The sequence below is a fragment of the Perognathus longimembris genome, chromosome 13 (assembly GCF_023159225.1).
Source record: "Perognathus longimembris pacificus isolate PPM17 chromosome 13, ASM2315922v1, whole genome shotgun sequence".
NCBI classification, from domain to species: domain Eukaryota; kingdom Metazoa; phylum Chordata; class Mammalia; order Rodentia; family Heteromyidae; genus Perognathus; species Perognathus longimembris.
This window is the reverse complement of record NC_063173.1, coordinates 59,592,479-59,659,720: the sequence shown is the minus strand read 5'-3', so window position 1 is coordinate 59,659,720 and position 67,242 is coordinate 59,592,479. Positions and strand designations below refer to the sequence as shown.

The window sequence follows — 67,242 nt, the reverse complement described above, 5'->3', positions numbered from 1 at the left end:
GGAGGCACCAGGAATGAGGAGGGGTCTGCCCCACCCAGGGTTCTCTCCTCCCTCTGGACTTTGTGGACTGAGAAAATAGGTGCTGCACACCTTTGTTATAGGCCAAGAGCCCTTTCTGAGGGTCTCCAGGGAGAGGTGGCCAGTCATACAGAACCTGGGCACAATACTTCCACCCTATCTGACTGGACCTAATACCTAACTGTTCTTCCCAAGCTGACCTCTCTGCCACCCCCACCCCTCACCCCCTACCAAGTCAGCAGGGTCCCTTCACCATGGATATGGGGCCCACTCCGTTTATAAGGCAGATGGAGGGGAGGATGAGACTTGGCCTCGTCTGAACAATGAGGCAGGGAGGGGCCCTCCAGCTCTGTGCAGTGCACCCACAGTTCCCTCCTCCTCCTCCTCAGCCATCCTCATGGAAATGGATGGACAGAGGCAGGCAGGAGGAGGACCCTGAAAACCTGGCTACAACCTCAGGTGGTCTCTCCAGAGAGTTCTCCACATGTGCCAGGGTCCTGGCCCTCTTCCTCCCACCGATCTCAGAGACACAGGAAAGGAGGAAGGCAGAGGTCTTCACAAAGGCATTGGCTGCCCTCACACCCTGGAAGGAAGGACCGGAGGGGACCTCCAGAGATTGGTGCTGGGCCTGTCCCAGTGCTGGTTCCCAGACTCCCACTGGCCAGCACTTTAGCCTGCTGCCAGGAAGTTGGTGAGGGGGAGGTGGTAGTAGGGTGAGTCAGCGAGGACAGGAGCCGGGGACAAAGGTCGCGGGTGGAGAATTGAGAGACAGTGTTTACAGCAGCCTACCTCCTCCAGGAGGCCTTCCGGCACTAATCTCCGTGTGGTTTCAGTGAAGACCTCTCCTCTTAGGAATTACAGCCTTGGCACTGACGACTTTGCATCTCCCCCACCCCCATGTGCCCCGGGGCACAGGAAAGGTCTTTGGTTTGACTGAGGCTCCCCAAGGCCCGTTACTAACAGCAGTGATGTTATCTATATCACATCGACTACTTTCAAAAGCCTTTTGACATCCATTTTAAGTGGGAAAATGCTTAGAACAGTATTTGGCACATGAACACAACATGAGAGGCTTACAGATACTGTTTTTCAGCTCATATGCACTGGGTAAATATGGGGTGAATTTGTCAACAAAGAACTAGGGATCCAAACACATGGTGAGTGGGAACTAGATTTCTCTGACTTCCTGTGTGGTATGAAATCTTTCTGACTAGTAGAGTGGTCAAAGGAAAGCTGTGGGGCTCCAGGAGAGCCGACAGGCCACTCATCTGCCTGAACCAGCAGTGGGCAGGCGGTGTCACTAGGTGCAGACTGTGAGAAAGAAGTCTTTGGAACCCACTGGCTTCTCCAGCCAGGTCTCCTGGGGCTGGCTGGGGTGGGGTGGGAGCAGGGAAGGGGGCTGGATTAGCCTAAACTCTTTGGACCTCGAATCTGCCCCCACAGTGTGGCAGCCAAGGGGCCGAAGTGGACGGTTCCAGCTGGGCTCAGGGGACTTACAAACTCGCCACGGGGATTAGTGAGGCTGAAAAGAACATTTGCCTAGGAAGGAAAAATGGGAAGTGAGAGGCTGAGGATAACGCTTTGTGCATCCCAGGGGACCCACGCAGACCAATGAGGGGCAGGAGGAGGTGGTGAAGTCTGGGGCATTTTGACAGGTCCCCGCCCCCCTCCCCGGACCTAACCTCTCCGCTCTCAGAACACAGCTGCAGCAGCTGCCCCGCCCCCCCCGCCCTATGCCGCTCGCCATTGGCTAAAATCAGGGCCCGCCTCACAGAGGCGGCTTGCCATTCGCTTAGGCCTCTGAGGTTGCGTGTTTGTGGGGGCGGGGGGCGGGGGCCACACGTCATTCCCTGGAACTAAGCGACTTCCTCTCTGGGCTTGTCTGGGTCAGCTTGTCTGCCGGGTCACTGGCCCTTCTCTCTCTCTGGCCCGTCTTTCTCTCACTCTCTCACAGCAGCTGTCTCTCACGCACCCGTTGGCCTATCTCTTCTTCAACGCAGTCGCCTCCTCTGCCTGCCTGGGTGGCCGCCATGGGCCGGAAGCGGCTCATCACTGACTCCTACCCAGTTGTGAAGAACAGGGAGGGACCTGCTGGGCACAAGGAGGAGCTGGCACCAGAGCTAGGTTTCTGAAGATTGGGGGCGGCAGGAGGAGCGGACACAAGAGGACGGGGGGTGGGAGGGGGGCGGGGGGAAAGGGAACCTAGAATGTTCTCTATGTCTGACCTCCGGTCTGGCTGCCGGGTGGCAGAGGCAAAGGGGCGGGGAGTCAGGCCAGGAAACTGGCGCCGTGGGTGAGGCCTGGGCAGGGCAAAGGCGAGGGCAGGCCTGAGGAGCAGTTGTCTTCGCAGGGGAGGAGCCCCAGCCCCCCAGCGAGGAGGAAGTGGCCCTGGAGCTGCTGCGGCAGTTTGACCTGGCCTGGCAGTACGGGCCTTGCACAGGTGAGGACAGTACCCAGCCTCCTCCTGCCCGCCGAGTGCAGCTCTCAGCCAATTCTGTCACCGGCATGTCTCAGAAGTGACCCAAGTGCCTGCCTGGTTGGGACGCTGTCTCCTGAGACTGGATGTGGAAGCTCTTGAGACACCCCCCCCCCCCCACACACACACATACACACCCTACATCCTCTAGCCTGGACTCTTCCCTACCCCTCACAAGCCCGGCTCTTCTTCCCACCCTGGCAGGGATCACACGGCTGCAGCGGTGGCACCGGGCAGAGCAATTGGGTTTGGAGCCTCCCCCAGAGGTGCACCAAGTGCTGAAGGCCCACCCTGAAGACGCCCGCTTCCAGTGCAGGTCAGGCCAGGTCAGGAGCAGCCTTTGCCAGGCACTGTCGCTCTGCAGGCCTGGGAGAGTGTTGCCCTGACCTGAAGGAGAAATGGACACAATCTGGTTGGGCAGGGAAAGTCTTGTGAAGCAGGCAAGAAAGTTCTCCAAGATGCTTGACTAAGGCTTTAATTCTTTCTTTCTGTCAGTTGTGGGGCTTGAACTCTGGGGCCTGGATGCTGTCCCTGAGCTCTTCAGCTCAAGGCTAGCGCTCTATGCCTCGAGCCACAGAGTCCCTTCTGGTTTTCTGGTGGTTAATTGGAGATAACAGTCTCATGGACTTTGCTGCTCAGGCTGGCTTTGAACCAAGATCCTCAAATCTCAGCCTCCTGGGTAGATAAGATTATAGGAATGAGCCACCTGCACCCAGCTAGGCTTTAATAATTCTTATCTCAGAGCTAATGGTGAGGGAAGGGATCATACAGAGTTCAAGGGACTCTCTCTTTAGTCCTGAGAGGTCTGTCAAGCACTATGGGCAATGGCAATAATTGGGGCTGGTGAAGTCACATCAAGGGACGGAGATGACTCTTTTTCTCTAATGTTTCCCTTTTCTACCCTTCTTCTATAGCCTCTGGTACTTCTATCCCCTTTGAGCCACTGCCAGGGCCATCCTGTCCTTGACAGACCTGCTAGCCTCTGAGAACTCTGGAATACAGTGGAGACCCAATTGCTGCTCGGCTCACCTTGGCTTTGCTCTGGAGGAACATTTGGAATGCTGAATATGGAGGTCCCATGGTGCGGGCCCTCCAGCTTACCAGCGGGCTCTAGCTGAAGATTGCCTAGGTGAACAGTAGTCTCTGGGACAAGGACCTGAACACCATCCTTCTGTTAGCTGCCATATCGTCTCTGGCCTGTGGTGTGGCAAACCCTTCATTGCCTGGCACAGAGCCAGACATAGGCAAATGACCTAAGAGGCGAAGATACACCCCCACCTCAGGCTGGGCATATGAAGGCAGGACTGGCCGAGATCACAGAGCAAGAGGTTCACTAATGCTTATAATAAATAACATTGAGCCTGGAACCCTGACCTCCAGTCCCTTAATGTGGTCCTGCTTTGGCTGACAGGCCCCAGCAAGACAGTAGGCAGGTCAGACCACACACCTTCCCCTTTCCTGCCTTAACGGTCTTCGCCCGAGCTCAGCAGCCTATGGTGCCCTCTGGTGGTACACAGGAGCACCTCTCTCTAGTCACCTTTCCTGACCACCTAGGGAAAACTTGCTTGAAGTGCCTGCTATAGCCTAGCCTGCCTATGGTTGGCCACATCTCAAACACAGAGGATGGTCCATGAGGTTGTGGCTCATAAGGTTCAGGCAGACCTACACATGCCCAGCCAGCCCTTCTGCTTCCCCCATGGGGGCTACCCGAATCCAAAGCAGGGCTGGAGAGTCTCAACTTGCAGGACATGCTCAGACATGATCACCATCTGAAGAGCTTTGGAACAATGCTTAGGAGACTTTGGATCAGGGCACAGTGTGGAGAATGGAATCAGTAATGCCTTATATGGAATTATCTTTGTGTGCTATTATCAGCTGTCCATCTGGGATTGACAGAGACAGCACTATATATTCATTCCTGGAAACAGGCCTAGAGAGGGGATTAAGGCCTTTTTAATAGCTATTTTATTTAAAATTGACCATGTCTCAGGTATTGTAATCATTCTTTTAAAACTCCCTTGTAGATTTTAGAGAGAGGGAAACTGCAGCTCAGAAAGGCTGTGAGGGTACCCAAAGCATACAGAAGTAAGTAGAGAGACCAGGGGCTGTACACAGCAGGCTCTTCAATATCATCTCCCTTGCCCAGCTGCTGAGCACCTACTATGTTACAAAGGGTTTCCATGGAGTATTATTATTTATGAAAACATATAAATATGGAAATTAGTCTTGTCAAGTAGACGGTCAGTGGTAAACAAAACTAGGCCAAGGAGTCAGAGAGGACCTGAGTGAACTAGGTCAAGGAGTCAAAGATGCTAGATTAGGGGGACTGAGCAAGAAAGGCTTCTAGTAAAGTGACATCTTTGAGCAGAGACATAAAGGAAGGAAGGGGGCAAGGCTTACACCCGTGCCAATTTCCCAGACAGAAGCAATGACAAGGGCTGGGAGTTTGGCTTAGTGGTAGAGTGCTTGCCTAGCATGCATGAAGCCCTGGGTTCGATTCCTCAGTACCACATACACAGAAAAAGCCAGAAGTGGTGCTGTGGCTCAAGTGAGTAGAGTGCTAGCCTTGAGCAAAAAGAAACCAGGAACAGTGCTCAAGCCCTGAGTTCAAGCCCCAGAAGTGACAAAAAAGAATGTTTTTAAAGAAGCAATGACAAGTAGAAAGTCCCTTGTGGCAGCAGCATTTTCAGACTGTTCCAGGAACAGCATGGAAGCTGGTGTACCAGGGATGAGGGGAGGGCAGTGAGGGATGAGGCCAGAGGGCAAACAGGAAGCAGACCACCCTTAGAGTCCTACAGACCATGATAAGAAGTCTGGCCAGGAGCTCACACCTACGATCCTAGCTACCCAGGAGGCTGAGATCTGAGGATTGTGGTTTGAAGCCAGACCAGGAAGCAAAGTCCATGAAACTCTTATCTCCAATTAACCAGCAGAAAGTCAGAAATGGAGCCGTGGCTCAAGTGGCAGGGCACTATCCTTGAGGAAGAAGAAAAAAAAAAAAAAAAAAAAAGCTCAGGGACATCACCTAGGCCGGCCCTGAGATCAAGCCCCAGGACCAGTACAAAAAAAATCTGGATTTTTATTCTATGTGAGAGAGGAAAATACTGAAAGGCTTTCAGCAATGAAATCATTGAACTTAGCTTAGCTTCAGCTGTGGCTGGGGAACAGTGGGTGAAGTTGAGGGAAGACAGGTAGTGAAGCCACTAAGAAGGCTGTTGAAGCCAGCCTGGTAAGAGATAAAAGTAATCTGGGGGGCTGGGAATATGGCCTAGTGGCAAGAGTGCTTGCCTCCTATACATGAAGCCCTGGGTTCAATTCCTCAGCACCACATATATAGAAAATGGCCAGAAGTGGCGCTGTGGCTCAAGTGGCAGAGTGCTAGCCTTGAGCAAAAAGAAGCCAGGGACAGTGCTCAGGCCCTGAGTCCAAGGCCCAGGACTGGCAAAAAAAAAAAAAAAAAAAAGTAATCTGGACCAGAGGTAGCGGGAAATTTAGCCATTAAGAAGTGGCAAGAGCCGGGCATTGGTGGCTCACGCCTGTAATCCTAGCTACTCAGGAAGCTGAAATCTGAGGATCACAGTTCAAAGCCCAGGCAGGAAAGTCCATGAGACTCTCATCTCCAATTAATCACCAGAAAACAAGAAATGGCTCTGTAGCTCAAGTGGCAGAGCATCAGCCTTGAGCAAAAGAGCTCAGGCCCTGAGTTCAAGCCACACAATGGACCAAAGGGTATGTGTGTGGAAGAAGTGGCTAGATGTTCTCTAGCCACAGATCTTGACAGGAGCCCAGGTTAATTTCATAGGTTTTGGACTGATGAGTGGAAGTCAGAATCTGAACTAATGTGGTGGGCTGTAGGAAAGGGAGGCTGAAAGCGGGAGTTAGGTTTTGGGTTTTTTTTTTTGGGGGGGTGAATATGTGTATAATGCTGGGAATCAAATCCAGAATCTTGCACATGCTAGGCAAGTATTCTACCCCTTAGCTACATCCCTAGATAACATGTTGAATTTAAAGTATTTATGACACATCCTAGTGGAGAGTGTAGACAAAATATGTAAGTCTTTGGTTCTGGGGACATTTAGATTTGAGATATAACTTTGAGGATCTAAAGGATCCCTAAAGAATGAGCTTGGCATGATGGCTCATGCCTGTAATCCTAGCTGATACAGGAAGCTCACAAGTTCCAGGACAGCCTGGACTACACAGGAAGACTTAATCTAGCACTGGAGGCTCGCATCTAAAACCACAGCTACTCAGGAGGCTGATATCTGAGAACCTTAGTTCAAAGCCAGTATAGACAGACAAATCTGTGACACTTTTATCTTCATCTCCAATTAACGAGCAAAAAGTCAGAAATGGAGCTGGGTGCCAGTGACTCACGCCTGTAATTCTAGCTACTCAGGATGAAATGTGAGGATTGTAGTTTGAAGCCAGCCCATTCAGGAAAGTCCATGAGACTCTCATCACCAATGAACCGGCAAAGATCTAAAAGTAGAGCTGTGGCTCAAGTGGTAGAATACTAGTCTTTTTTTTTTTTTTTTTTTGCTAGTCCTGGGCCTTGGACTCAGGGCCTGAGCACTGTCCCTGGCTTCTTTTTGCTCAAGGCTAGCACTTTATCACTTCTGGCCTTTTCTATATATGTGGTGCTGAGGAATCGAACTCAGGGCTTCAGGTATACGAGGCAAGCACTTTACCACTAGGCCATATTCCCAGCCTCGTAGAATACTAGTCTTGAGCAAAAATGCTCAGGGACAGCATCCAGGCCCTGAGTTCTAGTCCCAGGACTGGCATAAAAAAATATCAGAAGTGGAAGCATGGCTCAAGTGGGAGAGGCCTAGCAGTGACTAAAATTGTTGAACAAGAATGCAAGGCCCGGAGTTCAAATATGAATACTGACACATAAATAAATAAACAGATAGATAAATAAACAATTTAAAATGAAGAAATCAATAGATGCATCTGCAAGAATAGAAAGGTTACCTGCAAATACACAGAGTTAAGAAGTAGCACAAGAACAGACCCGGAGCTTCCTATACTGGGTGGCCAGAAAAACAGGAGGACCCAGCCAAGGACACAGAGGAGCAGCCTACAGGGCCAGAGGGAGGCCAGGAGAGTAGAGTGGCTAGAGGGGGCAGCGGGGGTTGAGCCTTCTGGTGTTCCTAAGAGGCCACTAAAACCTAGTGTGAGCAGGACTCCACTGGATTCAGCCATACAGAGGTCACTGGAGCTCTCAATAAGAGCAGTGTTGCATGATTGATGGGGTAGAGGCTGCCTGCAGAGGCAGCAGAAGTGGAAACAGGGAGTGTGCCATTGCTTTGGGGGCCTTTTTACTGTCAGGGAATAGAGAACTAAAGAGAGGGCCTGGGACTGAGGGAGGCATTTGTGTTTGGTGTTGTCTTTTCTTTTGGAAGGAGTGGCACTGTGGCATAATTACACAATGAAGAAAGTCATCACACAGGGAGGGGCTGTGAGGCTGAGCAGCAGTTGTATTCATGAGGTTTCCATGAAGGTCAAGAGGACCAGGAACAAATACATAAATAAGGAAGAAGAACAGCAGGGATGGGAATATGGCCTGGTGGTAGAGTGCTTGCCTCGAATACATGAAACTCTAAGTTCAGTTCCTCAGCACCACATATATAGAAAGAGACAGAGGTGGCACTGTGGCTCAAGTGGCAGAGTGCTAGCCTTGAGCAAAAAGAAGCCAGGGACAGTGCTCAGACCCTGAGTTCAAGCCCCAGGACTGGCAAAAAGAAAAAGAAAAAAGAAGACCAGCTTTTTACATGTATTCACTATAACAGGAAGGGATGCAGAGCATGCAGAAACTGGTGCAGAGGGGGTGTTTGGGGGACTGGGACTATTGGAGAAGCAGATGTTCACAGAGAGCCTGGCACTGCTAAGAGGTTTGGGATGCTAAATGCCTGTTCGTGCCATCTGTGGTGCTGAGTACCGCACATGTTATCAGCTGAGTCCTCAGAACAACTTTATCGGATAAGTATTATGTTTTACAGATAAAGAAACTGAGGCTGAGGGCAAACATGCCTTGCTCATTTAGTAAACAGCAGGGCTAGAATTCACAGCCAAGCTTGTCTTCCCACACCTGCATTCCAGATGCTTAACATGGTGTTGATGAGATAAGGCCTACATATGGGGAAAGTTAAAAAACCATGTAATACAAGTGCTGCCCCAGGCAACCTAGAAGTGCTACAGAAAGGAGTTTTCAGGAAGGAAAGAGTGGTCTGGATACTCAGAGCTAGACAGCTGCTCCTGCTGCATGGGGCTACCCCTGCCTCATTTCATCGCACCCAGCCCCTGCACAGAGGCATCCCTGCCTCTGGGACCTTCTACTGTAGCATGTACGCAGAGCCTCCACTCAGAATATTCATAGTAGTTTTGGGTTTTGTCTTTAAAATCTTCCAGCTTTGCCTTCTGCTCTTCTTATATCTAGAGTAGTTGTTGTAACATAAAAATAGATGATCTAGACAGGGTGACACATTCCTGTAGTCTTAGCTACACAGGAGGCTGAGGTCAGGAGGTTGGCAGTTCAAGGCCAATATGAGCAAAAAGCCCATGAGACTCATGACCAAAGAAGCTGGGTGTGGTGGCATGTGTTTGTCATTCCAGCTACTGTGGAAAGTGTAAAATAAGAAGATTATAGTTCAGATGTGGGCTCAGGCAAAAAGACTCATTCTCAAAAATAACTAGTACAACAAAAGGCTGGAGCCAGGCCCCAGTGGCTCACACCTGTAATCCTAGCTACTCAAGAGGCTGAGATCTGATGACTCAAGTTCAAAGCCAGCCCGGGGGGCTGGGAAGATGGCCTAGTGGTAAAGTGCTCCTCTCGTGTACATGAAAGCCCTGGGTTCGATTCGTCAGCACCACATATAAATAGAAAAAGCCAGAAGTGGCGCTGTGGCACAAGTGGCAGAGTGCTAGCCTTAAGCAAAAAGAAGCCAGGGACAGTGCTCAGGCCCTGAGTTCAAGCCCCAGGACTGGCAAAAAAGAAAAAGAAAAACAAACAAAAGCCAGCCCAGGAAGGAAAGTCTGTGAGACTCAAGTGGTAGAGCACTAGTCTTGAGTTGAAAAGCTCAGGGACAACACCCAGGTTCAGAGTTCAAGCCCCACGACAGAAAAAAGTAAAAATAAAAGTAATTTTTACAAAAGGATGGAAGTATAAGGCCCAGAGTTCAGTTCCTAGAATGTGCGTGCACGCGAGTGTGCGTGCCGCACGCGCGCGCGCACCCACACGATGCAAGTCTTTAGAATCAAGTAAAATGAACCCTCCAAGGTTTATGTACTCCTTACATCCTGGCCACAGCCCAGCTCAGCTGGAGCAGAATTGCAGAAATATTTTATAGGTACTTACCCAAAGGACATAAAAGGTTTATCGCTATTGAAGAGTGAGCAAGAGTTGACAGGCAGACAGGGCAGCCATTCCAGAACAGGGGACTGGGCTGAACAAAGAAAGGCAGGGAGGAGGGACTGGCATGTGTGGCCAGGGATGAGGTGTGACTTGCACCATATAAGCTGTGAGGACCAGAGCAATCTGAACCAAGCATCTGAGTGCTTCTGAGTGTCCAGCACTGGTCTATGTGCATTGTGTGTGTGTGTGCGCACACGTGCACACGCCAGTACTAGGGCTTGAACTTAGGGCCTGGGCACTGTCCCTTAGCTTTTTTTATACTCTTCCACTTGAGCTATATCTCTATTTCCAACTTTTTTTCTTGGTGGTTAACTAGAGATAAGAGTCTCACAGTGCCGGGAATGTGGCTTAGGGGTAGAACGCTTGCCTAGCATGCAGGAAGCCCTGGATTCAATATCTCAGTACCACATAAATAGAAAAAATTGGAAGTGTCACTGGAGTTCAAGTGATAGAGTGTTTTCCTTGAGCAAAAGAAGCTCAGGGACAGGGTTAAGCCCTGAGTTGAAGCTCCACACCCGACAAAACAAACAATAACTAAAAAAAAAAAAAAAAAAAGCAGGAACTGGTGGTTCATTCCTGTAATCCTAGCTACTCAGGAGGCTGAAATCCAGATCACAGTTTTGAAGCCAACCTTGGCAAACAAATTTGTGAGACTCTTTAATTAACTAGCAAAAAGCCAGAACAGGAGGTATAGTGCCAGCTTTCAGTGAATAAGCCAAGTGAGAGTGAGGCTCTAACTTCAAACTCCAGTACTAGCACAAAAAAAGAATTTCAGATTAGAATTCCTTTTCTGTCAGTCCTTAAAAGGTGTGTTCAGGGCTGGGGATATGGCCTAGTGGCAAGAGTGTTTGCCTTGCATGCATGAGGCCCTGGGTTCAATTCCCCAGCACCACATATACAGAAAATGGCCAGAAGTGGCGCTGTGGCTCAAGTGGTAGAGTGCTAGCCTTGAGCAAAAAGAAGCCAGGGACAGTGCTCAGGCCCTGAGTCCAAGCCCCAGGACTGGCAAAAATAAAAATAAAATAAAAAATAAAAATAAAAGGTGTTTTCATATCCTAATCTGCTGACAAACCTTCTTCTTCAATTTTCTTTTAAGCTCATCCAGTGGATTTAAAATTTTAAATATTAGCCTTTCCAGCACCAGAATTTCTCTCTGGTTATTTTTCAGTTTCAACTTCTCTACTGAGATTCTCCAACACCCATATTTTCCTTTAAGCCTTTAGTCACATTTAAATGCCTTGTCTACTCATTTCAATAACTGGCTCATCTCAGGGTACATTTCCATTGACTAGGTTATTTTTCTTGACTAAGGGTCATATTTTCCTCCTTCCTTGAATGATTAATTTTTTTTATTGTTTTCTGGACTTGTCTGGGTAATGCCTTTTTTTGTCTTGATAATACTTGGGTTTGCAAGCACAGGACTTCATGTTTACTAGGCTGATGCTTTACCACTTGAGCCATGCCCCAGCTCTAATAATACTGTTTCTCTTAAGGAATATAGAGTTGTGTTCTGATGGGTAGTTCATTTCTGACAATTGTCCTTGCTTTTGTTCTCCCCAGGGTTAAGGATAGAACCCAGGGCCTTGAGCATGTCAGGAAAGGACTGTCCCACCTGGAACTCTCAATCTGATGCTTTCACTCATCTGAGCCACACCTCCAGCCCCTAATATTTTCTGTTAAGACTTGATTTTAGGCTTGTACGGTAGGTTGAAAATAACCCTTACTCTACAGAACAGGCTAGTGAAGAGACGATCTCTTAAAAAAAAAAAAAAGCAGACAATATTTTAAGTTGTTCCAGTTCCTATGGTCTCTGTAACGATAAGTCATAGTAGGTGTAAACAAATACACATGGCTGGCTTTGGCCCATGATGGCCATATCCGAGCAGGCTGTGGTTTGCCTCCCACTGCTCTAAGTCACAGTCCTATTACTACAGCATGGCTTTAGCTGAGGTCAATGCCCAGGATATTTGTGATGCATTTCCAGTCTGACTAGGCCAGACCTCAAATTTTTCCCAGCCACGTGTGACCTCTAGTGTCTCCATTGCACGCCATTCCCAATAATAGCAGCAACTCTTTGTCTATCTCAGGAAATCCTGCCTGCCCACCAGCTGCCCAGTCCTCAGCTAAGGATTCACAATGAACCCGCACACAGGCCTACGGTGCTCTCCTATCTTTGTGGCTCCCTGTCTTGTTCTTCTACCTGCCTTAGCCAGCCACCCTCCCCCTCGAAGTTTGCCTTACCAACATAGCATAACCACTGTGCTCTGCTCAGCAAACTGTCCCAGGCAGAGGTTCTGGGCCATAGTTCATGGGACTCACCTACAGTATTTTCCTCTTCTCAATAGTCAGTTTTCTTCTTAGTAGTCAATATTGCTGAAAACTAACAACTGCCTTAAATAATTTACCCAGTTATTCTGAAGAGATACTATTATTATTATTTTTTTTAATGCCACTACTGGTCTTGAACTCAGAGCCTGGGCTCTGTCCCTGAGCTTCTTTTGCTCAAGGCTAGTACTCTACATCTTGCGCCACAGCGCCGCTTCTGGATTTTTTTGTGTAGTTTATTGGAGACAGAGGTCTCATGGACTTTCCTGCCCAGGCTGGCTCCAACCTGCAATCCTCAGATCCCAGCCTCCTGAGTAGCTAGGATAACAGGCGTGAGCCGCTGGTGCCCAGCTGGGCCTAGCACTCTTGCGTGGCTTTTTCACTCAAGGTCCAAGCTCTGCCACGTCTCAAGTCTAGCGCTCTACCACTGTGGATCTAGCCACAATTCCACCTTTCACTTTTCGGTGGTTACTTGGAGATAAAAGTCTCACAGATTTTCTTGCCTGGGATGGCTTTGAACTTCAGTCTTTAAATCTTCAATTTGCTAGGATTATAGGCATGAGCCACTGGCACCCAATGACAGCTCAGATATTTTCAAAAGAGCTACAGAATGAAAAAACAGCAGGAAGACTAGCTATTTTTTTTCCCCCCAATGGTAAGTATGCTAGGCCAAGTGTTCTACCACAGAACTATATCCCCAGCTCTGGAAGATTACATTGAAGAAAGAAGATACATGACAACCAGCTAGGCATGCTAAAAACATAACTGTAATCCCAACACTTGGGAGGCTGAGACAGGAAAACCATAAGATTGAGACCACTCTTGGCTAAATAGTGAGACCTCTCCTTAAAAACAAAAACAAAACAACAACAAAAAGAAACAGTACAACCACCAAAGAATCTGTGAATCTGTGATCGGACTAGATCTTGAATCTAATTTTTAAGCCATAATGGAATCTTTAAGGATATTTACAGAAATGTAATTATGATCTGTAGCCTAGATAATAAAATTGCATCATGATTTCTTGGTTGGTATGGGAAAGCTGTTTGGCAGTTCCTCAGAAAGTCAGACAGAATTGCCATATGCCCCAGCAACTCCACTCTTAGGTATGTACCCAAACTAATTGAAAGCAGGGACCCAAAGAGATACTTGTAAACAAAGCACATAGCAGCATTATTCACAACAGTCAAAAGTTAAACCAACCCAAATGTTTGTCAACACATGAATGAATAGCACAGAGTACAATCACAAGGGGAAAAGTGTCTGAAAAGGGAGTACAATTCTGATACATGGTACAACATGGACAAACCTACAAACATGCTAAGTGAAATAAGCCACATACAAAAGAACAAACAAGGTGTGTATGTGCATTTCCAGAAGGTACCTGCAAGAGGCAAACTACAGAGATAGGAAGTAGAATCAAGGTGCCAGGGAGAGTGGAAGTTATGATGCAGTGGTCAGAGTTTCTGTTTATGATGATGAAAAAGTCCTGGGAATGGGTGATGGTTTTATAATGCTGCAAATCTACTTAGCATTCCAATTATACACCTAAGTGGGTATACATATTACATATACAAATATTATATATATATTTAATGTTCATATATGTAAATGTTACATATAACAATGTTATATTAAAATAAATGTACATGGAATGTTACTAAAATTCTCTTTTTAGATGTGTATTATAAAATGTATATTAATGATTATATTGATAAACATCATTACTATTAGGAAACATGGACCCAGATATTTAGAGATGAATTGTCATAAGGCCTGCAACTTTCCTCAATGGGTCCAGGCAAAGAAGGAAATGTGGAAGTAATGTCTGGTAAGTCCAGCTACAGGGAATATGAGAACTCATGTCCTATTCTTTCAACTTCTTAGTAGGTCTGAAATTCTTCAAAAATAAGAAAAAATGCTCTGTAAGTAAGTGTGTGAGTGTGTGTGTGCGTGTGTGTGCGCATGCACATTTTTTAAATGAAGCAGTGAACGTTGGGGATGCTCTGGGCTACGGAGAAGAGCATGCATGAAGAGCTAGGAAGTGTCTTCAGGGACACGGGTAGCTCAGGCTGTAGTACTAGCTACTCAGGAGGCTGAGACCCGAGGATTGCAGGATTACAGAAAAGTTCATGACACTCTTATTTCCAATAACCACCAAAAAGCTGGGTGTGGAGCTGTGACTCAAGTGGTAGAGCACCAGACTTGAGTAAAAAACAACAACAACAAAAACCTAATGAACAGTACCCGGGCCCTTAGTTCAAGTCCCAGTATCAGCACAGAGTGTGTGTGGGGGGGGGGGATGGAGAGAAGGAGGAGAAGGAGGAAGAGGGAGAAGGAGAAGGAGAAGAAAAAGGAGCAGGAGAAAAAAGAAGAAAACGGCCAGAAAGGTAGGCTAGTGCCAGTATACAAACCATCCTGAGCCAACCACTAGTCTTGTATGGCACTTGGTCAGCAGAGGAGATCACCAGCAAATGCAGGAGACATGGAACAAAGTGATGGAACACCACTGAGTTATTAATCCAGCCACAGGCTCTGGACAGACAGAAGGGCATAACGGGCTAGGAAGCAATCACAGTGGTGGAGGCAGGGAGAGGCAGCTGAGACAGCAAGGCTGTAGGAATAAAAGGCAGCTTTTTTACCACATCCTGAGGGTGGTAACTGATGGAGTGTGGAAATGGAGTTGTCACCCTAAGGCTCCCACCTGTGTGTAGGGGACACTGGAATGGGACAGCCAACAAGAAGGCTGGTTGGAGTTCAAGATTCAAATGAGCTGCAAGCCAAGGGAATGGCTTAGTCTATTGTTTGTTTGTTTGTTTGTTTTGGTTGGACATGGGGGCTTGAACTCTGGGCCTGGGCACTGTCCCTGAGCTCTTCAGCTCAAGGCTATCGCTCTACCACTTGAGCCACAGCACCACTTTCGGTTTTCTGGTGATTAATTGGAGAGAAGAGTCTCACGGACTTTCCTGTCCAGGCTGGCTTTGAACTGTGATCCTTAGATCTCGGCCTACTGAGTAGCTAGGATTACAGGCGTGAGCCACAGGCACCCAGCTAGGTTTAGTCTTCTCCCAACTGTCCTATCAAATGGATCCATCACCACTGCTCATCTCCAAACCAGAAACAGAATCCTTTCAAGCACAGGTTGGATGGGCACGCCAGTGAGGACCTCCAGCAGATGGTGCTATGAGACTCACACTGAGCCAGCCCCAGCCACACACACTCAGCAAGTAGTACCTGGGCTGGGGGATCTGCTTACTAGCCCAGATATCCACTGGTCCCCAAATAAGTCCAGCTATTGCCCCTAACTCGTTTACTCTATACCTATGGCACTCAGCCTCCTCCAATATCCTCTCCCCTTTGGTGTGTGATGGTGTTGGGGCTTGAACTAAGGGCCTGAGCTTTCCCCCCGACCCCACCCCCGCTTAGACTAGCACTCTATCACTTGAACCAGCTCCACTTCTGGCTTTTTAGTGGCGAATTGGAGATAAAGTCCCATGGACTTCCCTGCCCAGGCTGGCTTCGAATTGCAATCCTCAGATCTTGGCCTTCTGAGTAGCTAGGTTTATAGGCATGAGCCAGTGATACCTAGCTAAATAACATCCCATTTTTTAATTTTTTTATTTTTTGCCAATCCTGGGCCTTGGACTCAGGGCCTGAGCGCTGTCCCTGGCTACTCTTTGCTCAAGGCTAGCACTCTGCCACTTGAGTCACAGTGCCACTTCTGGCCATTTTCTGTATATGTGGTGCTGGGGAATCGAACCCAGGGCTTCAAGTATATGAGGCAAGCACTCTTGCCACTAGGCCATATCCCCAGCCCCAACATCCCATTTTTAAGTGTCAAGAAGAAAAGCTTCATCTTGGCAGGACCTTTCCTGACATACTCAGCTCTGCAACACCTGCTCCTCATTCATTTACACTAAGCTGAGCTCTGCCAGCCCGGGGTAAAGTGCTTGCCTCACATGCATGAAGCTCTGGGTTCGAGTCCTCAGCACCATATAAACAGAAAAAGCCAGAAGTGATGCTGTGGTTCAAGTGCTAATCTTGAGCAAAAGATGCTCAGGGGCAGTGCCCAGGCCCTGAGTTCAAGCTCCAGGACTGGCAAAAAGCAGGGCTGAGAATGTGGCTTAGTGGTAGAGTGCTTCTGTAACATGCATGAAGCCCTGGGTTCAATTCCTCAGCGCCACATAAACAGAAAAGGCAGGAAGTAGTGCTGTGGCTCAAGTGGTAGAGTGCTAGCCTTGAGCAAAAAGTGATCAGGCCCAGAGTTCAAGCTCCAGGACTGACAGGAAAAAAAGAAAAAAAAAACACACACAAAAAAGAATCCAACATCCCAAAGTATCCCAGATACCCAGAGTGCGTAGTTGGGAGAGGACAAACTTCACACAGCCAAGGGAAGGAAAATTTTCAGATGGGATCTGTTGCTATGTGTCTATCGTGGGAATAGGGGTAAAAACTCCCTCTAATCTATCTGGTGACAGAGAAGCTGGGCTGGACAGTAAAGAAAACTGGCAAGAAATTATGGCTAAAATGATTAAGAAGACTGTTACTCTAGTTCCTGGCTAGGCAAGGACCATGGCCTCTCCAGGAAAGACCACTGGTCTTAATGCCATCATTTAGCTCTCTGATCCAGAACCCAGAACCGACATCTGCAGATTAAAAGGTAAAATTCACAACGCCTGCCTGCTGTTACTGAGTTTAAATAAGATCCCTATAGAAACGACAGTGCTTTGTAAACAGTAAGGAACCATTATGCTCATGAAACCAGCTGATTCAGGCCTCTGTTACAGAATCGAATCTGTCATGACTTCCCCTCAGTCCCAGGCTTGAGACCAGCAGGTGTCACAAGGCACTTAGCTGCAAAGGCACTTACCTACAGTCACTAGAGTTGGAGAAAACTGCAGACAGGATGAAAAGCAAGTGCAGGGATCCAGGTGTAGGCAAGGACCATGGTAAGGGTGGTTTGTGTCTCCAGAAAATGGAACCTTGTGGCACACTGAAGTCCTGCACAGCTTCATATCTAAGGACAAAAATGGCAGTCAGTTGCTCTCTATCCCTTTTTTAATTGTATATCCTGCTTTCCAACTTCCGTTTTGAGGGTGACTACATCCACTAAACAGAGGATTCCCAGAGAATCAAGACCTTTGAAAAGTAAACAGCCTCTGTCTTTGAACCATGTTCCATTCAATTTCACTACTTATTCTCTCCTCAAGAGATACCTCTATGGGGCTGGGAATATGGCCTAGTGGCAAGAGTGCTTGTCTCGTATACATGAAGCCCTGGGTTCGATTCCCCAGTACCACATATATAGAGCCCTGGGTTCGATTCCCCAGTACCACATATATAGAAAACGGCCAGAAGTGGCGCTGTGGCTCACGTGGCAGAGTGCCAGCCTTGAGCAAAAGGAAGCCAGGGAGAGTGCTCAGGTCCTGAATTCAAGGCCCAGGACTGGCCAAAAATAAAAAAGAAGAGCACTTTCCTGGCAAGTGCAAGGCCCTGAGTTCAGACCTCAACTCTGAGAGAGAGAGAGAGAGAGAGAGAGAGAGAGAGAGAGAGAGAGAGAGAGAGAGAGAGAGAGAGAGACAGACAGACAGAGAGAGAGAGAGAGAGAGAGAGAGAGAGAGAGAGAGAGAGAGAGAGTGCTCCATCCCCGGTCATCCAGACACCTGTCTCTGATGGGTTGACTTCAGTGCTAGCTTTTGGGCAGAAACCAGATAAGGAGAAGGTTCCAGAAGTCAGCCTAAAGATGAAGTTCCTAAAGTAAACTTCATTCCTTTGAAGCAGCTGCAGATCTTGGTAATCTACTGGTGTGGTGGACATAATTCCTACTGACAAATAAGTTACAGATAAGAGAGAAATAGCTCTGGAGAGGAGTAGGCCATACACAATGAGAGCCAAGAATGGACAAGGGCCACAGGAGCATCCCAGTTATAAACTTTATGACTATAGACTTGTTTCCTCCTTTTGAAGTTCTCACTACCGATCCAGGGAAGAAGGCTTACAGGCCCTCCTGTCCATTGATGAGGCCTGACTCAGTCTCTCAGTTGGCTGGAACTGTAATAAATAGGGGACTGGACCCTGCCCCATAATCATCTGCCCACTCACCATTTCCTTTGCAGGGTTGTAAGAGAGCATGCAAGTCTAATAAAAGGGCTTAGGGTAAGACAGAAAGCCTACTTGATTCTTCTGTGTGAGAAACTCACAGCTCCTACTTATTCATTAATGTGTACTGAGTGCCAACCATGAGTCAATCTCAAACCCCAGGGCCTGCAACGCGGGACAGAGCAAGGGGACACAACGGAGGCAGGCTGGAGCCGCTGCCTTCGCCATGACCCGCGGTAACCAGTGTGAGCTCGACTGCCAGAAGAATATGAAAAAGCAGAGCAATTCAGTTAAGGGAAAGCGTCCAGACGATGGGCTTTCTGCTGCCGCCCGCAAGCAGAGGGACTCGAAGATCATGCAGCAGAAGTAGAAAAAGGCAAACAAGAAGGAGGAAGAACCCAAGTAGCTTTGTGGCTTCGTGCCCAACCTTCCTGCCCTTCGCCATGCGTATTTCCTCCTGTCGAGCTCACAGGTCCCGGCACTGATGGCGTTCCCTCTGCCCTGAGTCTGCAGCAGGTCCCCTTTGTGCTTCCTTGCCCTCAGGTAGCCTCTTTCTCCCTGGGCCACACTTGGGGGTGAGGGGGTTACTCCTTCCCAGTATTTTTTTTATTCCTGTGAGGCATACCCCAAAGTATTAAAAGTAGCTTTGTAATTCCTTGAAAAAAAAAATCTCAAACCCCAGCCCAAACCTAACCTTTCCCTCCAAGTATCTCAAGGCTGTGAAAAGGGTACCTAGAATATCTTTTCCCTCCTTCTTGGCCTATGCACATTTTCAAGTCCTGTTCTCCTCCTAGATTCTCTCATTATATAATGACTCAGCAATGGTCTCTCCTTGCCTCATAATCTCCAGTCTAGTTACCGGGGTCTTATCTTATGACACATCACTTTCTGCTTGAGTCATATGTACTCTGGATGCATAATTGATCATTACCAGATCCTGTTTCCTGATAACAAAGATTGTCTTATACATCTTTTTTTTTTTCTAATTGTAATGCTTTTTTTTTTCTTATTTATTGTCAAAGTGATGTACAGAGAGGTTACAGTTTCATACGTTAGGCCTTGGGTTGTCTTATACATCTTTTCCCTGCTTTACATATATTTTATACCTAGGTACTAGGCCATACAAAATAAGAGCCAAGTATGGACATGGGGCCAGGAGTTTGGCCTAGTGGTAGATTGTTTGCCTAACATGCACGAAGCCCTGGGTTCAATTCCTTGGTATCACATACACAGGAAAGCCAGAAGTGGCGCTGTGGCTCAAGTGGTAGAGTGCTAGCCTTGAGCAAAAAGAGCTCAGGGATAGTGCTGAGGACCTGAGTTCAAGCCCCAGGACTGGCAAAAAAAAAAAAAAAAAAAAAAAAAAAAGGATGGACATGGGCCATAGGAGCAGCCTAATTCTAGACTTCATGACTATAGACTTCAGTTTCCTCCTTTTGCTCCAGGGAAGAAGGCTTACAGGCCCTCCTGTCCATTGATGAGACCTGACTCATTACTTATTAGTCTCCCAGTTGGCTGAAACTGTTTTAAATATGGGACTGGACCCTGTATATATGCATGTACATATTACCTAGGTATATCTATATATGTAATATGGGACTGGACAATACATATAATATATAACCTAGTACCTAGGTATGTAATATATATACCTAGGTATATAATATTTATTATGTATAATATAATATAATATATTTGCCTAGGATATTATATAACACATGCTCAAAAATACTATGGAATAATTTCCACACAAAAGTGTTCGTTGGATGAATGAAGGCTTATCTGTGAAACTATGGAAGTCCTAGATTAAAATAAAATATACTACATTCACTATATGGCTATTATTGCATCCTAACATTTAAGTATTCATTTTCTCTAAGAATCTTAAGGAAGGTGGGTTCTGGTGGCTCACTCCTGTAATCCTAGCCACTCAGGAGGCTGAGATCTGAGGGTCATAGTTCAAAGCCAGCCCGGGGAAGAAAAATCTGTGAGACTCTTATCTCCAATTAACTACCTCCCCACCCCCCCACCCCTCAAAAAAGCAGAAAGTGGATTAAAAGTGGCTCTAGTGGTAGAGCGCTAGCCTTGGGCTCAGAGAGCTCCGGAGTTCAAGCCCCGGGACGGGCACACACACACACACAAAATAAATGATCAGACATCTGAGACGTATGCTAGTGCTCACTACACGCGAGCACTGGATTACAAAGCACACACGTGTGACTGTGTTTCGTCCTCAAAATCCTCCCTTTTGCAGGCGAGGAGGAAACTGAGGCTCAGGGGGTTATAATAGAGCCCAGATTTCACTGACTCATCTTTCCGACGGAGGTTCTTGCTCAAGCCCTCCCAGATCTCTCTCCTTCGGGTCCCTGGCGTGTGCCGGGGGCCGCCGGGGGCCGCGCGGCGGGGCCAGGACCCCACGCGAGACGCCTCCGTGTGGAATTGAACACCCGAGGCTAGCAGAAGACGCCCCTTATGCTACAGAGCAGAGCGCGTGGGGGCCAGCCGACCCCCCCCCCCGCCCCCGGGCCGGGGGCCGCGCCTCCCCTCCCCTCGGGCTTGCGCCCCGGGTACCTGCCAGCCGCCCGGGGCCCTCGGCGGGGGTGACAAGCGGGGGAGCGCCGGCGGGGGGGGGGGGCGCCGCGCAGGCCGAAGCCCCCCACCGGCCTCGCCGGGGTCCCTGGAGCGAGGACGCCGGGACGCCCGGGAGGCTTTGGGGGACGCTGGCCGCGGCTCCTCAGCGCGCCCACTTGGTCCGCGTCCCAGCGCACCTCAGGAGAGCGACCGCGGGGGACTTCGCCGGGTCCTAACGGCCCGGGGACTCCGGGGGGCGGGGCTGGGTTCCTATGGAAACCCCGGGCGGTGTCTCTGCACCTGCGCGGGAGCGCTAGGCACGCCGGGAGACGTAGTTTCTAAAGTGGTGGGTGCGAGGCCCGAGAAGCGGACGCAAGAGGGCGCCCGCGCGTCGCGGTTTGTTTCCACTAGCTGGGTTTCCGGGCCCTGGAGTGGAGGACGGGCGAGAACGGCCCGCCGGAGACGTCGTGTTTTCTTTCTAGGCAGCCGCGGCCATGCGTCTGGAGTGCAGGGTAAAAGGGGGAGGCACAGACTCTCCGAGAGCGGCTCGACCGCGTGCGTGCGTGCGTGCGTGTGTGTGTGTGCATGCGCGCACGTGCCAGCCCTGAGACTTGAACTCAGGCCTGCAAGACGCTGTCCCGGAGCTTTGGCTCTCAAGGTTAGCACACGACTACTTGAGCCACAGCTCCACGTCCAGCTTTTTCGTGGTTAACTGGAGGTCAGCGTCTGGGGGGCTGGTGCGGGGGGGGGGGGGGGGCCCTGGCTGCCAGTCTGGCTCCCGTCTGGGCCTCTTGTATGGGGAGATGACAGGCGTGGGCTGCTGGCACCTAACAAGGGATCCCCCTGGCCCTTGGGGGGGGGCACCCCCGCCCACACTGGGGAGGGCCAGGCCCTGGTGGAGGACAAGGTGGACATACCTGTTGGCTGGACGACTTCTCCCACTAAAATCTAATGTGGGAGTTGAATGGGGACCCTGGGCCTGGGGTCACCACCTGCGAAGGCAGTTGGGGGGGGGGGGCTGCTGAGGACCCCACCACCTGCCCTGAGGAAAGCTCCTGGATTGAGACTTTAGAAAGGTAGGATTTGAGTCAGTGGCAGTAGTTGCTTCTTTGAAGCTCAGTTTCCTCATTGCTGGCAACAATGGCGATTCCCAGACCTAACCTTTTCGCCCTCTGGGAGTGTTGCTCATAGGTAACTCCCTTCACGCCATCCCAACCGAGCCAAAGTCCTGTCACCATGTAGACTTGCTCCCCAGGGACCTGGTAATGGGTACAGGAAGCTAATATTTACCCAGGCCCCACCCTAGAGATGAGGGAGATGGCACTGGCTGCCTCCTCTCCTTCCCATTCTTCATTCTTTCCCTTTCCCTCTCCCTCTCTTTCTCTCTCTCTCCTCCCTCTCTCCCCCTCTTTGTCTCTCTCTCCTATTTTTTGCTAGTCCTAGGGCTTGAACTCTGGACCTGGGCATTACTCTTGAGCATCTTTTGCTCAAGGCTCGCACTCTACCACTTGAGCACAGCACTACTTCTGGCCTTTTCTGAGTAGTTTAGTGGAGATAAAAGTCTAACAGGGCTAGGAATGTGGCTTAGTGGTAGAGCGCTTGCCTAGCGTGCTTGAAGCCCTGGGTTCAACTCCTCAGTACCACATAAACAGAAAAAGAAAAGCTGGAAGTGGCGCTGTGGCTCAAGTGGTCAAGTGCTAGCCTTGAGTAAAAAGAAGCTCAGGGACAGTGCCCAGGCCCTGAGTTCAAACCCCAGGACTGACACCCCTCCCACCCACCCCCACCCCCGTGCAAGAACAAACAAACAAAAAAAGAGTCAGACTTTCCTGCCTGGCCTGGCTTCCAACCACAATCCTCAGATCTCAGCCTCCCGAGTAGCTAGGATTATAGGCATGAGCCGCCAGTGCTCAGCTGTCTCTCTCGCTCTCTTTTTATTTGTTTATTATTATTATTATTTGGTGCCAGTCCTGGGGCTTGAACTCAGGGCCTGAGCACTGTCCCCGGCTTCTTTTTGCTCAAGGATAGCACTCTGCCACTTGAGTCACAGCGCCACGTCTGGCCATTTTCTATATATGTGGTGCTGGGGAATCAAACCCAGGGCTTCATGTATACGAGGCAAGCACTTCACCACTAGGCCATATTTCCAGCCCCTCTCCCTCTTTCTTGAGCCACACAACAGCTCCTTTCCTCCCCACCCCTAAACACTCCACTCTCCCAACCAGGTCTGTCCTGAGACACCTGGGAGGCTGAACGAGCTGGAAAGAGGAGAGGCTCGAGCAAACCTAGAGCAAACAGAGGGGAACTGATTGAAAGACAGGTGGCTTTGTCATCATATGGAGAATAACAATATGATTTCTTTTTTTTTTTTATCTTTTATTTCTCAGTACAAAGCCCATACTATAAGACTAGGAAACAGTGACTGGCCAGGAGACCAGAAGACTCTCTTTTGGTCTGGTGCCCTGTGACCCAGTGTGTGTGTATGTGTGTGTGTGGGGGGGGTGTTAGAGTGGGGAGGAATGTAGGGGGCAGCAGGTGAGACTAGGCCAGGTGTGAGGTGTACAGTCCCCTGAGGCAGGGGCCTGGGGTTCCTCTCTGCCTTTGGGACATGGTTCCCTGACCTAGCTGCCTCTAGCAGCACACTAGGGAAGGCAGGAAAGGATGAGCAGGCCAGGGTGGATCAGAGTGGGGGGCTTGAGACAGAAAAACCAGCCCTGAACACTCCGGGTTTGATTCCATGGCCACAGGTGAGCACTGTAGGGCGAGTTGAAAATGAACGTAGGGGTGCTGTCACCCCAGAAGGCACCTTGAGTCACTATGTATGTCCCCAGTGTAGTCTTGAGCCCTTGGCAGGCGGAGGGGCGTCTCAGCCCTTAGGCTGGAGTGGCAGGTCTTGGGAGCGCTGGAGGGGCTAAGGAGCACGTGGCCCACAGGCATGTGGGGTGCTTGTCCAAGTCTATGTAGTGTCTAGGGGTGCACGAGCCTGGGAGGGCTCAGGCCTCACCTTCCCCTCGGCTGTCGTCCACGCTGGTCTGCCTCACCACCTTCCGCAGTCTGGGCGTGGAGGCCGTGCTGGCCTCTCGCTGCCCCTGGCCCTCTCCCTGCTCCTGGAAGGCCCGGGCCCGGCGGGCTACCAGCGCGGCGCTCTGCAGGGCAACCACCGACTGGCGAGACTTCAGGGCAGGCCCGGGCCCCCGGCCGAGCCGGCGGCCTCCTTCCACTCTGCAGAGCCGAGGGAAGGGCGGAGGAGACTCCTCCTCGGAAGACTCTTGGGAAGAGAAAACCTGGATGGGGGAGGGCATGAGCGGTGGGGTGGTCAGAGCCAGGGAAAGGTCGGTGCCCCATGTTTGTTGAGTGAATAAATCAGCGGTTGTCAGTGCACGGTTCCCAAGGGGAGAAGAGAGGGCCAGCCAGCTCCAGGGCAGCCTCCTGCCGACCCCGGCCTGCCACCAGGCCACACCGGCCTCGCCTCCTCCCAGCCCTCCGCCCTGGAGTCAGCCCAGTGAGCCCAGGTCCTGAACCGCACTGGGGGCCAAAGGCGGAGGCGGGGGGGGGGGGGAGCCTTGGCAGCAGCCAAGCTTCTCTGTCAACCTCTGGGCCTCCCCAGGGGTCAGTGCCTAGCGCGGTCTCCATAAGCCTTGTTGTTGTTTTGTTTATTTGTTTTATGCCAGTCCTGGGGCTTGAACTGGGGGCCTGAGCACTGTCCCTGGCTTCTTTGTGCTCAAGGCTAGCGCTCTACGACTTCAGCCACAGCGCCGCTTCCGGCTTTTTCTGTGTATGTGGTGCTGAGGAATCGAACCCACGGCTTTGTGCATGCTAGGCCAGTGCTCTACCGCTAGGCCCCGTTCCCAGCCCCCCCCCCCCCAAGCCTCTTGTGAGCCGTGTGAGGTGGATTCCCGTGGAGCCTGGCTTCCTCCGGCCAGGGCCAGCTTCCAGCCCACAGCACCAAGCGCGCAGGGTGCTCATGCGGGTGGTGGGGGTGCTGAGGGCCAGGGCTCCTCTCCGTTTGGCCCTTTGCTGTGTCTTCTCAGACAGAAGGGCTGCAGAGGCCATCCTACCCACCCCATCCAGCCCCAGAGGCGCCCCTAAAGCCAGCCTGCACCTGCAGGGAGGACGTCCCAGACCCTGGGCCCTGGGCCCCCACCGCCGTCTCCTCGGCTGTGCCGAGGGACAGGAAGGAGCACCCCAGGATGTGCTCCCGTCCTCAGGCTGTTTAGTGGACGGCGCGGCAGGAGAGGGGCCGACACCTCAGGAGTGCGCGCTGGACGCAGGTCGCGCCTGCTGGGAGCCTGCGATCAAGCGCCCGGGCTCCCCTGGCTCCCTGGGGTGAGCGTCCCGCCCCGCCCCCCAGCCTCACCTCTGGCAGGTCCGCAGCCTCCGGGTCGCTGTCCGGCCCTGGCTCCGCGGGCTCCAGGAGGCTGATGGAGCGCATGACGCCCCGCAGGTTGATCCGGGGCCGCAGCCCAGCCTCTTCTTTTGGGCCCACTGGACTTTCCTCCAAATCCAAAACCTTCACCTCCCCCTTGCCCCCCGGTTCTGGTGGGAGAGGTGGGTGTGGCGTGCAGACTTGGGGGGCCAGGGGCTCCTCTGGGGAGGCCCCACCCACTTTCTGCTCCCAGACGTGGCTCTGCCGGCTGTGAAAGCGTGACTGCGTCAGCCCCGAGTGCCAGCGCGCCACCCTGGGCACACGCCGCCGCCCTCCGCCGCCCCGCCCCGTACCTGGCAGTCAGGATGCCCTGGTAGGTGTGCAGCTGGCGCAGGAAGCCAGGGTTGGGGCGGGCGACGGGCCGGAGCCCCTGCACATGGTGGAGAGCCCTCTCCAGGCCCCAGCCGTACTGCTTCATGGCATAGGCCACGACTGTGGCGGCTGAGCGGCTGACGCCCATCTTGCAATGGACCAGCACCCGGGTGCCCCGTGCTCTACAAAGCGGGGTGGGGGGTGTCAGACTGGCCCCTGCACCCACCAGGGGCCCAGCAGCACAGTGGGGTGGGTAACAGATTAGGACCCAGTAGACGGAGAGGGAAGGGGGGACACGGAGGGCTGGAGGCGGAGCGGGCAGGGTGGGGTGGCCCGGTTGAAGTTAGGGCGCAGCCAGCGAGCCCTGGGCTGGGCAGCGCAGCACGGGGGACCCCACCTGGCCTCCTCGATGAAGCTGTGCGTCTCCTTCCAGTGGGGCAGCAGCTGGGCCGACTCCTCGTCCCACACGCGCACGTTGTGGTAGGTGAAGCGCTCCGGGTAGAAGTTGTCGATCTCCCGGGCCATGTTCAAGATGTGGCTGACCCTGCAGCGGAGGCCCGCGGGCCATGAGCACTGGCGTTGGGCTCTTAGGTTTGGTTTTTGTGCTGGTACTGGGGCTTGAACTCAAGGCCTGGGTGTGTCCTTTTGCTGTCTTTGCTTAAGACTGGTGGTCTACCACAGCTCTACTTCCAGCTGGCTAATTGGAGATCAGAGTCTCACGGGCTCTCCTGCCGGGGTTGGCACTGAACCAGGATCCTCAGCCTCCTGAGAAGCTAAGAATACAAGCATGAGCCACCAGCACCCAGCAACGGTCTTAGTTTTGAGTCAGGTGGTGGCAGCACTGACTAGGGGAAGAAAAATGTCCCACGGTCAGTCAGATGACTCATATCTTTCTTTCTTTTTTTTTTATGTTGCTGCGTCTTAGTTTCTCCATTGAGTCCAGGGATATCAGGTCAGCAACAGTAACCCTCCCATCATTCTTAGAACTCAGCTTCAGCCCCTAGACAGGACCCAGCGCAGAGATCCCAGAGGCCCATGTGGAGTGGAAACAGGTGCCTGTGTGAGCAGGCAGCCACGTCCCAACCAGGCGAAGGCATTCCCCTGAACTGTGGCCAGGTGCGCAGGCGTGTGCGCTGCCTGCCAGGGGCCAGCTGGTCTCAGCATGGCTGAGGCCTGATTTCTGCACTTGCTTTCTGGAGTAAGGAGAGGAGAGGCCCAGGGGCTGATCAGTGGGACCACAAAGTCACTGTCCTGTCCTGGCATGAGAGCTGATGCAAGGACAGCAGCCCCGCAGTGGGGCGGAGGGTGATCTGAGATTCCCAGCGCTGGCCGGGGTCCCCTGGAGAGGCCGGGGGAGAGGGAGGACACGGTGGCTTTGATGAGGGGCACGGAAGCCCACCTGTTTCTTTGCAGCTCCTCCAGGTTGGCTGCATTCCACTCCGAGCCCTGTGGGGTAGGGGAGAAGAACCAGGCCTTGGCCTCCAGCCGAGCCCCTTACAGCCGCCTCCTTGTCCCGCACCCCAGCCGCGCTCACCAGGTAAAGGTGGGGGAAGATTCGGGAAGCCCGGTCTTGCTGGGCCATGAGCAAGAGCATCTGGTTGTCTATGAAATCCCGGTACTGCTGGAGAGGGCGGTCCAGGCGCAGCTCCAGGGCCTGGCGGATCTGCAGGCAGGGCCCAGGCGGAGGAGAGGTTCCTGTTTCTAGCCTCTCCTGGGCCTGGGGGACAGTACCCGTCCCCTCTGCACTACAGAAGCTGGGCTGGGCGGTAGGGGATGGCTGGGAATGAAGGGAATTTGCGGGGGGGGGGGGGGCTCCAGGAAGGAAAGGCAAGCCTACATCCCCGGCTAGGGGTCCCCCAGTCCCTGCCCACCTCTTTGGAAGTGATGGTCTCTAGGTCACTGGAGTCCAGCACCTGCCACAGCTCAACCCGAATGGCCTGCTCCATCTGCTCCTGTTCTGAGGGCCTGGGAGTGGAGCCCCTCAGTCGGGCCCTTCTGCTCTCCAGCATGGCCCCAGTCCCCCTTCCCCACCCCCCACCTCCCCCACCGGACCCCCCCCTCCCGTGCCCCACACTGACTGGCCGGACTCAGCGCTAGGAGGCCGCAGGGACTCCAGGTCGGCCATGGCCATCCACTCGTTGAGGCAGCTCTGGTCGGAGTTCACTTTCTCCTGGTAGTGGGTAGCCCAGGCCAGGGCACTGCCACCAGGCACAAGGCCACTGCCAAGAGCCACCTCACATGCCTGGTGCAACACCTGGAGCGTGGCCCTGGGAGAGGAGGCAAGGCTGGGTCACAGAGTCCCCCCCCGCTGTCCTCAGCCAGGCCCTGCTCCCCTCGCCTAAGAGGAGGGTGCTGGCCCAAGGCTGGGCCACCGTGGCGCTTACCACATGGTCTGGATGGAGATGGGCTTGAAGATTCGGCTCTGCCCGCCAGATGTGACACTGAAGCCCCTGCAGGAGACCCCAGGGAGGTAGGACCAGACTCCAGGTTCAGACAAAAACCCTGCCCATTTGCCAGATGTGACGAAACTGAAGCCCAGAGGAGTCAGGTGATGTGCCCAAGATCACACAGTAAACTCGAAGTATTGATGAGAGTAGGACACATGTCCCAGGCCCACTCTGCTGTTCCTCTCTGCGTGGCCGCCCTCTCCCCTGCCCCCCTCCCACTGTAATCTCTTACCCATCTCCATCTAGGTACACCTGAGTGTCACTCCAGAGGGGCAAGACCAAGCCCAGGGTGCAGCAGGGGGAGCTGGCAGGGGACACAAGAGTCACTGTTGCCCGGCATCTCTTTCTCGGCCCCCCTCCCTTCTTGTCCCTGATTGTACCTGCTGTCAGGGAAGTCCACCCCCAGGAGCACTGTCTCCTCCTGGCTTAGACCATCTTCCGAGGAGACCACCAGTAGGTAGCGGAGCCGAGGGGGTCGGGCTGCCTCCAGCCGGGCTGCCTGTGACAGGTGGGAGGAGGAGCCCCAAGGCACTGGCTTGGGTGGGTGGGAAGACACTGGTCCCACCCCACGTGGCCCACATGGGTTCAAAGCAGCCTCGCTGCACCCTGTCTCCCCATCCCCACCCCCAACTTCCTGATACAATTTCAGGACTGTTTCATAAAGGTTGATTGTGGTAAAAGGGTGGAATGGGACTGACAGAAGTAGCCTGGTTTTGTTTCTGGGTTGTTTTTTTTTTTTTTTTTTTGCCAGTCCTGGGGCTTGAACTCAGGGCCTGAGCACTGTCCCTGGCTTCTTTTTGCTCAGGGCTAGCACTCTGCCACTTGAGCCACAGCGCCACTTCTGGCCGTTTTCTGTATATGTGGTGCTGGGGAATCGAACCCAGGGCCTCATGTATACGAGGCAAGCACTCTTGCCACTAGGCCATATCCCCAGCCCCCTGGTTTTGTTTCTGCCTTGCAAGGTTTTTAAAACTCACATCACTTGCCATTATCCATCAGGAAGTGTTGAACACCAAAAACGATATGGGGGGCTGGGAATACGGCCTAGTGGCAAGAGTGCTTGCCTTGTATACATGAAGCCCTGGGTTCGATTCCCCAGCACCACATATATAGAAAACGACCAGAAGTGGCATTGTGGCTCAAGTGGTAGAGTGCTAGCCTTGAGCAAAAGGAAGCCAGGGACAGTGCTCAGGCCCTGAGTTCAAGGCCCAGGACTGGCAAAAAAAAAAAAAAACACAACAAAAAACAAAAAAACGATATGGACCAACTTAATCACACTGAGAAGGCTGGGGCTCCTGTTCTAAGCGCAGCTTCACCAAAGACTTCACATTGTGCTGAAGACTAGTCTGTCTCCGCCTGGCTTGGGGGGCTGGTCTTTGAGATTCAGTGGACCTCGGCCCCCTGTGGGGGTGTCCTGCTCCTCCCCCAGGCCTTTCTAGCACACTGCCTTCCACCTTGTGGTTGAATGTGACTCATGCAGAACCAATGTCCTCTGTCCTCTCCCAGCAGAGTGACTGCAGGTGACCAAGACACCTCTAGCTGGATCAGCAGGGAGCTCCAGGTTTAGGGGCCCCTCCACTACCTGGAGAGTCCCCACTTGCTTGACGCCTGAGCTCCAGCCCCTCCCCAGTGGGGGCTCCTCACCAGGCGGATGTCATCCTGTGGCCTCAGCAACTCCACCATGAGGTGCAGGTGCTGCCTCTGCACCTGTTTCCGGGGACTCTGGGCCCCCTGCCCGTCGGTCTGGTCACTGTGGGGTGGCTCCTCACCAGGGGGGTCTTCCACTGGCTCAGAGCCAGTTTCAACCACATCACCGTTGTCCCCTCCATCCTGTAGTCCCAGGACAGCCCCATGGAGCACTGCAAAGCTCTGCCTGGCAGAATGGTTGGAGATCATTAGAGTCCTGGGGGAGTGGCGGGGGGGGGGCTCCTTGGACCGTGGGGAGCAGCCGAGTGCCCGAAGGCTTTGGAAAGTGAATTTTTGCTCATTCCCCTCCCAGGGATCAGACAGGTAGAATGAGGTAGAGAGTTTCAAACTCTAGCAGGCCTTTGGTTGTGGCCCAGGTACTGGGAGAGTCAGCCTCTAGTTCTCTAGCCTCTGTCCACGGGGTCTGAGACAGGAGGGACTGCTGTAAACCTAGATGGGGACAAGTAAATCCTCAGGCCTTGTCCCATCCTGCTCTTGGGCCTGTGTCCCCTGGCCTGAGACGGGGGAGGGGAGTAGGTGAAAGAAACAAACTGCCCAGGGGAAAGCCAAGGTGGCCTGGCTGGTTCAGCTGCAGGCCAGTGACTGAGGTTGGCCACCCGTGAGGTTTGGCTGAGACCCCTTTGGCTCTGATAGGAGTAAGAGATGGCAGCGGCTAGGGGCAGGGCAGGGATGGGTGTTCAGAAAAGGGGCTCACCTGCGCTGGAGCCGGCCTCTGCCCCTGACAGCAGCGCCCTGCGGAGAGAGCAGCCCCCCCACCACCGCACCAGAGTGAAGGGGGGCACCACTCCTCCGGGGGCCGTGGGATGGGGCTGGGGATCACCGGGACCTGGGGGGGGCGGAGGGGGGCACCACTCCTCCTGCCCAATCTGGGAAGCTGGGGCGGTGGGATGGGGTTGGGGATCACCGGGACCTGGGGGGGGGAGGGGGGCACCACTCCTCCTGCCCAATCTGGGAAGCTGGGGTGGCGGGATGGGGCTGGGGATCACCGGGACCTGGGGGGGGCGGGGACCTGGAGGGGGCACCAGTCCTTCCCACGCCAATCACTTCTCCACTGGGAGGCACTGGGGAGCCAAGTCCCGACGCTGCCGGCTGGGGGCGATCGACGTGGGGGCCCCCGCGGAGGGCTGGCGCTCAGCTCTTGATCAGGCTGAGCCTCGAGCCACCCCCCCCCGCACCCCCCGCACCCCCCCGCACCTGACCCGGGAGCGGGGGCGGGGGGGGCCGCCCGGGCAGGACGTGCGCGCCCAGGCCCCGCTGGCAGCCAGCTGCGCGGGCCGGGCACAGCCGCACTCACCGCGAGCCCCACGGGCGTGGAGTGGCCGCTGGCCGGGGGCGAGCGGCTCACGGTGACCAGGGCCATGGGCCGGGCCGGGCCGGGCGGCGGCGATGGCTGGGCGGACTGCAGGCGCGGCCCCCTCCCACGGCCCCACGGACGGCCCCGGCCCCGCAGGACCAGGAAGGAGACCGGAGCCACCAGGGCCTGGCACCTCCTCGGGGGCGGCCCTTAAAGGGCCAGAAGCCCGCCCCGCGGGGCCTGCGAGCCGGCGCCCGGCGGCCGCCCCGCCCCTCCGCGCTGGGGGCGGGGCCTGGCGCAGGTGAGGGGCGGGGCCGGGCCTGGCGCAGGTGAGCCGCGCCGACCTCACCGCCGGGCCCGGGCTTTGTGGTGCGCCGGAAGCTGGCCGACTGCCCCGGGCTCCGCCCGATTAGGTCACCCGGGCTGTCTCGGGTCCCAACCGTGGCAATCTAGCGGGGGGAGGGGGGCGTCCTAGGATGCCCGGGGTTGAGGACACAGTCTCAGGGGTCAGGCGCGGTAGGTCTGTCTCAGCCCAAACTTATTTCTCCTCGGGGGGGGGGGGGGGGGGGGTTGGCCGGGTCTCCTCTGCAGGAAGCTGGGGCACAGGGGTTTCCGGGGATTCTCGGGTCCACCTTGAGACCAGAGGGAAGTGACTGCCCACACCACCACCAGAGAGGGGCACAACCTGGGCCTGCACTGCAGGGAGGGGTTGTGGGGGGCTGAGTGGACCCCACACTGGCTGCCAGGAGGAACCTAGGACTCCAGTAGGTGGGTGGAGCAGGGCTCCCAGGACCTGTTCATGGGCTTTGTAAGGGCCCCTTCCACCAGCTCAAGGTGTGGGAGCGCTCTCCTCTTTTACAGTGGAAACACTAGCGGCTGGGGCGGGGGGGGGGGGGGGTGGGCATGGCTAGGATGCCAGGCGAGGTCAGAGGTCATGGACCAACCTGTCTGTCAGCACTAGCCCAGTGAGTAGAGCAAGTCTTCTGCTGATGCCTCTTTATTTCCATCTCGGTTCCAGCCCACCCCCAGGACTCCAGGCTCAGCAGCAGACAGTTTATAAATAAATAAATTACAAAAGCAGGTGGAGGGAGTGACCCCCGACAGCCCTCCCAGGGCCCGGCGGCTCAGTGCTCTGTAAGTGACAGCTGCAGGATGCGCTGTAAGTCCTCTTCCTCCTGCTGACCCCGCCGCTCCCGCTCCTCCTGCTCCCTCGAAGACAACTCCAGAGCCAGGCGAAGCTGCTCCTCAAAGCTTGGCGGGGCGTGGGATGGGGGCGTGCTCGGAGGGGATCCTGGGCTCCTGGACTCTGTGGACAGCTGCAGGCTTTCCTGGAGGGCTCTTCCAGGCAAAGGGAAGAGGGGAGGACAGACTGGTGAGCAAGAAGGCTGGAGGAAAGGGAGGAGGAGCAAACTGGGCTTTGAGAGACAAGGATGGGTGGGGGGGGGGAAGCACAAGGACTAGCTCTCTGTCTCCCACCATTTTTGGTGGTGAGCAGTCCCTGATGAGGGACTCTGGTCTTAGGACCAAGACCTCCCCAGTACCCATCAAGTTTGGCCCAACTAAGGCAGGGGGCCTGGCGGGCCCTGCAGGGTCTCACCGCTCCAGCTGAAGCTGCTCCTCGTACACTGTGGCTTGAGGAGGAGGGTGAGTGCCAGGCCGCGTGTTGGTCAGGGCTTCCCACACAGTCACCTGCGAAGCCAGAGCCCACGCCATCACCTCAGCCCTGCGTCGACGCGGCCAAAGTCCAGCCTCTGCCCACGTCTCACCTGCTCTGCCTCGGTGCCCGCCTCCAGCAGGCTCTGCTGGATGGCGAACTGCAGCAGGTCATCATCCTCATCCCGAAGGGGTTCGCTGCGCTCTGCACCCAGCACACTGTAACCCTCGGGCACTTCAAACACAGTGGGGTCCACCTCACATGGGAAAGGGCTCCCTGGGCAGGCAGCAGGGGAGCACGCTCAGCCCCCGAGGCTCAGCCCCCAGAGAGCCACGCAGCGGCCTCGGCCGGCTACCTGCATCTATACCTGAAACGGCTGCCGCGGAGCCGGAGGCCGGCACCCACACCGAGCTCAGGGGCTCATCACAGCCACACAGGTTGCTGAAGGTGATGCGGGCATTGAGCACGTGGAAGAGGGGAATCTCTGGGAGGAGACAGCTGGGACTCAGCCGCCTGATCCCTGCAATCCCCCCGTCCTGGAGGAAGGCCCATGCCCAAGCCCCTGCCTCCCTCTCACCAATCTTGACGGGGAAGCCTGGTGGGAGGCGCAGGGTGATGAAGTCACGCAGCTTCGCAAAGTGAGCATTGCTGATGGCCATTAGGTCAATGATAGGTGTCACCTGGTCACCTAGAGAGAGCGGGTGCTCCTCACTCAGCCACAGTGTCGCCTTGAACCTGCCCAGAAGGCCAGAGCATGGAGTCAGGAACCCTCTGGTGGTCTAGCCGCTCCTGTCACCTGCCTGCGGTACCCTCCTCCCTGCCCAGCTGGCCCCGATCTCCCCTAGAGACAGCCCTTCAGCCTGGGCCTGGAGCCCAAGCTGCCTCAACCTGTGGGCCCCGACCAGAGCTCATGGCTTTGTGCCAGGCATCTGGCGGGAGGAGGGCATGGCTAGGCGGTGGGCTGCCCTCTGGGCTTTGTCCACAGCCCTGTACTCCTCCCCTACCGGAGCTGGCCAGCACTTCAGGCTTTGTGGCACTCATGTGTCTAGCTCAGGCCAAAGGTCAGGACTACAGGAGTCTGACTCCCAGGTCCACCCCTGGAGGCTGAGAGGATCTCTGTGAGGTCGCCTGGAGGGGGTGAGGTTCTATTCACTGGGACCATTTACATCTGCTCAGCAGACCTGCACTGCAGGTGGGATTTCTCCTGTCCACAAGTGGGAAGTCAAACTCATCCGGGGGAAGACGTTTACTGTGACGCCGCTGTGATAGCGGGGCTGAGGCCCCTCCCACTCCACCATGCTCTGGCTCCCGGTCCACGCTTAGTAGGTTGAATTTCCTTTTTAACCCACAGATTGTGCTGCTCGGCATTCATTCAGTCCTGCATCCCAGTGTCACACGTGGCTGTGTGGCCAGGCCACGCACTCGGCACTCAGAAGCACAGGTAGGATAGGTGTGGCTCCAGGAAGAGGCCTGCTAGAGCACAGGCCCTCCCTGTGACGGTCCCCATGTGTGACCGGAATCAGCAGGGGGTCCAGGAGGGCTCCCACCCAGCCCCCCCCACCCCCAGCCTCACCTCTGAACTTTACTGGACATCTCGATGGGGCGGCCAATGTTTCTTGACTCCAGGCTGAAGCTGGGATCGAAGTATTCTTCGGGGGAAATGGCTGTGGGGTTGGTGGGGCTGGCAGCTTGCTGCACAGGAGCCTGGGTGGGCCCCAGGACCCGACTTAGCCCTCAGGCTCACCGGAATGGTCCTCCGCCCACCCGGGCTCAGCCCAGCCCCTCCCCCAGCCCTGCTCACCCCACTGTAGGAGGAATGCTGCTGGGCCATCCCCAGGAAGGACTGGAACGGAGTCTTCCCTCCTAGGGGGCAGAGGAAGGAGCCCGGGAGGGGAAACTGGGCTACTATAGCCCAGACTGACAGAGGGAATGGGGTAGCCTCCCTGCTGGTCCCCAGTACTCCGGCCCTGACCCCAGACCAGCATGTGACTGGGCAGCAGGCAGGCGCACCTGGGTTTACCTTTGGTCCTCGACTTGTCCTGATCAGAGAGGTGTTCTGTGCGTGTGCGTGTCACCAGCTCCACGTTGGTGGCACTGTACACCTGGGGAGCAGAGTGGGTCACAGGAAGCTAGGCTTCCAGAAACTTCCCCACACCCGGCTTCACCAGCACAGCACCCGACTCCTCCGGCCCCCAGGGACAGACGAAGGGGCGGACGGCAGGGTCTGAACCCCAGGAGTCACTAACCAGGAGATACATCCTGAGCGCCAAGAAGAGAATGCCCTTCATTTGACCTTGCAGCCAGGGCAGGCTCAGCAGGCCAGGCCCCTAGGGGGTATCCTTGGCCACCCAGGACATCCAGGCTCTCAGAGCGACTCTGTGTCTCCCTCCACATGGGGGTAGGGGAAGGTGGGGGGCAAGGGGCGGAGAAGCTAAGCTCCTGAACCTTGTCTGCCCCCCCCCCCGCCAGCCCCCAAAAGGCCTCTCCTGCCTTAGCTTCGTAGCCGCTAACAGTCTCCATCTTCTCAGACCGCCATCCCCAGATGCCACATTTGTTCCTGCAACAGACCAAACGGAAGCCTGTGAAGCCCCAACAACCGAAGCCCCCTCCGTCTCATGGCACCGGCTGCCCAGCTCCCAGGGGCATAAAGGGGTCTGGAAGAGGGTGCCGGGCAGCGGGAGGGGGCACTTGAACAAGGACTGAAGATGACTGGTCATTTTATTAGACATGATAATGGTGTGGAGGCTGGGCTTTTATACACATGCTTATCCTTATCTGCTAGTACAGAAACATTTACTGATGAGATGATAGGAGAGCTAAGATGTGCTTCCAAAGAGTCTCAGAAAGCGCAGCGGGAAAAGGTGAGGAAGGATAGCTTCTAAGACGGATAAAATGTTGATAATTCGGAAGGTGGCGATAGTAATACACTACCTTCCTTCCCCCTCTCCTTTCCTCCCTCCCTTCCCGCACCCCTCTCTCCCTCCTTCCCTCCCTTTCTATCCCTCCATCCCTTCCTTTCTCCTTCCCTGGTTTCCTCCCTTTCCTTTCCTTCCTTCAAGTTCTTCCTCCTTTTCTTTCTTTCCTTCTCCCCTCTTAACCCCTCCTTTTCTCTTTCTTCAGTGCTGGAAACTGAACTTAGGACTTGAGGCATACATGCCAGACAAGTACTCTACTTCTGAACTACACCCACCAGCTGGTACATTCAATTTTCCATAATAAACAGTTAAAAGACTTTCCAGGCCCTGGTGGCTCACACCTATCATCCTATCTACACAAGAGGCTGAGATGTGAGAATCACAGTTCATAGCCAGTCCAGGCAAGTACGTCTGTGAGACTCTTACCTCTAACCACCAAAAAATCAGTAGTGGTGCTGGGGCTCAGAGTGGTAAAGAGCTCCGGGACAGCACCCAGGCCCTGAGTTCAAGCCCCATAGTCAACAACAATAACAAAAATTATAAAAGTGAGCCACTTGAGTACTAGCTACTCAGGAGTGAGGTTCAAAGCCAGCTTGGGCAGGAAAGTTCAGGAGACTCTTATCTCCAATGAAGCACCAAAAAAGCCAGAAGTAGAGCTATGGCTCAAGTGGTAGAGTGCTAGAATTGTAAAAAACAAAACAACAACAACGGGGCTGGGGATATGGCCTAGTGGCAAGAGTGCCTGCCTCGGATACACGAGGCCCTAGGTTCGATTCCCCAGCACCACATATACAGAAAACGGCCAGAAGCGGGGCTGTGGCTCAAGAGGCAGAGTGCTAGCCTTGAGCGGGAAGAAGCCAGGGACAGTGCTCAGGCCCTGAGTCCAAGGCCCAGGACTGGCCAAAAAAAAAAAAAAAACAACAACAACAACTCAGGGAGAGCTGGGAATGTGGCTCAAGTGGTAGAGTGCTAGCCTTGAGCACAAGCCAGGGTCAGTGCCCAGGCCCTGAGTTCAAGCCCCAGGACTGGAAAAAAAAAAAGTTTAAAAAAATGATGTCTCATTCAACAACAATATCTGACCAGCCCGAGTTGAAAAATCTGCAAGACTCCAATTCCAAAAGAGCCACCAAAATAATAATAATGATAATAATTATAAATAGCAGCCAGACTAGCTCACGCAAGAAAGCCAAGCAAGTTTGAGGCTCAAACCCCAGTACTGGCAAACAAAACAAAAATATCTGAGACTTCAATATGACACTTTTTAAGAATAAAAATAAGGCAGGCACCGGTGGCTCACGCCTATAATCCTAGCTAATCTGGGGCTGTGATCTGAGGATCATGGTTCGAAGCTAGCCCAGGCAGGAAAGTCTCTGAAACTCCTGTCTCCAATAAACTACTCAGGAAAGGCCAGAAGTGGCACTACGGCTCAAATGGTAGTGTGCTAGCATTGAGCAAAAGGAGCTCAGAGACGGTACCCAGTCCCAGAGTTCAAGCCCCAGGACTAGTTTAAAAAAAAAAAAAGGATAAAAATGAAACAAAAGTAGAGACAAATTCTAAAGTTGAATAATGAATTCAGTTTCTAATGTATTTTCATGTACTTTCTGTCCTCTGTAAGGAGCTACTTTCAACAATGAAAGATCAAGTAGAGACCAACAAAGAAGCAGAAGACACGAGCAATACTATAAACTAGACTTTTATAGATCTTCTGAGAACACTTCACCCTTCTCAAATGCATATGAAGTATGCCTAAGGTTAGATCACTTTGAGACTATAAACTAAACTTTAAAACTGAAAGGATAGATGTCATCTAAATTATTTTCCAAACATAACAGAAGGAAATTAGAAATAACAAAAAAGTAAACTTAGAAACTCACAAGTATGTGGACTATAAGCAATATAGTTCTAAATAATCTTTGGAATAAATTCAGAGGGAAATAGAAAATATTTTGAGATCATGGACATGAACACCTAACATTATCAGAACTCACAGGACACAGCTAATGCCATGCTAGAGGGAAATACTGAGCTGTAAATGACTATACCAAGAAAGAAGAAGCCAGGCACTGGTAGCTCACGCCAGTAATCCCAGCTACTCAGGGCTAAGATCTGACAATCATGGTTCAAAGCCAGCCTGGGCAGGAAAGTCCATGACACCCTTATCTTCAGCTAACCACCAGAAAACCAGACATGGTACCGTGGCTCAAAATGGTAGAGCACTAGTCTTGAGCAAAAAGAGCTCAGGGACAACAGCTAGGCCTCAAGTTCAAGCCCCAAAACTGACCAGAAAAAAAAAAAGTTCCACAGAGAGCCATGCTGGTGGCTCACGCCCTGTAATCCTAGCTACTCAGGAGACTGACATCTAAGGATCACAGGTCAAAGCCAGCCTGAGCGGGAATGTCTGTGAGACTCTCATCTGCAATAAAGTACTCAAAAAAAGAAATAGAGGGCTAGGAATATGGCCTAGTGGCAAGAGTGCTTGCCTTGTATACAGGAAGCCCTGGGTTCAATTCCTCAGCATCACATATATAGAAAAGGCCAGAAAGAGGCACTGTGGCTCAAGTGGCAGAGAGCTAGCCTTGAACAAAAAGAAGCCAGGGACAGTGCTCAGGCCCTGAGTCCAAGCGCCAGGACTGGCAAAAGAAAAAAAAAAAGAAAGAAAGAAATGGAGCTGTGGCTCAAGTGGTAGAGCACTAGCCTTGAGCAAAAGAAGCTCAGGGATAGTACTCAGGTCCTGAGTCCAAGAGCCAGGACTGCCAAAAAAAAAAAGTTGAGACCAGTCTGAGCAACATAGTAACACCTAAGAAAGAGAAGCAGAGACAGAGTTAGAAAAGGATGAAGGTTGGTCTTAATACCCTGAACTGTCACATTAAGCTGGGTGCTGGTGGCTCACACCTATAGTCCTTGCAACTCAGGAGGCTGAGTGGTTCAAAGCCAGGCCGGGCAGAAAAATCCACAACTCCAATTAACTAGCAAAAAGCTGGTCTTGAGATGTGGCTCAAGTGGTAGAAAAAAGCCAAGTGAGAGCTCAAGGCTCTGAGTGTAGGAACACTTGTATGTGCATGCGTGCATGTGTATATACACACACACACACAGAGTGCTGGTGACTCCTGCCTGTAATTGTAACTACTAGAAGTAAACTTTGGGCTGGGGATATGGCCTAGTGGCAAGAGCGCTTGCCTCAAATACATGAAGCCCTGGGTTCAATTCCCCAGCACCACATATACAGAAAACGGCCAGAAGTGGCGCTGTGGCTCAAGTGGCAGAGTGCTAGCCTTGAGCAAACAGTGCTCAGGCCATGAGTCCAAGGCCCAGGACTGGCAAAAAAAAAAAGTAAACTTTAGAATGTCAAAGTTATTATAACAACAGTATATAGCAACAGTATATTATAGCAGTATTATAGCAACAGTAATTAAGACAATAAAATATTAGCACAAGAAAAGACCAATGGAGCAGAATGGAGAATTCAGGGGGAAAGAAATCCAACTGACCTACAGCCAAATGATTTATTTTTTATTTTATTTTTTTACAAAAATAGCAAGACTACTAAATGGGAAAAGCACAATATTCTCCCCCCCCCCCCGTCGTGGGGCTTGAACTCAGGGCCTGAGCACTGTCCCTGGCTTCTTTTCGCTCAAGGCTAGCACTCTGCCACTTGAGCCACAGTGCCACTTCTGGCTTTTTCTGTGTATGTGGTGCTGAGGAATCGAACCCAGGGCTTCATGTATGCTAGGCAAGTGCTCTACCACTAGGTCACATTCCTAGCCCCAAGCACAATATTCTTAACAAAGGCTGAAACAACTAGATAGTTCCAGACAAAACAAGTCAGTTGGACTCACCTAAGAATTAGGTTGAAAGCGCTAAGCTATAAACCTTTTAGAAGAAAATGGGAAAATCTTCATGACCTCAGATTTGGCAATGTATTTATTAGGTATGCCCAAAACAATGGGCAACAAAAGAAAAACTGTTATCAAAATTCAAAGGTTTTAGCCAGACCCTCTGGGCCTGTAATCCTAACATCATGGTTTCAGCCTAGCTCAGGCGAAAAGTCTGACAGATTCCATCTCCAAGGAGGGAACCTGGATGTGGAGGCCCACACCTGTGACCCCCGCGATGTAAGAGAAGCTTGAGTAGGCACCACGGCTCATGCACACACTCAGGAGGGCGGGGGGGAAGCAAGATACTCTCCTGAAAACCACCTGTGAGAAACAGGGCTGTAAGGCATGGCCCAGGGAGCAGAGTGCCAGCCAAGCAAGTGTGAGACCTCAAGTCCAAACCCCCCAAAAGGGAAATGCCTAAAAGAGAAATGCCAAAGAGAAAAAAAGAGATCAAAAAAGTGAAAAGACAGTCTACAGAAATGGAGTAAATATTTGTGAATCATATAACCAGTAAGGGACTTATATCCAGAATATATACAGAACCGTTACAACCAAATCAGAAGAAGAGAACCCAACTAAAACATGGTTAAAGAATCTAGACAGCGCCAGGTGCTGGTGGCTCACACCTGTAATCCTAGCTACCCAAGAGGCTGAGATATGAGGACGGTGGTTCAAAGCCAGCCTGGGCGAGAAAGTCCGTGAGACTCTTATTTCCAATAAACCACTCAGAAAACCAGAAGTGGCGCTGTGTCTCAACTAGTAGAGCGCTCGTTAGCTTTGAGCTGAAGAGCTCAGGGACAGTGCCTGGGCCCAGAGTTCAAGTACCACGACTAACCTAAAAAAAAAAAAATTGTAACAGCAAGATGGGTGAAAAAACAAAAGAATCTAAACAGACATTTCTCCAGAGAAGATATACAAGTGACCAATAAGTACACAAAAGATGCTTAACATCACTAGTCATTAGGGAAATGCAAATCAAAGAGGTATCACTTTCCATCCGCTATGATGGCTATAATCCAACAGTACAATCCAAGAAGGAATGAATGAAAACCATCAGGAGTATTGATGAGAATGTGGAGAAGTCGGAATCTTCCCTCTCTGCTGGAAGTCGTGTGAAATGGTAAACAGCTCCTCGACCAATTAACTATCTAGTTACTACATAGTTCAGCAGTTTCATCTAGAGTATAGGCTTAGGAAAAATGAAAATACATGTACACTCAAATTCTGTATGCAAATGCTTATAGCGTCATTATTCCTAATGGTCAAATAGGCCAGGTGACAGTGGCTCACACCTGTAATCTTGGCTAGCTGCTTAGGAAGCTGAGATCTGAGGATCATGGTTTGAAGCCAGCTAGGGCCAAAAACTCCTTGAGAGTCTGTCTCCCATTAATGACCAAAAAAAGCCGTACTGGAGATGTGGCTCAAGTGTTAGTGAACCAGCTGTGAGTGCAAAAGCTGAGCAAGAGTGCAAGGCCCTAAGTTCAAGCCCCAGTACCAGTGTGTGTGTGTGTGTGTGTGTGTGTGTGTGTGCATGCGACACACACATATGTCCAAATGGTGGGGAGGATGTAAATGTCTATGAATAGACTAGTGAATACACAAAATGTGCTCTTTTCACATCATGGGAGAGTTGAGTTGCCCCGTGAGGGTGCCTATCCATGAAAAGGGGCCCAAGTCACCCCTCCATCTGAGCAGCCTCTGCGGGGCGGGGGGGGGGGCTCAGCTCCCAGATGCCTCAGCCAGGAGCCTCCAGGCAGGTCCTGTGGCTTCTGTTACCTCTCCCCCAGGCTGCCCACGGGGTGCCGGGCCCCCACTGACCTCTCAAAGGCGACGTTGCGCGTGTCCAGGTGAGTGGAGACGATCGGGGAGGTGAGGCGGCTGGCCACGTGCTCCTCGCTGGGCCGCATGGCAGCCAGCAGTGTTTCGGGCTCATGCAGAGCCATCCCTAAGGTCTCTGTGTGCACCACCTGTCGGTCATGGTCCACTTCCATCACCAGGGCTCCTTCCTCTGCCAGTGATGGGGGCAGGGAAGGGACACAGATCAGTACGGATGCCACCCCCGGGCTTCCCCACTGCCCTCAACTTTTTTTTTTTTTTTTTGTCAGTTGTGGGGCTTGAACTCAGGGCCTGGGCGCTGTCCCTGAGTTCAAGGCTAGCGCTCTACTACTTTGAGCCACAGTGCCACTTCCAGTTTTCTGGTTGTTAACTGGCCTTTCCTGCCTGGCTTGGCTTTGAACTGTGATCCTTAGATCTCAGCCTCCTGAGTAGTGATGATTACAGGCGTGAGCCACCGGCACCCAGCTACCCTCAGCTTTTCTCCATGTCTTCAAAGTGCAGAGAAAGCCACTGAAGATTCGAGGGTGCTACCTGGCCTAATGTCCGTCCGTAGCACACACCCCTGAGCTCACCCTGGCCCTTGAAGATGAAGCTCCTCCGGCCACGCTGCCAGGTCATGTGCTCAAAACCCAGGAGACTCGTGTCTACCCGCAGGCTCTCACCCCGCTTCCATACGCGGTACACATCACTGGGGCACATCTTGGACACAAGCGGCACTGCAGGGAGTCCCGAGGTCACCAGAGTCTCCCCCGCAGGCCCCACTCTAAGTCCCTGGGAAGGCCAAGTGGTCCCCACTCACCCCAGCTTGTGAACTCCCACTTCATCTCCACGTAGAAGTCAGGGGCCTGAGAGGAATGAACGCTATCCATCAGGCCCAGCCTGGGCTGGAGACCAGCAGGCCTGGTGGCTCCTTGTCTTCCTCTATGGGAGTCTTTGCCCCCTCTGTGTCAGCAGAGGGGGCTCCATGACCTCCAGGCCTGCCCTGCCAACCCTCTGCAGCTTGCAGGAGGACAGACTGTACCCAGAACCAGGCATTCCAGTGGCCTAGGCCATCTCCACCCAGCTGTCCTTCCCTGGAGAAATCTAATTTCTCAAAGAAGGCCAAAGTCTAATGTTCTATGGAGATATCTAGTGCCAGGGCCTTCCACACTGGTGCAAACGGCTTCCAAAGAGCCCAATGTCATCCACGTAGCCTGGGATCCTTTTCTTTTCTCACGACCATGAACTGGGGGGTCAAGACAAACAGCGGTGAGGAGGCATAGTGCATGGGCTGGGTGATCTTCTAAGCCAGGCCTGCCTCAGGTGACCAGGATAGCCCTTGCCATAACCCCACCATCGCACACTCAACCAATCACCTCCCGTGCCCTGCCCTTACCTGGCGGAGTTTGTTGAGCAGTTCTGGAATGCCAGCCAGCCTCTGCGTAGCCCTCTGGAAGTCCCGATACTGGAGCACCAACTGCACCATCTCCGGGTCTCCAGTGCTGACTGCCTCCTGCAGGACTAAGGGACACCCTATTGCTGAGGAGAGCCTTCCCACGGGGCACCAGGCCTGGTCACGACTTCCCACCCACTAACCCCACTGCAGGCCACAAGGAAAGCCCAGTGCAGTACCTGCCCAGCCCTGGCGGCTCTCTCTGCCCACATTGGCATTATGTCGAAGAAGGACTCTGACAGATTCCAGATTCCCCAGGGACACGGCCAGCTCCAGGGGAGTGCGTCCCCGGGGATCCTCCTGTTCTATGTCGTGCTAAAGGAGAGGGAGATGGGACACAGCTGGAGGCAAGAGAGGCCGAAGCAAGGAGGCTGTGGGGTTGAACCCAGCTGGAGTCACTATGGGATCTAAAGGTGGCAGCCAGGCCAGGGAGATGGCAGGAAGTGGCTTCGGTGTCCTGGTGGAGCAGGGGCACTGGGGAGGGCTGGGAAGTGCTGGGGAGGGAAGCTGGGGTGGGAAGGGCTTGCCCCACCTCTCCTGCTCTCCCTTCAAGCAGACCTGCAGGCCTGACGGAGGGCTCTGGTTAGACAGATGCAGGCAAGGGCTGGGAAGAGTTGAACGGGATTCCTTTCTCTGCCTGACTCAGAGGTGGCACGCGTGAGTTCGGGGATGATGCAGTCGGAGATGGGCTGCCCTCGGGGCGAGGCCGGGCGCCGGAGATGTGGCCGAAGGATCCGGCGTGCGTGCAGGTGACCCGGGCCGGGGCCGGGGGTGGGTGCAGCTCGGGGCAGGGCGGGCGCCGGCCCCCGGCTCGCACGCGGCACTCCGCGGGGAGGGGGGCTCACCTGACCGCTGTGCAGCGCGGCCTCCAGTTCGCGGTGCCGGTTCGCCCAGACGAGCCGGTGCAGCCGGAAGGTGGGGCCCAGGCCGGCCATGCTGGGCCTCAGTGCGGCATCCCGGGCGGGCCGGTGGGCGCGGCGGGGGCGGCCCTGCTCCTCTCGGCCGGTGCCCGGCGCGGCCCCCTCGCCTCAGCTCCGAGCCGCGCCCCGGCTGCAGCCACCCAGGCTCCGCGAGCCCCGCGGCGGCAGCGGCGACGGCGAGGGCGCGGGCGGCTGGGGGGGCGGGGCGGGGGCCCGGGGGGCGTGGCCGCGCCGGGGTGGGGCGGGGCAGCGGCTGCGCGCCCCCTCGCCTCCCGCAGCCATGGTAACCACGGCCGGGCCCGCGCTCCGGGAGCGGGCGAGGGGCGCTTCCCAGCCGCCGGGGCAACCACGAGCGCCCCGGGGCGGAGGAAAGCCAGCCCGGGTCTCCACTGGGGCTTCTCGGGCTCGGTGGGTCCGCGAGGGGCGTTCCGGGGGCGGGGCCCACCCCGCAGCTCCGCCCCGCCTGCAGGGGGCGCCCCAGGCTCGGCGCAGGCCGCTTCCCGCAGGCCCGGAAGTGGAGGGAGGGGCCGGGCCGGGGCGGGGCGGGGGCCGGAGCTGAGGGCCGGGTGTGCGCTTGCGCAAGGCGGGGGGGGGGGGGGGGCGGAGGAGGCCCTGGGTGCGGGTGGTCGCTGCCCTTCCCCAGCCCACCCCGCCCGCTCCCTGCGCGGCTGCGCCCGGTACCGGGGCACGGAACACGCCGGTGCGCGGGTGAGGCGGGAAGTCCCGGCCCCATCGCTGCCAGGCGCCCCGGAGACGCTCGGAGCCCCATCCTCGCCCTCCAGCCGCCTGGCCTGCGGCCCCGGCCCGGCCCGGCCCGCGAGGAGGCCCGGCGAGGAGGCGGCGGGGGCTGCCGGCGCCTTCCCAGGACCGCCGCGGCCAGCGCTGCCCCCACTCGCAGGGCTTTTGCAGGGGCTGCACCCTGCTGCCAGCGTCAGGAAAGGGTTGGCACCTCCACCCACGCCGGAACGAGGGTGAAGGCCGGGGCCAGCTTCAGTTAGGCCAGCCCCAGAGCCCGGCCCCAGGGCCCCCTCCTGGGTGGTCAGGCTGCAGCCAGGCTTGCCAAGGCTAAGCCTGGGTGTCCCCACTTGTACAATGAGTAGCGTAACTGGGAAGAACTTGAGGTTCCCTGAGCTTCACGGTCATTTTCACCCTAACTTTTCACTGAGCCATCGGAGGTCACTGCCACCCATTCTGTGGTGTCCCGAGGCCATCTGTAATGTCTGGGAAGGCTACCCCTGCTCAGCAGGTTCTGGATCCGCTGGTCTTTGCATTGCTCAGCGGTGCTGCCCTTTCCCGGAAGCCCCCTTCAAACCCACATCTAGCAGGACCTTCTGGGGTCCGGCCCCCCTGGATTGCTGCAGTACTGAACCAACAGTTTCCTGCCAGCCCTCTTTTCTAGGGCTCCTTCCTTCCCACTCTGACCTCTCCCCATCGGAGAGTCTCTCTGTTCCTAAGTCACCCTGATGATGCCTTGAGACATCTGGGGGCCCATGTAGCCCACAGTCACACCAGGGTGTCCAAAGCCAAGTCCAATCACACCCTCTTCCTCTCAGGACAAAAGTATCCTGTGAACTGTCCTGCCTTTGCATGGTACGGCAGCCTCCTCAAGTCTCATCCTGGATGCCCACCACCCCACTGGATGAATACGGTCCATTCTTGGGCCTCTTTCATCTCTTCCTCTGCCGCCACTGTAATGAGGATGTCTTCCCTGATCAGAAGCAGCAGCCCAAGTCCAGGCCACTGCCTCCTTTCCTCCGCCTTTGTCTATTCCTTTTGCATAGTGACCAGTCATTTGTTTTAGAGCCAGCTGGCATGACTCTGAACCTTCAGCAAGTTCTGCCTCTGAGTCTGCTCTTATTTCCATGTTGCAATCACCAAGTACACCACGGTTCTGTATGAGGTTGTGCTATTTCAAGGGGCCGGGCCTGGTTTCCTCCATCATGTTCCACTGACCTGAGCCACTCATCAGTGACTGACTCCTCCTGACTTAAGAAAACATCTGGGGTTGGAATGAGGCTTAGTGGTGGAGTGCTTGCCTACCATGCATGAAGCCCTGGGTTCGATTCATTAGTGCCACATAAACAGAAAAAGCCAGACGTGGTGCTGTGGCTCAAGTGGTAGAGTGCTAGCCTTGAGCAAGAGAAGCTCAAGGACAGTGCTCAGGCCCTGAGTTCAAGCCCCTGGACTGGCAGAGGGAGGGAGGGAGGGAGGGAGGGAGGGAGAATCTGCATCAATGTCCACCTCAATACTAGAAGCCCAGCTCAAAGTCTGCCTCCTCCTCTACGCACGGCCCACCTGCTGTGCTCTGGCCTCAGCCTGGCTGGGCAGAGCATTCCTGCCCCAGGCCCCATCACCCAGGAGGCAGGGACGTGGGGAATGGAGGCTGAGTCTGAGATGAGAGACCTGATGCTGGGGTACCCCTTAGGTGCTGGGGGCCGCAGAGCGAGGCTAGCGATGACCAAGGGCCTGTGTGGGACTGATCTTTTGGGGTGGGGTAGGCATTCAGCACAGCACTTGACACGGGGGCCCCAGTCAGTCCAAACAGGACGCCAAGTGCATCCTGCTCACCTGGGAAGTGCCGGACTCCCTTTCTTCCTGGGCGCAAGAGGGTAACAGGGAGAGAGCACAGGCAGCTGGGCATGGGGGAGACAGTTAGAGGGCCCGGCCTGGAGTGGTCACCAAAACTTTCTTGGGGCCCAGCCAGCAGAGAACAGCCACCAGGGATAAAGGGAGTCTGAGACAGCAAGGAGTCAGGCACCATTTTTTATAAAAACGCATATTCTCATTTTCCACTCTTTAAAATCACATTCAAAAATCGGCAAAGAAACGCCCCGGGAGTGAGTAGACAAGGGGAGGGGGCCCTGACCCGGCCCCGGGGAGAGGGCGCGACACCACACACGGCAGCGCGACTGGCACAAGGGGGCATGCGGCGGGCGGGGCGGCGCCCGGGGGTGGCGGCACTGACGGGACGTGGCTGCGGGCGGGACAGCCGAGGGCGAGGACACACCGACTAGCCGGGACGAGGAGGGCTGGCCCCAGCAGGCCCCCTTCTTGCCGCACCACCCTCCTGCCCAGGCTAGCAGCCTCCCCCGGCCCAGGGTTGGGAGACCAGGGAGCCAGGCTAGGCTACGAGAGCCCAAACCTCAGACGCCTGTCTGTGCTCCTTAACCCCGGGCACTCAGTGAGAGGAAGAGGGGGCCGCCAAGCCCCACAGCGGCCAGGGCGGAGGGGAGGGGCGCAGCAGCGACACAGGAATTTTGTCTGAACAAGGGCCCGGGAGCCCCAGCCCCCGTAAGAGGCTTCAGGGGCCCTCTCCTCACCAGTGGCCGGAGGGCAGGACAGCTGGGGCTCTGTCTCTGTCCCAGGAGGGGCTATGGTAGGAAAGTTCAAGTAGTATCCCTGTGCTGTGTCCTCCCTGGGATGGGGAATGCCAGCCACTCGGCCAGGGCCTGGGCAGAGCCCCGGCCGGAGAGCCCAAGTGGCACAGCGCCATGCGGCTTCACCCCAGGGAGGGCGGGGGGCCGCGGGGGGCTGCTGCTCTCCCCACCAGGAAGACACTGGGAGCGGGCAGCCCGGGAGTCAGGGCAGAGGGCGCCGGACAGTGACTGGGTCGGTGGCAGCAGGAGCCGAGGCAAGCAGGCCCCTCCCTGGGGGCTGGGCCAGGCTGGGGCCACAGGAGATCACAATAACTACAAAATAAAACCTTTTCCGCTTTGCGGGAAAACAATAAAAATTCGACAAAATAAATTAGAGGTTTACAAAAGGCGGGCAGGTGGCAGGTGGGCGGGCAGATCAGAGGCCGTTGGCACTGCCCCGCTGGATCAGCGGCACCTTGCTCAGCTCCACCACGGGCGAGCGTGGCTTGTTCTTCATCTTGGGTACCCGCTGGACCAGCTGCTGGGCCTCACGGTAGGCATCACGCAGCTCCTTCTTCCACTGCACCAGCTCGGGGTCGCTCTGCACAGGCCCGGGCTCCGTCAGCCGGGGCAGTGCCCGCCGCCCGCGCCCGCGCCCGCGCCCCTGCCCGCGCCCACGGCCACGCCCGCGGCCCCACTCACGTCACACTGCAGGACAAACTGCTTGCCCCCGCGGATCTTGAGCAGGAGGCACTTGCGCTCCTTGATCTGCGTCTCCTCCACGGACTGGATCTCTTCCATGGTCAGCAGGCTCTGCTGCACGCCGGGGCGGGGTGGGAGAGACCCCTGGGTGAGGGCCGGTCAGCAGGCACCCCAGGCCAGCACCCAACCCTGGCACCAGGCCTTACCGGGGCCTCGCCTTCTCCCCGCCACTCCAGCCGGTTGGGGAACAGGTAGAAGTACCGCCGCTGCCACTGGGTCAGGAAGGGGTTGCCCATCTTGGACATGTAGCCGTGCATGATGCAGTCCTTGCCCAGGGCGTAGTCTGCCACGAGAGCCGCCGACAGGCTCAGCCTGGCAGCCTTTCCCGGCTGCTGCTCAGGGGAGCGCCCCGACCCCGGCCTCTCCTGATTTCGGCAGCACTCAGGAGACCCGGTGCTCCTGAGATCAGAACCTCACCTTCCTCGTGGCCCAGCTGCTTGTTTTTGGCTTTTTTGCGGGCCTCTAGCCGGTCCGTCTCAGCATTGATGGTGTCGAAGACCGTCTCCGCGACCTCCTGCTGCCACCGCTCCGAGATGGTGAGGGGGAAGTTTCGGTACAGCTCCTGGTCGCTGTCTAGTAACTTCATGAGGGGGACAGAGCAGAGACGTGTGGACGGACAGAAGGGCCAGGACATCATCAGCCCCGGGCCCGCCCCGGCCCCGGGCATGGAAGGTCTGGGCCAACAGCCAACCCCGGGGAGGGGTGGGGAGAGGAAGCAGTGCCCAGAGCACAGGCTGGCCTGCAGTCAGTCACAGGGGCAGAGGAGGGACAAGAACCCATCCAAGCCGGGCTCGGGGCTCCAGGCCAGGCCAGGCGCAGTACCTTGATTCCTTTTGTATCTTCCTCATCAAAGGAGCCAATGTCGAAGGCATCCGCAGCATTCACTTCCCCCCGTGGGGGGATGAGGGGGGGTGGGTACTGCACAGGGCGGGGTCAGGTGTCAGCACGCCGAAGGGCGGCGGACACCCCTCCCAGCCCCGCGCAGGTCCTTACCTTCTGCAAGAAGACCATCTGCCAGTCCAATGAGCGGAAGAAGGGGCTCTCCTTTACCTCCTGAGCCCTGTGGGAAGACGCCCGTCAGCTAGGAGGGCTCTGCAGCCCCCGAGTCAGGCTAAATCCAGGCCACGGGGCCTAGGATTCGTCCTGTCTCTACCATTCTGGCTGTGCGACCCTGGGCACGTGCCTAAACACCGGGCCTGTTTCCTCCTCCCCACAATGGGAGCCCAGCGGTGGCCACCCACAGAGCCGCTGAGTTCTAACACTGGTCTCTTGCAGTGCCTCGTCCTGCACTTGGGAGCTAGCCATAAACATGAAATGCTGCTATTAAGGTCGCTGTCATCTTGGTTCATCTTTGTTACAGGAGCCTCTGGAAGCCAGTCCCAGCCAGCACCAGCCGCTCTGCACCCAGTCAGTCTTGCTACCTGAGGTCACCAGACAAGGCCGGCTGTGACCCTCATTTGCAGCTCATCCAAGCTTTGTCCTCGGGGGCACAGCCAAAGGCCCGGGCACTCACCCATGGCCCAGGCAGCCCAGCCTCCGGTTGACGTCCCTCTGCAGCAAGCCCTCCAGCAGGGAGCGGAGCTCTGGGGAGAAGGAGTCAGGCAGCTCCACGGCCTGCAGGGAGGAGAAGCAGGGTGGCAGGGGCAGGGCAGAGCCGCAGGCCCGCAGGGGAGAGGCTCAGGCTTCCCGACTGGCCCCAGCAAGTGGGGGCTTTGGCAACACTGTGAGGGACAAGAGGTCTGCCCCACAGGGCAAAAAAAGGAGATGATGGCTGGAGAGCTCTGCTGGTGCATGAGAACTAAAACTCCAGGACCCTAGCACCCTCTGTAGACCTCAGCCCCGCTGGGGCCCAGCGCTGAGACCCTTACGCTCACCATCGTCAACGTCATGCGATCGATCTCGTGCTTGTCTTTGGTCTTGTGCTGCCGGAAGGGGCTGTGCCTAGGTAAGAAAAGCCAAAAATGAAGATCAAAGCACAAGAATGGAGAAACGGAGGCAGCCAGCAGGAATGAGTCTTGTCCCAAGGGAGGGAAGGCTCCCCTCCCTGGCTTCCTCCCCAGCCTGGTCCCCCACGCCCCCCCACTCACCCCCGCAGCAGCTTGAAGAGCATGCAGCCCAGGGAGAACCAGTCGGCGCTGCTGTCATAGGCCACGCCCTTCTGCAGGACCTCGGGGGCCATGTAGCCGTGCGTGCCCCTGTGGGAGCGGAGGCTGTGAGGGGGGGGGGCGGCGGGGGGCGGGGAGGGCGGGCGGGGCGGGGGAGGGGTGGCCGGGCACTCACACACTGGCGTGAGGTTTCTTCTTGGAGAAGTCACAGGCCAGGCCCAGGTCCGAGATGCGCACGTGGCCGTGCTCGTCCAGGAGGATGTTGGCGGGCTGCGGAGGAAGCCAGTGAGCTACCCGCCGGCCAGGCGGGAGGCCAGTTGAGCGTGTTCACTGACTGACGGACCACGGGTGCCCAGGGACGAGGCCCCGGGCGGGGTAGGCCTCCCTTTTCCTAATCACAGCCTGAGCCCCGATGGCGGCCGAGGGGAAGGGTGGGGAGGCAGAGGGGGGCACGGGCACACACGGACGACGGGTGGCCTTTACCTTGAGGTCCCTGTAGACGACAAAGCGGTTGTGCATGTGCTCCAGGCCCAGGATGATCTCGGCGGCGTAGAAGCGCATGTCGGCCTCAGAGAAGACCCCATGCTGGGAGAGGTGGTAATGCAGGTCCCCGCCTGGAGGAGGCAGGGGCAGCACTCACCTTCCTGCCCCGGGCAGGTCCAGTCCAGAGCGGCCCCCCCACCCCCGCCCGCCCCGGGCAGGCCGCCACACTCACCGTTCATGAGGTCCAGGATGAAGCTGAGCTTGTCTGGCGTGTGGAATGCATAGGACATGCAGACGATGAAGGGGCAGTCCTGCGGGGAGCGAGTGGTCAGAGAGGCTCACCCAAGGCTCCTTTGGGGGACCCCTGGCCGCCCAGCTCACCCCAGTGCTGACGAGGGAAAGCATGATGCGCTCGTTCAGGGCCAGGGTCTCTCCCTGCTTCATCTTGATGCGCTTCTTGTCCAGACACTTCATGGCGTACCTGCGGTGGGGAGGGAGGGCCGGCTCCAGTCCACGCCCCGTGACAGGCAGAGCTCCGGGCTGCCTCGGGGGACTCGTGGGCATGTCTAGACCGGACACATAGGGGACATAAACCAGGGGTTCCCAGGGGGCAGAGGGTGCCGGCAGGGAAGGGTTCCCGAGGCACTCACGGGAAGATGGAGAGAACAAAGTATACCCCTGGACACGGCCTGGGGCAGGGGTGCCCTGCCCAGCTGTTCCCAGGATGCCCCCGGCATTCCGGGCCCCTCTAGGACCTAGAAGCCTGACCCCTCCCTCGGCCTCCCCAGCGCATGCCAGCCAGGCAGGATGCCCGCTCACATCTTGCCCGTGTCTGCTTTCCGGCACCCGTAGACCTCGCCGAAGCCCCCGCGCCCGATGATGCGGTGTACACTGAAGTCGTTCATGGTCAGCTGCAAGGGGGCAACAGCTGGGGTCACGGGGGGGGGGGGGGGCTGCCAGCTCCAGGGCAAAAGCACCTGAGCAGACCCCATGCCAGGTCTTCTACCACGATCCTGGTGCTGACCCCAGAGCCACCAGTGTGGTGCTGAAGGCGCAGAGCTCTCGTCTCCCACTGGCCCAGCCCTGCCTGCCCCGGCTCCCCACACCCTTCTGATTGCTCGGGTTCCCCACCCCAAAAGCCCCAAGCCCCCCCCTCACCCGGTGCCCTCTGGCCCACTCACATGAATGTTGAGCTCCACATTCTTCCACTGGCAGAACCGTGTGAACTTGTCACTGCAAGAGACGAGGACCAGGCTCAGGTAGGCCTCAGAGTAGGCAGAGCAAGGCCAGTGTGAACCTGTCCATCTCTGCCCTTCCCTGAGGTCCTGGCAAAGCAGACATGGAACCTCTCGGGGCCTCTGTGGCTTGGACTGGCCTTGGCCACTGAACCATGCGGTCCTACTGGGATCAGAGAAGCTCAGAGAAGTCTCCAGTCCATCACGACTTCCTGCTCCTCCATCCTCTACTATGTCTCACTCCTGAGCTGTTGCCACAGCTCCAGCCACACAGCTCAGTCCCTGGGAAGTCATCCACTCTGTGGCTGGGCAGTTAGGGCCCTAAAAAAAAAAGTCACTTCTGCCAGGCACTGGTGGCTCATGCCTATAATCCTAGCTACTCAGGATGCTGAGATCTGAGGATCACGGTTCAAAGCCAGCTCGGGCAGGAGAATCCACGAGACTCTTGTCCCAGTGGACCAGAAAACTGGAAGTAGCTTTATGGCTCAAAGTGGTAAAGTGCTGGTCGTCAGCAAAAAAGCACAGGGACAGTGCCCTGAGTTCAAGTTCCATGTCCCACAACAAACAACAAAACAGTCATTTCTTGGATCCACCCGCAGTCTGTCCACACCGTCTGTGCAGGCCAGGGGGGGCAGTGTGGCCTCTCGTGCCCAGCCCGGCCGCCACCCTCATGTTCTTTAGCCCAGGGGAGCCCAGCAAGGTCCTAGATGGTCCATGGGAGAGACAGACTGCAGGCTGCCCGAGGCCTGGCTCTGAGCAGCCTGGTGAGAAGGTGGAGGAGGTAAGAAAGCCCCTGCCACTGACCATGGATAAGCCCAGTACCTGCCCGCGAAGCAGGTCCCCAAGAGTGCCTGCAGCCTAGGCAGGTTGCTTGTGTCCTTCCCCACTATGCTGAGCCCCACTCACCTCTCAATGAACTTCTGGAACACATCCCCTCGGAGATTCTGACAAATCTCCTCAATGTATGGCTAGGGAAGAAACTGCAAGTTGGTGACTGAGCCCCTCAGACCACTGTCCCAGGCTCTGTCCCCAGCTGCTGCCCAGGCTGCTGTCCTTGGACAGCCCAAGGGGCCCCTGGCTGGGCAGTGTGGGGCTGCAGGAAGTGAGTCCAGCAAATACCTGGAAAAGATCCGGAGGCACCTGCTTCTTCATCAGGTGGCCCTGGACCTGCTCCGTGGCACTCTTTGAGAAGGGCTGGGGAAGGACAGAGGGGCCATGAAGCCTCCACAGGGGCCTTTCTTCCCTTCGAACCCTGTTGCCTGGAGCCAGCACGTGGTGTGGCCTGAGGAGGACCTGGTCTGACACTCACGTGCGAGCAGGCGAGCAGCTCCTTCATGATGTAGGAGTCGAAGATCTCCCGGCTGCGAGCCACACGCTCTTCCTCCGTCTCCAGCTTCTCGTACTTCTTGATCTGGAACGTCGAACCCACAGACAGTCTGCATCCAGTAGGGCAGGCGGCACCGAGGCCAGGGGTCATGCTATCCCAGCCCCTGCACCTCCCCGAGAGCCAATCTACCTCACCTCCTCATAGAACTCCACCAGGGGCTTGGCCTCCTCAAGGTGGTTCAGGCAGAAGTCTCGGAAGAGCAAGTACCCTGAAAGCAACCAGAGGGGTCACAACAAGCCACGCGTGTCCTACCCTCAGGGACGGTCCTGTCACTACTGACAGAGCAGGTGAAGGGGCTCTGAGCAAAACTGTCTGAAGCAGCAGCAGATGTCTCTTACCCCAGGTAGAGGCTTCCAACGTGGCCACCAAGGCAGCTACCAACCAAAGATGCCTGGACCCCAGGCCGGGGTCCTGGACTTCTACCCTTTTCCTACAATCTGCTGCAGATCGTGGCTGGAAATAGCGAGCGCCACAGGTAGAGGGGAAGGGCTACCGGTGCCATCGGGAGCCCAGCATGGTACTAAGCCCTGGATCTCTGACTGTGGCACAGCCCTCTCCCTCTGTGTGAGGGACACCATCCACTAAGGGCTGTCAGGTGCAAGAAACCAGTGCCAGGGGCTGGGAATATGGCCTAGTGGCAAGAGCGCTTGCCTCGTATACATGAAGCCCTGGGTTCAATTCCCCAGCACCACATATATAGAAAATGGCCAGAAGTGGCGCTGTGGCTCAAGTGGTAGAGTGCTAACCTTGAACAAAAAGAAGCCAGGGATGGACAGTGATCAGGCCCTGAGTCCAAGCCCCAGGACTGGAAAAAAGAAAACAAAAAAAAGAAAGAAAGAGACCAGTGCCAGGGCCTTGAGATGCCCAGGCCATCTGGCTAGGTCAGGCTGCGGCAAGAGGGAGGCAGCTCTGAGGGAGAACTCCAGCCCTGTCCTTGCCCCCTCCTATCTGACAGCAGTCCTGATCAGGAGAGCAAGTCTCATTGAGGAAACTGAGGCTTGGAGAGAGGCTCATCAACCCAGAGCAGGTGCCTGGGGAAGCCAGGCCGAGAGCAGGTGCCTTGGAGCTGGGAGCAGGAAGGGCTAGAAGGTTCCTTACTCTGCTTGGGAGTAGAGACTGAGGCTAAACCCCAGAGCGGCTGCCAAGGAACAAAGCAGACAGAAGGCCGCTTTGCTTCTTCCTCATGCTCCAGTTCCACATGGGTAATTGTGTTGTGCTAGTGGTTTCCCACACCTCTTTCGGGGAGTTGTCCTGATATCATCAAAGATCTACGCTTCTGGTACTGGCATTTACATGCTGGGCATTTATGCCCAGCATTTATTTATTCTGGTGCCATTATTGAGGCCTGAACTTGGGGCCTGGGCTCTACCCCTAAGCTTCTTTTGCTCAAGGCTAGCACTCTACCACTTGTGCCACAGCACTACTTCCGGCATTTCCTCTTTATGTGGTGCTGAGGAATTGAACCCAGGGCGTCATGCATGCTTGGCAAGCATTCTACCACTAAGCCACATTCCCAGCCTGCTTATTATTTTTTAAATGTATTTATTGGGGTTGAACCCAGGACCACTTTCGCTGTAACCTAAGCCCCACCATGGACTTTTTTGTTTGTTTTGTTTTTGTTTTTTGTTTTGTTTTGTTTTTTGGGCAGTCCTAGGCCGTGAACTCAGGGCCTGAGCACTGTCCCTGGCTTCTTTTTTGCTCAAGGCTAGCACTCTGCCACTTGAGCCACAGCGCCACTTCTGGCCATTTTCTGTATATGTGGTGCTGAGGAATCGAACCCAGGGCCTCATGTATACGAGGCAAGCACTCTTGCCACTAGCCCATATCCCCAGCCCCCCACCATGGACTTTTAACACAGTGCTTTCAAGTGAATTGTCAACAGAGCAGAGTGCTCGCTGGAACACCTCCTCTGTCCCTGTGGGATGTGAGCAGAGGCCTCCTGAGTCCCATTTCCCAGAGGAAGACAGCATCAAGCTCAGTGAGGTGGGGCAATGTGCCACACTCCAAGCCTGGAACCCAAGCTGTATGTTCCCGGACACTCAGCTCCTCCAGCTGACCTCCAAGGCCTGACTCCGCCGGCCCACCTCCAGAGTGCAGAGCTGAGCTCCCGGCCCGGCAAAGCCAAATCAGAATGGAGCAGGGCTGCAGCTGCTTCCCTGGACCTGCCCCACGCCCCCCTCTGGGGGGTGCTGATGGCAGAGGCCACGAGCCCCAGGCCCGGGGAGAAAGGATGGAGTTGCCCGGAGGAGGCAGGTTGTTCAGTGGCCCATGGGGGCGGGGCTGGGCCAACCACAGCTCGGCAGGCGCCACAGGAAGCGCCCCGCCTCTTCCTGTCAGTTCTACCAACGGCCCAGAGCAGCTGTGGCTTAGCCAAGGGGAAGCTGCAACTCTCAAAAACAAAAACCCCAAAGGAGGAACTTCCCTGGCGGCCTGGGAAGATGGCTGGCCCCCACCCCCACCACGGGGCCTCCAGGGGCCAACAGCCAGGGGCTGGGAGGCAAGGGTCACAGCAGCCCCTTGAGGCCACCTGGAGGGCTCTGAGTCGAGGGGGAGGGTCCTTCAAGGGGAGGGGCATGTGGCCCCATCAGCCGGGGGAGGGGGGGAGGGGTGTTGGCAGGAAGCCAGCTTCAGAGTCAAGCTAGCAGAGCTGTGGTTTCACTTACCCAACTTCTGGGAGAAGATCTTCTCAAAGGTGACCTCTCCTCTGTCCTCCAAGTACTTCTGCATGACACTCCGAATGCTGCCGGCAGAGGAGCACAGTGAGCTCGGCCCCTAAAGTTCCCAGGCTGCAGGTCCTGCCCTGCCCAGAAGTCAAGGCATTGAGAGGGGCCCCACTTGTTGGGGCTACTCTCTTTTCTTGCCCCTGGGGTCACGCTAGATGCCACTTGCCCCCAAAGGTATTAGCAGGCAGATGGCCTCCTGCTTCGAAGCCCACTGCGTATAGAAGTTTGGTCCAGTGCTGCCACACGCTGACTTTGGGAACTTAGCCAAAGCCCCAAAGCCAGGTCTTATCCATTAGCAGATGAACAGATAAACAAAAAGTGGCACACTCTCACAATGGCAGACCCTTCGTTCTGAGGCCCCGTTCAGTCACGATGCCCGGACATGCCGGACGGCATGGATGGACCTTGAAAGCATTCTACCGCCTAAGACAAAAGACCACAGATTGTAAGGCTCTATCCTGGGCCTTTTCCATCCATCTAGAAAAGGCCAATCAACAAAGTACAGATTTGGGGGTGCCAGGGGCCAGTGAGGGGAAGGAGGGGTGGGGAGTTTCTTTTGGGAAGGATGGGGATAGGTGGGAAGTAAGAGGCAAACTGGAACCTGGTGAACTGTATCTCTTAATTGGATACATTTCATACTGTATATCACATGAACCGTTTCTCAACTCAAGCTCCCACCGGGTACCTAACCGAACACGAGCAAGCCTGGGAGAGGCTCTGCTGATCACATTTGGCTCTCTCTAGCCTGGGCTTCGGGGGTAACGCGTAGCCATCCAGCTGAAGTGTGCCCGGGGCTGGGGACTGTGCGGTCACCCCAGCATGATCCGCTCACAAGGCCCCCGCAGCGTGGCAGGGCCAGCAGCGGGCCTCCAATGCAGAGATGGCAGCTGCTGCACGTCGGGGCTGTCTGTGCTTGGCACTGTCCCCCCTACCCTGCCTCTGGGAACAGCATGAACCAGCCTGGTCACACATGCTGCAGCCTGGGAACACACAAGACCATGTGTGTGACTCGTGGGCTCCAGCCCTGCAGGCAAGCCTCAGGTCCGAGATAGCTGAGGATGGGTGCCAAGGCCTGGAGCAGGCCCTGGTCAGCCCAAGAGGGAGAGGCTGTGTGGAGAAGGCAGAACTTCACTGGGTTCCTAAAGTGCCACAGGATGGCAAAGCCTAGGGCAGGCAGGGACAGGTGAAAACATGGAGTCCAAGAGGCCCACAGGGCAGGGAGGAGAGTACAGCAAAAGGCCCAGGGGAGAGCAGGGTCTCAGGTACCAGGGGGCTCCTGAGCTCCGCTGTGTCCCGGGCAGCAAGCACAAGAACCCCTGAGGCAGGCAAGTGCTCACCCAGGAAGGGAGAAGGGATGTGGGGAAGTGGCTTGGCTGTGGTAGCAGGGCCTGTCATGTGTTTCCAGCCTGGGAAGGATGGCGGCTGTAGGAGGAAGAAGGGCCCCAGGGTGCAGGGCCCCCAGGCCCAGCTCTCCGGGGAATGCTCGGTGTCCAGCTTTCTTCAGGAAGGGCCTCAAGAGACAGTGGCGCCTGCAGGACTTCGTAAGCACCGTCCTGAGGCCATGACCCCGCCGCCACTCCCTATCCTGGGAGGCTGCAGGCGCCATCACACCAAAAGCTGTCTCCTCTAGGAAGTAGAGCCCTGAGGACAACTCCTGGTCCCCCTTCTACCACACCTTTGTTTCTAGCCAGGAAAAGAAGCCATCAGCCCAGGTTCAGAGGCGCAGAAGCCCCAGGCTGCCCACGCTGTCACCCTCAGAGCCAGTTCCCGCTCTGGGCAAGCGAGGAGGCTTTCTACAAACCAAGAGGGGCTCTGAGGCCCTGTGCCCCTCGGCCGTGCTGGCCCTCCTCCTCCCCTGGGGTCCTCATACCAGTTACACCAACAATATGCACCCCCAGCCTTGGGAGCCTCCCGGGGACTGGAGACTGGCAGAACCAAGTCTCGAGGACATTGTACAGACAGCAGCTGTTGATGTGACACAGACACAGCCTGGGCCAGGGCTGCCGACGGGAGACCAGCTGGGTGGCCCTCAAGCAGTTCTTCTAAGGCTTGTGGAAGTGCTGAAACTCAGGGTGCGGAGCCCCGGAACATGGAAGATGACCCCAGAAAGCCTGGCCGGTCTGCTTCTGAACCTGATTCTTGTGTTCTGGGACCTTCTGCTCCAGGGAAGGGGATGCAAAAAAGCAGTAAGGGGTAAAAGTATCACGCAAGTCCCAGTTTGGTGGTCACAGTGGTTGGGAGAGGGGCATCCGATATTAGTCAGGCGGACAAAGCGAGACACAGATGACATGACAGGGAGACTGATGCCAGCTGTCTCGGAAGCCCTCCTACCGGACCAGCCTCCTGGGAACAGGCAAAGTGAGGCCAGCTTGGCGGAGGCCAGGGCCACCAAGGAGCCATGGAACCTCCCACCACGCGGCCCAGGGCAGCTGGGAACCGGACACACACAGGCTCCCCCTGGGAAATGTACATCGAGAGGCCCTGCCCGTGACAGCCATGGGTCCCGGGGCTCTGCGGTCACCCGGCCCAGGGCACGGCAGGAATCGGGACCCCCGGCTCAAGGCTGCCCGCACCCGCCCGGCAGAAGCCGCACCTGGGCTCGGCCACGGTGTTCTTCCTAGCCCACGCGCTTCACTCCCTTCCGTAAAAAGAAAGGTCCTTTTAAATAAAATAAACACCGACCCCCGCCAACACGAAGTCGGGCCTAAGCAGAGTCCTTGAAGGGAAGGTCCCCAAAGTAGCAATTTCAGGGTTTCCTGTCTATCCCCACAGGGCTGGTGGCCAAGGGCGCTGGCAGGTAAGAGATGTCACGGGGGGGGGGGGGGGGGAACGCTCCCGCTTTGGCAAGTATGGGCCCGCACGAGGTGGAGCGGCCTCTGGGCTGGGCCACCTTTGTTTCTAGCACCCTCTCCCTGACAGTGGCAGAGTCTGCGGAGGTGACATGCCCAGAGTGGCATCTCTGCCCCTATCCAGGTCAACAACCCACAGCCAGGGCCGCGTGACTCCCAAGATCCACTGTAGATCACTGAGAGAACAGACGCCTGACTCGTCAGACATGAGCCACGGAGGCCCCGTCCCCTGGGAAGACCCTGGCTTGGAGAACGAGGGTAGTAAGGCGATGCTGAACTGCCGTGCTGAGCTGCAGACCAGGGGGCCTGAGAGGACAGAGCAGCAAGCACACCCCCAAGACGCCAGGCTTGCTGTGCCCCTGCCAGTTCCCATCCCACCCCACCCCCCCCCCAGGCCCCAGGGCAGCGCTGCCCAAGCCCTTATCCCAGCACCCCACAGCTCGCGCCACAACTTCTAGAACATGAGTCTATGTGAACTGGTCGTCAGGTCTCTGTTCCACACCTGCCAGGAACCCAAAGGAAGGGGCCTCCCGACGGCTGAGCCCTGGGCTGACCCAGGCTGCAGGGCTGAAATGCCTCTCCGCTGGCCCCAGAGCAACCTCACCTGTTCCAACTTAAATTCCAAGCTAATCAATACCTGTCCACTGGCACCCACGGAGAGGTAATGCTGTGGAAAGGTGTGACTGTTGTGTGGCTCAGTGACAAGCTCACCGAGGCCACCTTGGAAGTGACCCCCTGGGGGGGAAATACCTGCCCTGTCCGAGGATGGAAGGCACTTGGCACAGAGGTGTCTGGCGCTGGGGTGGCCACAGCCATAGGAGAGAAGCGCCTACCCCCTGTTCCCAGTACCCTGCGGCTCACGGGGGGCTGGAGGGGCACTTCCTCTCTCAGCAGTGACTGAGGTGACAGGACAGCAGGCAGGAAGGGGGTGCAGACTGTGGGGGAGAACTTCCCGTACATTCTCTAGTACCATGTGGTACTCAGTGGCTCAATAGCCACCTTGCAGGTTGTCTAGGTCCTCACAGGTGGCTTGCACACAAGGTCAGGGCAGCATCTGTGGACCGGAAGGGCCCGTGGTCCTCAGTGGGTAGAGGACACCTCCAAACCAACCCTCAGAAAGGCTCATCTCCCTCCATGGGAGTGCTGGGTAAGGGACTCAGAGGGCTCTGGCCATCTATCCCACCCTGGAGGGGGGGAGGGTCCCTCCAAGAGCCAAAAAAGGCTGGAGGCAGCCTTCCCGGACGATGGGGGGCTGCTGGGACGTCCAGGATGGAGCGAGCTGGCATGGAGGAATGGGCCTCCAGCCTGACAGGTCCGGGGCAGCCTGGCTAGGAGCTGCCGGGTTCTGGTAAGCAAGAGTTAACAAGCGAAGGCGAGGTGCTCCCCTGTGGCATTTCCAGGAAACCTGGCACAGAGGTGGCAGCAGCCCCCTAGGGCTTCTTATTAATATTTCTCAATGACCGTCCCCAGGGCTGACAACGTCCTTGGAGCTAAGGATGGGGCCACCGACAAATGGGAGAGACCAACAGCCACAGCAAAGCGCAGCTAATGATGGCTGCCCCGTGTGCACAAGCCCACAGGGAGCGGCGACGGAAGCCCAGACGCCCAGGCCCCTCTGCAGGGCCTGGCCCACAAGAAGAGGCACTTTGGTGGCGTGATCAAACAGCACGAACATGACACAAACACGGCACTCTGCACCTGTCAGCCACCTTGTCAACACACACGCAGAACCGAGTTCCGGGGCTCCTGGTCCTGTGGTCCCCACCTCCGCCCTGGCTTCCGAGTGAGAACTGCCCCTCCCACGTCGCCATCAACACCCACTTCTGCGGCACCAGTGTGGCCCTTTGCAGTAAACAGCAACGCAGACACCAGATGCTATTTTATAAGAAAGCTAGAGCCGAATGCCTCCCTTTTAACATCTCATTGGAAACAGACTAGAAATGGCGTAAGCGTAACTATCGAGAGAACAGTGACCTTGAGAGCCGGTGGGGAGTGGAAATTGGGGCAGGTATGGTAGGGGCTGTGTATTCCTCAAAGACCATCACGCACACCGGTTCCTGTCGCGTGCTCCATAATATCCTGGAAACCACAGCCACGCGCAGGCGGCTGGAAACCACCTGCACCTACCCGGGACCCAGCTGAGGCAGGCGCCCTGAACCTGGGCACGGGGTGGGGGGGGAGGGGGTGCTGCGGCGGGGCGGGGCGGAGCGTGCCGCACCTGACGTCACCAGGAATTTACTACTAGGGACGGGTTGTGCATTAATGGGACACATTATTCCCAGGCTGACAGAGCCCAGATTCCTGAGCACTGATCCTGACCTGTAAAGCTCACGCTCCCTTCAAATCCATTTACTGAGGAGAGACGGTGGGGGAGCCAGCGACTTAATGGCACCCCCCCACCCCCCCCCAACCCTAGCTCTAGAGAGGAGACAGATGGGGAAAGACATCCTAGGGAACTCTTCCCAGGGAGCAGCAGCCGCTTGCGGAGCCTGCAGGGAGACACTACCCCAGAGATAATCTGGCCTTCGGGGGCAGCAGGGGGAGACGGCAGCTACTGGAGTGGAATGTTGTGGGTAAGGGATGAACCGAGAGGGAGAAGCGGAGGGAGGAGGAAGGGCGAAGGCAGCCCCTCCCCCACGGATGGAGGCAGGAAGTCCTGGGGGGAAGAGTTATCAGGAATGAAGAAGCAGCAGCAGCGAGCAGAGGAAGAGCGGCAGGCTCTGGGAGAGTGGGAAGCCAGAGAGAGGGCAGCCGGAGGAGGGACCAGGAAACAGCCGAGGGACTGGGAGGCTGGAAGAGGCGCCCGGCTCCCGCACGCGGCACCTGGGGCTGCCACTGTCACCGGGGAGGGCAGGGAGCCTCCTGAGACCTCCCAGACAGGGCTCTGCAACCCGGAGCCTGGAGATTAATTACACAAGGCCTCCGCGGTCCTATTAAGCAAATGACGATAATTATAAGATTGAGACTGCTGCCGGGAAACAGAGACTGCAGCCCCCCGACCCCCCCGCCCCAGGCCCAGACCACAGACCCTTTGAGCCGGAGGGTCACTGGGAGGTCCTGGGAAGGGCAGTCCCCAGAGGCAGGTCAGGTCAGAGTAAGGGACCTGCCCGCGTCCTGCGTGTCCTGCGTGAGCTGCTGCGGCAGACATAGGAGCCAGGTCTCCAGCCACACGGCACTGCCTCCTCCTGGGAGGAGCTGGAAAATGGGTCTGCTTCCTCAAATTCTATGGGTGACAGAAGGGGAGGCCCCTGTGCCAAGTCACAGTGGCACGATGCCCAACCGCTCCTGTTCCTCAGCCCTGGGGAGTCGGATCTGTGATGCCAGCAGAGCTCGGGCCAAGCCACAGGCCTGGGTACCGGCCACGGAGAGGCCGACAGGAGGGGCCATCCCATCCTAAGGTGGGAACAGCTCCTGAGGGCGCTGTCATGGTGACACACACACGGCCTCCCTGCCAGACCCTGACCTTGTCACTGTACCTGATGGGACTCCTGACATGGAGGTGACTCCTTTTTCTTTTCTTTTTGTGCCAGTCCTGGACTTGAACTCAGGACCAGGGTGCTATCCCTGAGCTTTTCTACTCAAGGCAAGTGCTCTACCACTTGAGCCACAGCTCCACTTGAGGCTCACAGACTTTGCTGCCTGACTGGGCTTCTAAGCCTAATCCTCAGATGTCAGCCTCCTGAGTAGCTAGGGTTACAGGCGGGAGCTTTGACTCCTCTTTTCTGCGCACTAGCTTTGCCAGGGTAGCCTGGCTCTCCATTTCAACCAACAGGGAGGGGACTAAACTTTGACGGCTGATGACACCAAGGGCTGGCTGCCTTTCTGCTTCAGGCCACCATCCCCCACCCACAGCTCCCTGACAAGGGGTGTCAGCCAGCCCACCCCACAAACTGTGGACAAGAGCAGAGGTGTTCAGGGTGGGAAGAACAGAGACAACACGCAGCAGGAATGGCATTGGCCTGGGTTTAAGAAACAACTTCCACGGGTTGGGAATGTGGCCTAGTGGTAGAGTGCTTGCCTAACATGCATGAAGCCGTGGGTTCCATGCCTCAGCAACACAGAAACAGAAAAATCCAGAAGTGGCGCCGTGGCTCAAGTGGCAGAGTGCTAGCCTTGAACAAAAAGAAGCCAGGGACAGTGCTCAGGCCCTGAGTTCAAGCCCCAGAAACAACTTCCAATCCCAGGTAGGTCTCCTCTGTGATCAGGCAAATCTCCTCACCCTGGCTCTCAAGGCCTTGACCTGCTGGGCCTGCTTGCCACCGTTGCCAGGAGGATAAAGCAGAGTAAAGGGGCCATGGGAAGACCTGGGCAGAAGTGAGGCACGGTCGTAAGGACGAGCAGAGGCACCTGTCCCAAGGGCATGGCGAGCGGGCTCCTGCCTGCCAGCCCAGGGGGCCTGCAAGCCCCAGGTCCGTGCAGACCGTGTTCAACATCAGAGCCACTCTTATCCACAACAGATCCGGCCACTTGCTCAATACCACGCCGCGGACGGCGACCCTGCAGGAGAGCCTGTGCTGCCTTGCCCTTCCCCTAAAACCCGCAGCCACCTGGTTTCGGCTCAGCGCGAGATAAGCCCTGGTATTCTTAAGCAACTACCACACTCGAGGCAAGGCCTTGCCAACTTCACAGGTTGGTTTGGGGATCAACTGAGATGACACATGTCAAAATAAATAATAAATTATTATAATTTCCATTCTTATTCCTATCACATCACCACCACCACCATAGAGGAAAAGGGCACAGGGAAAGAGGAAGAGCTTGTTTCTCAGGGTTTTAACACACCTGAAGAGCCGACCCAAGGCGGGGCTCATCAGGAGTGATGCATGCTGGGGAGAGATTACCCAAACACAGAGAGTTCTAGAAAAAGCTCCGCCTTACACTTTGCAGAAGGGTCTCCAGGCTGCAGTCACCCAGGAGGGCTAGCGGTTCACCGCCCTAGAGGTGAATGAATACCCTTCCCCCTTCAGGGCCTTGTCATTTCAGAACTCATTTTGGTCCTAACTGTGGTGGCTCCCTGAGCAGCCCTGGCTGACAGTCAATCTGGTTCCTGTTTTGAGAAATCTGATTGCAAATGTCTTAGAGAAAAAGGAGGGGGAGGACAACGGTCTTCTCAAAACACAGACCATTTTCTTCTCCAGGGGCCTCGTAGTCAGTCAATCTGAAACCCAGGAAGCAGGCACAGAGGTGGGGGTGGTGAGCCCGAGCAGGGCACCCTTACAGTGCAGCTGCGTTCCGGCTTCAAAGCCCAAGGACACCAGCGTGGCACGGCCCTCTTCCACACCATCCAACTTCACAGATGTGAACATCGAGGCCCAGAAACAGGAAGGGACTTGAGCAAAGTCCCATGAGCGCAGGCCCAGTGCCCGGCCCCTTGGGCTCCAGAGCGGAGGGCAGCTGGGATGAACCCGCTAATCACCCCAAGAAAGCGTAGCGGGTGTCCACATCCGTTCACCCAGATGCAGGGCATGCGGGGCATGCAGGCCGCAACGTGGACCACAGCAGAGGAGTTAGGTGCAGCTACGACCCGGTGCTGCGGGAGGCCTCGATGCGGTGTGGCCAGGGCGCTCACTCCTGGGGCTTCCGTTTCCCCACCTGTTCCTGGGACACACCGCCCTACCTGTCCTACCCCCTTCCCACCCCATCGCTCCGGGGTGGCGGTGGGTGGGCTGCCGTCCCCCCCCCCCCCACACACGGGGAGAACACACTCCATCTGCCACGGGACGCAGGCCACGCCGCGGCCGTGGCTCGCGTCCGGTCCACTCGGGCACCCGTGTCCTGTCCGGTTGAAACTTTGACATCCGTGCCCCACGGCCTGGGCCCAGACTCGCCCCCCGCGGGCACCGTCCGCCAGGACCGGGCTCAGGGGAAGCGGCTCCCCACCTGCCAGCCCGCAAGCCCCGGGCAGGGGGGACCCAACACCACGGTCTCCATCACGACCGGGCCCCGGAAGCCCCGCGAACCCCGGCCCGGGACGGTGGCCCCCCCCACCCCCCCTCCACCTCGGAGAAGAAGGCAAGAGTTCGCAAGACTTGTTTCCCTCCCCCCCCCCACCCCAAAGCACGGACAGGAGTGGACGGGGAGGAGGGGAGTCGTGGAGACCCCGAGCGGGGCCCCGGGCGCGCGGGCCGCGGAAGGGGTCCAGGCGGGCACGGCCGGGGAGGGGACCCCGCGGGGCCGGGGGGCGCCGGGCAGCGCCGGGCCCCGGCGGGAGGAGGCGGCAGCCGGGGGGCTGACGGCGGCCAGGCCGGCGGCGAGGCGCAGGAAGCGGCCGCGCGGCCGGCCGGGGCCGCGGCGCGCGGGGCGGGGGTCGCCGGGGGCCCGGGGCGCGGCGGGCCGGGGCGGGCGGGGCGGCCCCGCGCGCGGCTCACCTGGGCTCGGGCAGCAGGATCTTCTTGCTGGCGCGCGCGGCCGGCGTGGCCTTGCTCTTCTCCATGGCCATCAGGTAGCTCACGTCGGCCAGCACCGCCTCCAGGTCGGCCATCTTGGCGGCGGCGCGGCTTCTCCCGCCGCCGCCGCCGGAGGCTCCGCTCCGCTCCCGCTGGCGCTCGGCGCGGCCCGCGCGGCTCCTCGGCCTCGGCGCCCGCCCGCCCGGCCCCGCCCGGCCCCGCTCGGCGCCCCGCGGCTGCGCTCGCCGCCGCTCACAGGCGGCGCCGCTCCATGGCGCCGGCTCCGGCCCGGCCCGGCTCCGCGCTCCGCTCCCGCCGGGACTGCAGTCCGGGCGCCGCCGCCGCCGCCGCCGCCACCCGCGCCCCGGAGCCGCCGCCGCCGCCGCCGCCGCCGCCGCCGCCTCCGGCCCCGCCTGCCGCGCACAGCGCCAGCGAGCCGCCGAGGGGACGGGCGGGCGGGCGGGCGGCGGCCGACGGCGCCCCCTGGAGGCAGAGCCGGCCCGGGACCCCGACCCCGGGCCCGCAGCCCGGCCACCCCGCGCCCCCGCGCCCCCGCGCCCGGCCGAGGGCCCATCAGGACCCCGCACCCCGAGCGTCGCCCCCGGCCCCGGAACGCTCCCAAGACCGACCTTCGACGCCGCGGTCCGCGACCCGGCCCAGCAGCGCCCCTCACAGGTGCCCGGACCCCGCGTGGGCCACCGGCCTGGGTGCCCGGACCCTGCGTGGGCCACCGGCTCGGGTGTCCCGGACCCTGCGTGGGCCTCCGGCCGGGGTGCCCGGACCCTGCGTGGGCCACCGGCTCGGGTGTCCCGGACCCTGCGTGGGCCTCCGGCCGGGGTGCCCGGACCCTGCGTGGGCCACCGGCCTGGGTGCCCGGACCCTGCGTGGGCCACCGGCCTGGGTGCCCGGACCCTGCGTGGGCCACCGGCCTGGGTGCCCGGACCCTGCGTGGGCCACCGGCTCGGGTGTCCCGGACCCTGCGTGGGCCTCCGGCCGGGGTGCCCAGACCCTGCGTGGGCCACCGGCTCGGGTGTCCCGGACCCTGCGTGGGCCACCGGCCTGGGTGCCCGGACCCTGCGTGGGCCTCCGGCCGGGGTGCCCAGACCCTGCGTGGGCCACCGGCTCGGGTGTCCCGGACCCTGCGTGGGCCTCCGGCCGGGGTGCCCAGACCCTGCGTGGGCCACCGGCTCGGGTGTCCCGGACCCTGCGTGGGCCACCGGCCTGGGTGCCCGGACCCTGCGTGGGCCGCCGGCCTGGGTGCCCGGACCCTGCGTGGGCCACCGGCTCGGGTGTCCCGGACCCTGCGTGGGCCTCCGGCCGGGGTGCCCAGACCCTGCGTGGACCACCGGGTAAGGTGCCCCGGACCCGCCATGGACCACTAAGTAACCACCAAAAAACCTGGAGGTGGCACAGTGACTCGAAGTGGTAGAGTGCTAACCTTCGGCCCTGAAACTGCTGAGGGACAGCACCCAGGCCCTGAGTTCAAGCCTCCTCACGACTGACAAGAGAAAGAAAAAAAGGAAAGAAAAAAAGAAATGAGTCCTTGTCAGCCTGGGTAACTGGCTGGGACGTGACCCAGAACCTTCCACGGTGACAGTCGATCCAGGCATGATGGTGAGGATCTCACAAGGTAGAGGTCAAACCCCTGCTGACCTCTTGCAGGGGGACACAGGGCTCCGTACTACCCGGCAGCGGGAGCCCACCCCGTTGTGCACCCCCTCATTGTGTATTTCCTATCTCAACGTGCCCCTCTCTGGGGTCCTTTCCAGTAACCAGGACCCTTTTGCAAAGCAAGGATCCCCCCTCCTTCACACTCCTAGGCACAAGCCTTGGGGCAGTAGGGTGAGAAAGACAGCAAGAAACTTTCTTCTTCTTTCTTCTTTTGTTGTGCCAGTCCTGGGGCCTGAATTCGGGGCCTGGTTGCTTTTCCCAAGCTTTTCTGCTGAAGACTAGCGCTCTACCACTTTTTTTTTTTTTCCAGCCCTGGGGTTTGGACTCAGGGCCTGAGCACTGTCCCTGGCTTCTTTTTGCTCAAGGCTAGCGCTCTACCACTTGAGCCACAGCGCCACTTCCAGCTTTTTCCTGTGTATGTGGTACTGAGGAATCGAACCCAGGGCTTCATGCATGCTAGGCGAGCGCTCTCCCACTAGGCCACATTCCCAGCCCAGCACTCTACCACTTTGAGCCCCAGGCTCCACTTGCGGTTTTCTGGTGGTTAATTAGAGGTAAGAGTCTCAT

At 56.4% G+C, this 67,242-nt stretch overlaps 4 protein-coding genes and 1 pseudogene across 5 annotated transcripts; 2 read left to right on the top strand and 3 right to left on the bottom strand.

The window, feature by feature from the left end:
* The first annotated feature begins 1,875 nt into the window (after positions 1–1,875).
* Positions 1,876–3,668, top strand: Pold4 (DNA polymerase delta 4, accessory subunit). Its single transcript, XM_048359763.1, has 4 exons — positions 1,876–2,142; positions 2,369–2,458; positions 2,699–2,810; positions 3,409–3,668. The coding sequence occupies exons 1-4, from the start codon at positions 2,049–2,051 to the stop codon at positions 3,431–3,433; spliced, it is 321 nt and encodes a 106-aa protein (XP_048215720.1). The 5' UTR covers positions 1,876–2,048; the 3' UTR covers positions 3,434–3,668.
* A 14,853-nt stretch (positions 3,669–18,521) lies between these two features.
* Positions 18,522–18,741, top strand: LOC125361348 (annotated as a pseudogene).
* Positions 18,742–23,347: 4,606 nt separating this feature from the next.
* On the bottom strand, positions 23,348–31,253 carry Ssh3 (slingshot protein phosphatase 3). The gene is made up of 14 exons (XM_048360765.1): positions 31,087–31,253; positions 30,487–30,524; positions 29,730–29,958; positions 28,466–28,584; positions 28,318–28,389; positions 28,023–28,088; positions 27,717–27,905; positions 27,510–27,603; positions 27,173–27,301; positions 27,038–27,084; positions 26,036–26,182; positions 25,620–25,820; positions 25,258–25,534; positions 23,348–24,184 (listed from the first exon to the last, which is right to left on the bottom strand). The coding sequence occupies exons 1-14, from the start codon at positions 31,150–31,152 to the stop codon at positions 23,894–23,896; spliced, it is 1,965 nt and encodes a 654-aa protein (XP_048216722.1). The 5' UTR covers positions 31,153–31,253; the 3' UTR covers positions 23,348–23,893.
* An 815-nt stretch (positions 31,254–32,068) lies between these two features.
* Ankrd13d (ankyrin repeat domain 13D) lies at positions 32,069–43,884 on the bottom strand. 2 transcript variants are annotated; one of them, XM_048359768.1, is made up of 15 exons: positions 43,644–43,884; positions 42,978–43,113; positions 42,742–42,866; positions 42,166–42,211; positions 41,939–42,082; positions 41,349–41,538; positions 35,231–35,297; positions 34,761–34,842; positions 34,542–34,603; positions 34,314–34,444; positions 33,318–33,475; positions 33,108–33,224; positions 32,853–33,016; positions 32,684–32,775; positions 32,069–32,424 (listed from the first exon to the last, which is right to left on the bottom strand). In XM_048359768.1, exons 1-15 carry the CDS (start codon positions 43,731–43,733, stop codon positions 32,211–32,213), a joined length of 1,818 nt encoding a protein of 605 aa, XP_048215725.1. In that variant the 5' UTR covers positions 43,734–43,884; the 3' UTR covers positions 32,069–32,210. The 2 variants fall into 2 exon arrangements, with proteins under 2 accessions (XP_048215725.1, XP_048215726.1); XM_048359769.1 differs by lacking the exon at positions 43,644–43,884 and adding an exon at positions 43,357–43,440.
* A 2,582-nt stretch (positions 43,885–46,466) lies between these two features.
* On the bottom strand, positions 46,467–65,199 carry Grk2 (G protein-coupled receptor kinase 2). Its single transcript, XM_048359766.1, has 21 exons — positions 64,987–65,199; positions 55,710–55,786; positions 53,181–53,254; positions 52,969–53,070; positions 52,779–52,853; positions 52,566–52,627; positions 51,606–51,657; positions 51,244–51,335; positions 50,806–50,905; positions 50,657–50,735; positions 50,425–50,555; positions 50,117–50,211; positions 49,924–50,031; positions 49,711–49,777; positions 49,350–49,450; positions 48,830–48,896; positions 48,659–48,754; positions 48,254–48,416; positions 47,983–48,119; positions 47,777–47,890; positions 46,467–47,675 (listed from the first exon to the last, which is right to left on the bottom strand). The coding sequence occupies exons 1-21, from the start codon at positions 65,097–65,099 to the stop codon at positions 47,511–47,513; spliced, it is 2,070 nt and encodes a 689-aa protein (XP_048215723.1). The 5' UTR covers positions 65,100–65,199; the 3' UTR covers positions 46,467–47,510.
* Between the last annotated feature and the right edge of the window lie 2,043 nt (positions 65,200–67,242).

Bases quoted from the DNA above. Each gene is read 5' to 3' on its own strand.
- Pold4 (XM_048359763.1), top strand. From the start codon at position 2,049: ATGGGCCGGAAGCGGCTCATCACTGACTCCTACCCAGTTGTGAAGAAC. The intron at 2,143-2,368 runs GTTTCTGAAGAT...TTGTCTTCGCAG, and splicing joins GGAGCTGGCACCAGAGCTAG to GGGAGGAGCCCCAGCCCCCC. The intron at 2,811-3,408 runs GTCAGGCCAGGT...CTTCTTCTATAG, and splicing joins GACGCCCGCTTCCAGTGCAG to CCTCTGGTACTTCTATCCCC.
- Ssh3 (XM_048360765.1), bottom strand. From the start codon at position 31,152: ATGGCCCTGGTCACCGTGAGCCGCTCGCCCCCGGCCAGCGGCCACTCC. The intron at 30,525-31,086 runs GTGAGTGCGGCT...CTCTCTCCGCAG, and splicing joins CCACGCCCGTGGGGCTCGCG to GGCGCTGCTGTCAGGGGCAG. The intron at 28,585-29,729 runs GTGAGGAGCCCC...CACCTGTCACAG, and splicing joins CACAGGATGACATCCGCCTG to GCAGCCCGGCTGGAGGCAGC.
- Ankrd13d (XM_048359768.1), bottom strand. From the start codon at position 43,733: ATGGCCGGCCTGGGCCCCACCTTCCGGCTGCACCGGCTCGTCTGGGCG. The intron at 42,083-42,165 runs GTGAGTGGGGAC...GACTCCCTGCAG, and splicing joins GTGGGAGTTCACAAGCTGGG to TGCCGCTTGTGTCCAAGATG. The intron at 34,604-34,760 runs GTAAACCCAGGT...TCTGCCCCCTAG, and splicing joins GGACAAGTCGAGGACCAAAG to GAGGGAAGACTCCGTTCCAG.
- Grk2 (XM_048359766.1), bottom strand. From the start codon at position 65,099: ATGGCCGACCTGGAGGCGGTGCTGGCCGACGTGAGCTACCTGATGGCC. The intron at 50,556-50,656 runs GTGAGTGTGGCG...TGCCTCCTCCAG, and splicing joins CATCCTGGACCTCATGAACG to GCGGGGACCTGCATTACCAC. The intron at 47,676-47,776 runs GTGAGTGGGGCC...GGGCCTGTGCAG, and splicing joins AGTTTGTCCTGCAGTGTGAC to AGCGACCCCGAGCTGGTGCA.